The sequence below is a fragment of the Nuphar pumila genome, chromosome 11 (genome assembly GCF_984573655.1).
Source record: "Nuphar pumila chromosome 11, dmNupPumi1.hap1.1, whole genome shotgun sequence".
NCBI lineage: Eukaryota > Viridiplantae > Streptophyta > Magnoliopsida > Nymphaeales > Nymphaeaceae > Nuphar > Nuphar pumila.
Window position 1 is genome coordinate 12,747,289 of NC_143259.1, and position 72,089 is coordinate 12,819,377.

The window sequence follows — 72,089 nt, forward strand, 5'->3', positions numbered from 1 at the left end:
ATCACACTCTAAATTGCCAAGATCTTTCTGGGGTGAGGCAATGAGGACAGCAGTTGATCTTATCAACTTGTCTCCTTCTATTCCCTTGAAGGGAGATGTTTCAGAGAAAGATTGGACATGAAAATAACCTTTCTATGGACAGTTAAGGGTGTTCGGTTGCAGAGCTTTTGTTCATGTTTCGAAGAAAGAGAGGTCCGAGCTTGATTCAAAAGTCAAACAGTGCATATTCCTTGGCTATGGACATGAAGAATTTGGCTATAGACTCTATGACCTTGTTGATAAGAAGATGGTCAGAAGTCGAGATGTTGTCTTCTTGGAAGATCAGACCATTGAAGACATTGGTATGTCTGAGCCATCAGAGTCCAGTAAAGGTGATCTTGTTGACTTAGATCCTCTTGATGTGACGGCTGTTCAGGATTTCGTAGAGGAGATGCCACCTCCTCACAATGATGCAAAGGAAAGATATGATGAGACAGAAATTGAGGGAAAGCCAACACCCCAAGAGTCACTTCCTCAGACTCCGATAAGAAGGTCTACCAGAGAGAAACAACCATCTAGGAAATACTCATCGAATGAGTATGTGATGATTACAGATCAAGGTGAGCCAGAAACTTTTGAAGGATGAAAACCAAACTGAGTGGCTTAAGGCAATGAAAGAGGAAATGAATTCATTGCATGAGAATCACACCTTTGATCTGGTAAAGACACCTAAAGAAAAGAAGGTGTTGAAGAACAAGTGGGTCTTCAGGCAGAAGACTGATGGGATCAACTCTCAACCTAGATACAAGACACGACTTGTAGTGAAAAGTTTTGCTCAGAAGAAGGGAGTTGATTTTGATGAAATCTTCTCACCAGTTGTAAAGATGTCCTTCATCCGAACTGTGCTCGGTATAGCTGCAAGCATGAATTTGGAAGTTGAGCAGCTTGATGTGAAGACTGCATTTCTGTATGGTGACTTGGAAGAAGAAATTTATATGGAGCAACCTGAGGGCTTCATTGACAAGGGTAAAGAGCACCTAGTCTGCAAGCTGAAAAAGAGCTTGTATGGATTGAAGCAAGCACCAAGGCAGTGGTATAAGAAGTTTGATTCTTTTATGAGTGAGCATGGATATTCAAGAACCTCCACAGACCATTGTGTGTTTGTGAAGAAATTTTTAGATGGTAATTTTACCATTCTCTTGCTTTGTATGGATGATATGTTGATTGTGGGCTAAGACATCAGCAGGATAAACAAGTTAAAGTTGGAGCTGAGTGAGACCTTTGCCATAAAGGATTTAGGTCCAGCAAAGCAGATTCTTGGGATGAGAATCGTTCGTGATAGATCACATGGGCTGATTTAGTTATCGCAAGAGAAGTATATCAGAAAGGTTCTTGAGAGGTTCAACATGGACAAAGCAAAGCCTGTTAATTGTCCACTTGCAAGCCATTTCAAACTTAGCTCAAGTCAATGTCCTGCAAATGATGAAGAAGGAATTGAGATGCAGAAATTTCCCTATGCTTCGGCAGTAGGTTCATTGATGTATGTTATGGTCTATACTCGACCAGACATAGCTCATATTGTTGGAGTTGTTAGTCAATTTCTGTCAAATCCAAGGAAGGAACACTGGGCAGCAGTGAAATAGATTCTAAGTTATCTTCAGGGCACTTCGAAGTTGAGCATGTGTTTTGGAAAGGGTGAACCTATTCTTGATGGGTTCACAGATTTTGATATGGCTGGTGATATAGACAGTAGAAAATCTACTTTTGGGTATTTGATTACTTTTGCAGGGGGAGCAGTTGCATGGCAATCGAAATTACAGAAATGTGTATCTCTCTCCACTATAGAAGCTGAGTTCATCGCCATTACAAAAGCTAGTAAGAAATTATTGTGGGTGAAGAAATTCTTGCAAGAGTTGGGCTTGAAGCAAGAAGAGTATGTTCTTCACTGTGATAGCCAGAGTGTGATTCACTTGAGTAAGAATTCTTTATTTCATTCAAGATCAAAACATATCGATGTTCGATACCATTGGATTTGAGATGTCTTGAATAAAAAATTGTTGCAACTGGAGAAAGTGCATACTGATGACAATACATCAGATATGTTGACCAAGTCATTGCCCAAGGACAAGCATGAGAAGTGTCGATTCCTAGCAGGAATGAAAGAAGCTTCTATATAAGTTGGGAAGGAGGAGAATTGTTGGGTTTCCCTCCTTTGTGGGATTCATTGGTTCGATGCACATTCGGTATCGCTGCAGAATTCCAAGCACGACGCCTGATCTTCTTGAGGACGATTTTCGTATTCACTAGATAACGATTTGTAGAAGTCCTCTCAATTGAATGACGATTCAGTTGTTCAGAGTTTAAGGATCAGTGATTTGTCGATAACGATTTGGCGAAGAGTGCTTTAACCTGAATAGCGATTTACAGTATCGTTGGATAGCGATTTGTGGTATCGCTGCATAGCGATTTGTAGTAGTCGCTGGATAGCGATTTGTAGTAGTTGCTGAATAGCGATTTGTGGCTTCAGGTAGATAGCGATTTGTGCTAATACGCTTCAGGCACACTGTAAGTTGTGCAAGACGTTTAGTCTTTCACATTAAATGTGGATCTCGTTCTCTATTTAAGGGATGAATGAGAGAGCAAAAGAAGAAGTAGAAGAGAGCGAAAAGGTGTGAGAAACTTTTTTAGGGCATCGAAAGGGTGTGGAGTGAACAAAAGCAAGAAGTGTTGCTACACTTCTTTCAAGACAGCTTCGTCAAGCTGGTTCTTCGGATCATTCGTTCTTTGTTCCTCAGTGAGGTATATCCTCTTGTTCATTTTATTACACATTATGTCTTTGTAAGGCTTATGTTTTTTTACCACTCTGTAATCTTTGTTTGAAGAAAGTGGAAGTTGTTGACCTATTGGTCGTCGTGGATGTATCTCAGTTGAGAGAGAACCACGTAAATCATTGTGTGTTGTTTTGTTTCCGTTGTTGGTTTGTTTTGGTTTTATTTCTTCCACTGTTATTGCATTATTGTTTTCATCGATTCACACTTGTGGGGAGACCCGGTACGTCTGTTTTATCCACAACAGTTTTAACTTACCATATATGACTAAACATAAAAGGGGATTCAGTCATGTATCAGATAAAATCTAATCCGTCGACATCCCTAACACTCTTTTTGCAAGTCTAATTTGAACATATCAGTTCGGTTCCGAATTCAAGCACGCTACATCGAAACTACTTCAGGTTCGGACCCGGACTGATCTTCTGCATTAACGTTTGGATTTGAATTCGGATCTACGATGATCCGCCACGTATCCGACCCGTTTTCACCCCTCCTTCGGAAGGGTCCAAAAGATTAGGTCTTCACGGGGCCGAACGATAACCTGGAGTCCTGGACGGTATGCGGTATCATATTCATACGAGAGTTCGTTTAGATCTGGGAGGAACGATCACGATTCACAAATCATATGAAAACGAGTTCAAGGAAAGACACGGTGAATACCAAAAAAACCATCTATTCTGCTTCTGTGGGGATTTTCTCTGTTGAATATTTCATCTTATCATATCTCTTCCGTCTTGGGTAGCATAGTTTCTTGGGGTTTCTGCTTAATTTGTGAATATTATTTTGATTCACTAAATGCCAACAAATTTTGTAGTTGTCCTTTTGGATTTTGCTTCCCTAACTGATCGAGGGTTGCAAGTTTTGAGGCAGAAAACCATCAACTATTTGTTGGTTTTCGCTTTTACGTGTTACTGTTTCTCTTGGATCTGTGGAATGTTCGATCACCAAACGTTCAAAGTGTGGTTAGATAAGGAACGGGCATAGTGGGTACTTAAGTTAACAGAAATCAAGATCTTGTAATTCATTGATTAATGAATGATGCATGTGTGTTTGATTTTGGTATTTCTTGATGGGCAGAGGGAAGGCAATGGTTGTGTGTTGATTTGGGGCATGTAGTTGGTATCCAAAGGCGAACATGGCCGAATTTCCACGATACATGATCAGTTGCTTCCATTCGTTTGGACTTGCTGCTTTGGCCATCTTGGTTTCAGCCGGAATCGTGTTACAAGTGTTGGTTAGCGTTCTGTTCTTCGTTTGAATATATTATGAATGTCTTTTCTTCCCCAAGTTGGTTGATGCCATTACTTGTGAGTATTCATTAGTCTCTCATGCTCACATTTTGTTTCAGGCCTGTGCCTTGTATCATAATTGGTGGCCTATGCTAACAGGTAAATTATTAGCCATACCTTGTCATTTATTTGCTGTTTGCAAATGTTTTCTATTCTAAATTTTGAATCTTGGTGGTCAGCATAAGCGTGTCCTCATAGGTACTTGCTGTTGTGCATCAATTAGCATCAGTAATATCCTTCTATATAATGGAACATTACTGACATGATATGAATTGTTCTATCATCATGCTTTGAATCCATAGCCGGCTCCTTCCAGGAACATGTACCTTGTCATTCTAAACTGTTTGGCTTAGGATTCTCTGTGAATGGTTAGAGGTTAGAGTCCCTAACTGCTCATGCACCTGTTCCTTGAACAATCACATCGCTGTTTCACTGTCATTGTTGGCAATATTCTGAACTGCGACTAATCGACAAGTGAAAGCACTCAACACACTTAGTTACTTAAATTTTATATGGGGTTCTCAAATTTACTTGCAAAATAGATGCTTCCATGCAGTTTCACAGACAATTCTAGTTGGCACTTTGAATAAAAATACTTCTTACTGCAAACACAAGCACACGACCTAATCTATCCATCAACTCAGGTGTTGGAGTATCATATGTGGATTATTCTCATAGCCCCATTGTGTCCGTTTGCTCCTTCCTCGTGCACTGAAAAAGAATCACAGACATCACACACCAACATAAGCATGCTCACCCTAGTTATTGCTGGAGTTATCTGTATGGATCAGTTTTGTTCTTAATGCAATTAATACATGACATAGGTTTAGCTCTGAATTGCATCATCACTGCCATCTCTCTCTCTCTCTCTCTCTCAGAGACACACACACTTGTCACCAACTTAATTGATGGAAATTTTTGCCTGAGATAAATGCTGGTATTCCTGATTCAATTTATTGGCGACCTCACTTGGAATTCTGGGTTTTACCATGAACCACCTTGGCAGATGCATGCCTGCATGCAACACCAACCATCTTGATGGAATTTGAGATGGGGATACTATCACAGTACTTTTTCTCCAAGTGTTCACAGGCAATTCCGTCTGGATGTTAACTTTCACATTCCCTTCACTTCTACTTCCATGTGGACACACATGCACATCTTATTTGATGTAACTTTCTGTAGGGGTCAATACTCTTGCTCCAAGTATAGTTCGTTGGCAATTCTTCTTGGAACTTGACTTGCACTTTTAGGTTTCAACGCACTTTGCTTGTATTTTATATGCACACAGACACAGGCATTCAATGATAAGCATTCAGCCAACTTAGTTAATGGAATGTCTTTGCCACCAAAGCAGTTTCTATGTGATATTTGCTTGAAATTTTGAATATCATCATTTAACTCTTTGGTCATTTTTTTTCGTACATGTCCTGAGAATGTTCATCTTTGCAGTGCTGATGTACGTTATGCTGCCTATGCCGTGCTTGTTTTTCCTGGGGAGTGATAATTCTATCTTCTCCAGTGACGGTGGGGGGTAAGGACATGCAATATTTGCTTCAAAATTATTTCTCTTGAGGAAACTTCCACTGACAACATTTTCCTTCTTGAACGTTTTAAAATGCAGCTGGGTAGATGCAGCCAAGTTCTTGACTGGAGCATCTGCAGTCGGGAGTGTAGCCATTCCTGTCATTTTAAAGCATGCAAATGTTATATGTTGGGGGGCCCTGATCATGGAGCTCTCATCATATTTGATTTTCACATTTGCAATAGTGTGCTACATCCAAATGCACAATGAATCAGACTATGGCTCGTATGGAATGTTTTGAAGTATGGCAACAAAAGCTGATGTAGGAGCGGAGCAGAAGACCCGGGTTCATAAGGATTCATTGGATCCACTTTGATGTTTTTTGTTTTTTTATCATTTGAATCATTTTTAGTATTTGGATCATTTTATTAATGGATCTTACATCCAATATTCAGATTTTATTAGATTAAAATAATTATGAAGAGTTTTAATTTTTTAGGAGTATCAGATTAGGTAGTTTACTGGTATTGGGATTTGGGAGACCTCATCTATAAAAAAGAGCCCTATGTAGAGGAAAACTGAAGTTTGATTGATTAATTATTCTTAACTTGATTTCTCTTTCCCTTCTCTCTTCCTAAACCTTATTCCCTTGTTTTTACCTCTTCCTTCCCTCCCTAAACCCTATTCTTTGTTTTGTTTTTCGTAGTTGATAGAGTAAATCGTAAGGCGTAATGTAGATCTTCGTGAATCGGGAAACCGGTTTGCATCATAAGCTCACTCCATTTAGGTCTTTTGGCCTTTCTCATTGTCTCTTTTTTTACCCGGTATGCTCTGTTCTCTTTTATTTTAATAATTAGTTTTTCATCAGTTTCTCATTTGTGTGATCTCAATAACTTTCTTGTAACACTAATTCGTATGGAATCGATTACTGGATCAAGTGGAGATTCTTTCTTGCAGTTAATCATTGGTGTCTGTCTCCTTTCACTTTGAAGCAAAACTATGGAAGAGATAACCTGTAGATGTATCCCAAGCTCTTTTCTTTTTCGCTTTTATTTTGATAATTTGCTAATGCTTGTTGATGGATGTTAACAGGCAATTTCTCTGCGACTGCGGGTCTGGATACACATGCACATGCACTGGTACACACACACAGACATGCCCCCACGTGCATGCACACTGGAACACAATACCTGAGGAGTGCTTGTTTCTTTGGCTTCAGTAGATATTGGAAGAAATGGATCATGCTGTTGAGATGCAACCGATATAATCTAATCGTTCCCTCATTTTAGAATATTTTGGAAGCTTGATAGGCTGGCCCTCTTGATATGCATCTTAATCGTGTTTGGCTTTATTACTGGGTGGTCAACTGGGGGAACAGACTTTGGTGATTGATTCTTATCCAGTCAAGTCAACATCAACGAGATGGGATTCATTAAATGAGTTCAACATATAATTACTTCTCCGCTCTTGCTTCCACGGCAACATTTATCTCAAGCATAAAACATTTCAAGGATTTCCTTTTCATTCTTGGAGAGAGAGAGAGAGAGATGTTTAGATGAATGCTTAGGTGTATGCACTCCATCATAGACAATGATGTGTAAGATCCATTTTAAGGATGACTGAATCTACGGCGTGCAAGTTTATTATATTTCTGGATTTCAGCTGCCTTTAGCTATCATAAATTTTGTGATAGATGTGCAATGGGAAAAATCAAGTGGTCTATTATTCCAGGTTCTAACACAACCTGTGCTTCCTAGTTCCCGTATGTGTTAGATATCAAGCTAGAAGGTTCTTTCTTCTTTTTGGGAACAAAAATTAAAGAGGATCACTGAAGTCTCTAGCATGTGAGTTTGGGATCTCTCTCTCTCTCTCTCTCTCTCTCTCTCTCTCTCTCTCTCTCTCTCTCTCTTTGCGATCCTTTACCATTGACCAGCATTCTTGATGTTGTAAAGAGTTGGACCATATGATTGGTGTTGGCTGGTTTGAACAACCAGAGTCATAAAATTTTAAAACTTGTTTTCCGTGAAACCATAAAAAGATTTTCAAAGTTTCGTTTTTGCAGTTTTACGAGGAACTTGTCAAAAAAAAGGGCGCTGCAGCATCTGAATCTATACCATGTTATGTTCATGATCGAAACTTGTTGATGGGCCTAAAAAGGTGAAGACACAGTGCATGATGCTCAAAATTACAATTTTTTTTGCATCAGAAAGGAAAATTTCATTGGTGGTGGGAAGAATTAAGCACAGAATCAAACAATATCTGGGGTGATGAGCGATCGCTTTGTGAATGAAAAAGAAATCGAAAGTGAAAAAACAGGCCAAAACAGAGAAACACAAAAGCAAAAGCCAGCAGGCTGGGGGATAACCCCTGTGGAATTTGAACATAAGGTCCCTTTGGTTGTGATAGTACTACCCAACCATCCATTCATCTCATTCAACCCCTGACCTGAGTCCTGTAACTTGGTTGAAGAAACCAACTCCATCTAGGCCAAGTTATTTGGCTCTTTAAACCGCATGCTTGATTGGCTCTCTTTCATTGTTGGCAATTGGGAACCAAATTTGGAAAAGAAAATTTCATTAGAGGGGATGTTGGCATCCACATGAAACGAACAGGAAGAGAATTCTGTTGCAAAAAACCTTGTCATTGTCTTCATGTGCAAAACACCCTTTCACACGGGAAGCATAACATCTAAGAGAGCGGATCAGGTCAGGGTTATCCCTGAAGTCCATCAGTTCATCTGTGCGATGAATGGGAAGCCAACCACTATAGCTAGTTTGCTTATGTTCCAGATGGGGCCCACAACATTTTCAGATGAACGGCATCAAGAGCATCTTGAATGGATGGCAGAGAGCAAAGGCAAAATCCAAGGCAGTCAGATGTCGTCGGTTGCATGCATGTATAAGCACCCGACTTCACAGCTAGTCTAAGGCACGGTTTGAAGCGCTATAACGAACTTCTTAGCCAACCTATGGATATACTTGGGTGTGATTTAAGCCAATGACATTTGTTTTGAAGAAATAGCAGGATGATCACAAAAACCAATTGAGAACTATGAGTGAGGCCGAGTCAGATGTGGCTGCAGCGGCCTGCACCAATACGGTGAGAGAATTCAGTGGAGCGTCAACTATTGCATGCAAGAATGGAAGTGTTAAGCTGCATACATTCAGGAATCAGATGTGTTGTCAAAAGCATGTTGTAGTGAACTCACGTAACAGGGAAATTGTCTCATCTATGATCAGGCCACAAACATCAAACTATGTACAAAAGAAGCAGTGTATTCAAGCGAACAACTATGCAGGTTTCTGTTTCCAGCCACAGTAGGTGAACAATGAGAAGACTCCAGTCCAGGCTGAGTTGCCAGCATCTGTGCACTCTTGACTGCAAAGAGTCAGGTCAGGCTGCCTGAATAGCTGAACAGTTGCAGAAGTCCTAGATGCAGCTACTAACAATACCATCCAACTCAGCAGGGTTGCTAGATTCACAGTAACGAGGGAAACATGGCAAAAAATGAAATAGATGCCAACGGATGTTCTTCAACCAAACATGACAACATTGATTTCACTGATAGGGATATCAGATATAGGCTGAATAGGCTGCTCTTCACCTGGGCATGAGCTCACGAATTCTGAGGGTTCTGGTGTGTATTCATCTGGTTTAAAAACAGATGCAGCTAAATCTGAGATAACATGGATAAAAGCAACAACTGAACTTTCAGTGGTCGAGAAGTGTCTCACCAAAAATTGTGCTTAAAGAAGATGGTGGAGGTGTAATCATGAAATTCAAGCCAAGGTAGAATCCCATTGCCAAAACTATTGTGACCATAATATATGTTGGCACTGCCAATGCCCAATACCTGAAAGCATGCAAAACTGTCAAGACCGTGAACACATACAACAACAAACAAACAACAACAACTACGCCTTCATCCCAAAACAATTGGGGTCGGCGATATGAACCAACAAAGAAAATCATTCTGGGTCTTCCACATGAATCCTTCTCCTCCAATCATTTCTATCCAATGCCATGTCCTCGGTGAGGTTCAAAGCAAAGCCCGTGAACACATGAAAGCTTGAAATAATTGATTGAGAAAAGTGGGCTGGTTGATTACCCACTTGCCATGGAGATGCGGACAATGGATAAGCATGATAGATCAGAAGGGGAATCCAGTCACGATGCAAGTTCAGGCAACTAAGACTGCCAACAGAAGAATTTTGCATCTCGAACACCGATAGAGAACTACATAATTTTTGGATGCATGAACTCAAAAACAGAAAATATGAATTAAAAAGGATGATGTTTTTCTTTTTTCATAGATACTGCACATGATATTGAAATAAAAGAATCATTTAAGAGAGAGAGAGAGAGAGAGTTATTGTTAGGAGGAATGCACATAATAAGAAACAATGGTTCTGGTTTTATTTGGATAATCGTGGGAAAACAATGATTGGAACAAGAAACAACCATTCATAGTCTCTTACTAGAAAAAATGGGCATACTAATCCTAGTTCTAGCTTGAGAGGAAAACAAGATCTTAATTTCTACAATTATCTGATATATTATTTGCAATGCAAACTCATTTTTTTCCCTTGTATTTCCTTCTTTTCTTATTAATGTATTCATTTTCGCTTTGTTTCTTTTATACTCTGCAACATAATTCAACACTGACCTGCTAGGATAGTATGTAAAGCCAACATACTGAAGCCAAGGTTCAGGAATATATGCCCATGCCAGGAAGATAGCTGCTTAAAAGTTAAATACTAGTGTATCAGGCCCCCAACTGCAGAGCAATCAACATAAAAAAAATAGCAAAATGACATACCAGCAATAAATATTTCTATTCAGATTTATCAATTGCATTCCAATAGTTTGTATCTTCATGAAAACAATATACCTTTTATAATCAATAGTAGCATATGAAATCATTAGCATGGAAACAAGTTGACAGTAGAAGGTGGCCCAGCAACAAATATTTCTGGTTGAACTTACCAATTGCAATAGAATACTAGCCATCTTAATGGAATATTCTAAATAAAAATAGAAAAATGACTTTGGCATACCAAATAATGAATCAATGCGTAAACATGGAGAAGCACAGTTGCTCAAGAGATTACCCACTTCTATCCATTGATTTCTCCGTCACAGAATCATCATCATTAAGCTTTATTCAACAAAGAAAGGGAAGGAATGCAATGTCGTTCTTGTTTTCCTTGATAATACTCATGCTATATGCCATCCAGTGGTATATATATAGAGAGAGAGAGCATGACTCGTGAGGAGGAGATGGAACTTAGAGATGGCTCTTGTGGAAGCGGTATTTTGTGGCCATGGGACCCAGGAGAGACCTCAAAGAAGGGAGAAATTCACAGAGAGAACCTTAAGACGAAAGAGGCGATAGGAAGATCTTGGTCGGATGTGGTGGGTAGTGGGCAACCACCAGTCACCATGGGATTCACACCACTTAAGGTTCATTCCAAGGATGGCGCCCGCAGGGTGTTTGTTCCTGCAAACCGCCATTTAGCCATGAGGAAACCGTGGGAGTTTAGGGTGATGGCTGGGTTCTTTGGAGGAGAGAAGATGAAAAGAATAGAATATTCATTCATCTTTGAAAGCCTAAAGCAGTTGTGGCACAACCTTAAAGGGATCCGACATTTGGTGGGTAAGCATGGTTTATTCTTGATTTGCTTTAATAGACAACAAGATCTGGACTTCGTCAAAAGAGGTGGAGTTTGGAAGGTGGCAGGTAGAACGTTAATAATGAATTCTTGGAGGCTAGGGCAGCCATGGAAACTGGAAATCATGAGCACCATCCCAGTATGGATACGTCTTCCAGAATTGTCTCTGGAACTTTGGACTACAAACTTCTTCATGGGAGTTGCCAATTATTTAGGTGGTAAACTGATAAATATCAATGCCTATATGAGGAACTTCCATAGAGTTTGGTTTGCCAGAGTTTGCATCAAACTTCCGTGGGGATTTGATCGGGTGGATCAGGTTGATGTTGAAATTGAAAATAGCATGGTTTTTTTCGTTGTCTGATTCTACATATCACCGTGACAGTGCTTGCTTGCGACATCAAGAAAAGTCATATTCAATGGAGACGCAGGCTCAAATCAAAAGTGACCTTGAAAGATGGCAGCAGGTCAAGATCAAGAAAGTTTGGCACAGGAAAGAAATACATGTGGGTGGTATAATACCCTCTAATCGATTTGAGATTTTAGAGGAAGAGGACATGCAGGTGGATACTTGTAATGCTAATACTAAGGACGTTTCTCATGGGGAAGATGTGGTTATTGAAGATCAAATTCAGGTAGATGGTGCACCAATTCAAGATGGAGGCAGATCTCCAAATTGTCATGCTCAAGATGATAGTCGATTGCTACGTTGGCCATGGAGTCACCAAGTTCAGGCGAGCAGCTGCCGTAATCCAGGAAGGAGGGACATACCATCCATGCAATTATTTTTCGCAGTAAAAAAGATAAAAGTTGCCTCTTACGGTAGCTAATTTCCCTGTTGATGGCTTATCTGATAAGCCTCTAGAAGGCAAGTTCACCTTTCAGGCTGGCTCTTCCTCTAATGTAGGGGATAACCAGCATAAGGAAAAATGTCTTGCTGTAGTGACTAGGGGGAACTCAGAAGGTAAATCGCTTAATTGTGGGATGGAGGGGGTCCCTATATTTGACCTTAGTGGAGGATTTGATTGCAAGACTGGATCAAGATTGGGTAGGAAGAGGAAGACCCAAACCAATGTTAGTCGGCTAGTTTCAGCCTTGGAAAATAAAATCCAGGATTCTAGTGATACTGCGTCTGGTCATAAAGAGGTTATGGAGTTACTTGCTCTTGAGATGGGAAAGCCTATGGGACCAGGTCCTGGTCATCCCTCCAAGGAGAGGAAGATAGATGAGGTGCTGCAAAACGCAAGTTATAGTGTTAGCCATGATGTTACTATGCTTCCCAGAGTTGTTAACAACTTGATAGTTTACAAAAGACCATAGTCATGCAAATCATCACCTAGAATATTTGTGGGTTAGGTAGGACATGGGCACAAAAAGAAATTGCTCATGTAATGACTGATGCTGCTGATATGTAACTGGTAGGGGTCTGCCTCACCCCAACTTGCCAATAAAAAGAAAACATCATTAAGCTTTATTCTAACTACATGGGGTCAGCTTTATGAGTCATGCTTCTCCATTCTTTTCTATCTAAAGTTACCACTTTGGTCACCTTACAATCTTTTATATTGCCTCTTATTGTCACTCTCCAAGTCTTCGTTGGTTTCCTCTTTTTTGTAATTCCTTTTACTTGCACCTTGTCTACCTTTCTTACTCGTGTTGTGAGGAGTCTTTGTACAACATGTCCAAACTATCTTAAATGACATTTTTTTTCTCTTATTGGCAATACTCAACCTGTTCTGATATATTTCACTTTTAATATATCATTCTTTAAAGCTCTATATGTCCATAGTAACATATGCATCTCCATGACATGTACTTTCTCTTTCAGTCACTTCTTATTTGCCCAACACCTAATACTAAGAATGTTTTCTTGCAAAATGCTCTGATAAAAAAAATCCATGAATTTACTCTATCAACAATGAAACTTTTATTGGGCAAATATAGTTCACGAACCTGGCCTTTTCTGCAATTGCATACAACTGCTGGAAAAACATGCACAAAATAACTCCAGTTTGTTAAGATATATATATAAACTGAAATACCCATCAGGGGTATTTCAGTCTTTTCACTGTAATAGGCGTCAGCCCATTAGAGACTGACTACCTTTTATTTTTTTGTCCTATTTTTATTTTTCTTTATTGCTGTATTTTTTCCTCTTTTCAGATTTGATGGGACAGCTCCAACTAGCTGTTGCAGCTGCCCCAACAGTCACAAATGTGACCATTGGGAGCAGCCCAACAGCCACTTGGAGCTGCCCCCTTTAGTGTCTCCTTGTATTATAAATAGGCCTTCAAGGCCTTTGTATTCTTCACTCTTCTAAGAGTTCTCGTATGCAATAACAAAGATATTTTTGACCCTTGCGAGGGTGTTGCGGTTTATTCAATCAAGTGTTTACTTGATTGAAGCGTGTTCTTGCATGTCCATAAGCGACACATTTTGGATTTAGTCCATTTCATTACTTGGTATCAGTTGGTGCTCTTGTGAAGCATTATTCCAATAGTATCAAAAGGAGGATCGTGAACTTGGTGAAACAACGAATCGTTGATCATTGCATCGGGAAGCACACCATCTCTCAAACAAATCTTGTATTGCAGTTCTTTCTCTCTCTCTCTTTTTACTCTCTCATTTCTCCTTATTGTAAAGAAATAGAGAATGAAAGGGAAGTAATCGTCTTCATTCCCGTACGACTCAATGACACAAACTATGTGACGTGGGCATCCATAGTGAAGCACAAAATATGGGAAAAGGGTCTATGGAGTTTGATTGATGGTACCGAAAAAGAGCTTAAACGCATCTTTACCAAAATTGAAAATGGGAAGAAAATTGCTCTTCAAAGAGAAGAAATGTCTAAAGTCGTTTCCGATTATGAAAGAAAATGAAAAGAATGGAGGATGAGACATTCCAAGATAATTGGATGGCTCATCAATAGTATGGACATCCTAAAGTGCTCTAGTCTAGAGAAATTTGATTTCGCTAGTGATGCATGAAAATATCTTAAAGACATGTATAGTTTTAAAGATATTGCTCACATATGCAATGTTCAAAACAAAGTAAGGACTATGACTCAGGGAGAAATGAGCATTAGGGAATATTACAATGCACTCTCTTTCCTTTGGGATGAATTGCTCTTCTTGAGCCAAAATGACATTAACCCCAAGTTGTAGAACTCCGTGAAAGTCAAATTAAAACGGAGCATTTCTACTAATTCATTAACGGGCTTAGACCCGAATTTGAAGGAACTAAGTCGGCTCCCCTTCATAGAGGAGGTGTACCAACCATAATCCAAACTCTTGAGGAGTTAACTATGGAAGAAAATAGATTGAAGAAACTATATGTTTCAAAAGATGAAGAATCCGTGCTTGTTATGTCGAAGTTCGGTAATCATACTAAGAGTTATAAACCTCCTCACTTTGTGAAAAATGAGAATGGAAGAAACTCTAATAACTATGAAAGAAGCAAAAAAAGAGGTAATTATGAATACAAAAAAGGTGGCAAAATCATATGCTATCATTGTTATGAACCGAGACACATAAAACCTTTTTTGTCCCAAAAGAAAGAAAGAAGATCATAAAGATAATAAAAGAGTTGCTTCGGTTGAAAGGAATGATGTAGACAACTCCAAATGTATCGACTCACTATCTTTGGCTCAACTAATGGAGGCACTACAACTGATGTTCAAAATTTAAGTTTCTTCCTTCTCGGGAGCAGCCGTATCCACAAGTGGTGACCCTGATAAGACCTCTTGGATCCTTGATTCTGGCGCATCTTTTCATATAACTCCAAATGAGTCCATATTATCCGAATGTCATACTAACCCAAATAATTCTTATGTTTCAACCGCCGACGGAACATCTTTAAAAATCAAAACTTTTGGGGTTTTTAAAAAACAACCAATCTTTCACATACCAAATATTAGAGTAGTACCAAAATTGAATTTAAACCTTTTATCTGTTTATCAAATTACGGATCATAGATGCAAAATATTGTTTTCATCTAATGATTGTTTAATACAGGATCTCCAGTCCGAGAAGTCGATTCGGCGAGGCCATAGAAGAGGAGATCTCTATATAATGGACAATCTTGAGTTATCAAAACATATTTTTTATAATTTTATGAAAAAGAAAGACATAGAATATTGGCACAAAAGACTAGGACATCTTAATGTGTCCAAATTACACTTGTTTCTATTTCTTACAAGTTATAAAGAAAGATATTTTGTTTATGAAGATTGCATTCTTGGTAAAATAAAGTCTTTACCTTTTGGGCCAAGACATTTTATATCTAAAAATCCATTTGAGTTAGTGCATTCGGATGTGTGCGGACCGGCTCTATTTGTATCCAAAGGAAGTGTATCTTATTATGCTGTGTTTGTGGATGACTATAGTAGACACTCTTGGATATTTTTCTTAAAAAAAAATTAGAAGTATTTGATTGTTTTAAAAAATTTCATTGCTACATGAAGACTCAATTTAAAACCAATATTCAAATTTTTAGAACCGACTCCATAGGAGAATTTGTGTCAAAAGAGTTCAAAAATTATCTTGGTCTACATGGGATTATTTATAAAAAATCTTGTTCATACACTCCTCAACAAAATGGACTAGCCGAAAGGAAGTATAAACATATTATTGAGACCACTAAAACACTTGTGTCCAGAAATGTTTCAAAAGGTTTTTTGGCCGAAGTCGCCCTTACGGTAGTCTATTTAATAAATAGAATGCCTTCAAAAACATTGAAAATATCTCTCCTATTGAAAAATTATTTAAAACATCTCTCGATTATAAAAGGTTAAGAGTTTTTTTATGTAAATGTTTTGGCCTTACCAATAAGAATGGCAAACTTTCCCCAAAAGCAATCCCTTGTGTTTTTTTAGGCTACACTGAAAATCAAAAGGGATATAGATGTTATGACATTGAAAGAAACAAATTATATGTTTCACGAAATGTTACTTCTCTTGAAAATGAAATTGGTTTTAGCAAAAAAAAATCCAAGAGAGTTATGATTGTTCTTTTCTTTTTGACCTTGTCAATGAACATGAAAGGTGTGAAAACATTCATGATATGCATGAGAGTGAAAATGAAGACAATCATGATGCAAATAGGAATGTAAATGAGGGTCTTAATAATATAGACCTATTTCATAGTAACATACAGACCTATACTCGACATATCGAAGACCATCCACCATGTGCCTTAAAAATATATTCTCCAAATCAAGATGTAGATTCTTCTAGTATTAGAAAATCCGTAAGAATTTCAAAAGCTCATAGTAGATTTGTATCCTATGATTCCTTTAAACCAAGGTATAGATTATGCCTAATGGTCATACACTCATATACAGAACCGACATCTTACCATGAGGCTAAAAATCATCAAAAATGGATTAAGGCGATGAATGATGAATTAGAAGATTTGAAAAAGGCAAAAACTTGAAAAATCCAAACATTACCTAAAGGAAGGAAAACTATAGGATGTAGATGGGTCTACAAGATAAAAACTAAATGGAATGAAACATTAAAAAGATACAAAGCTAGGCTAGTAGTCAAGGGATATAGTCAAGAATATGGACTACGACGAGACGTTTGCTCCAGTCGCTCGAATGACCACTGTTAGAACTCTTATTTCTATAGCATCAATTAAAAGACCACTGTTAAAACTCTTATTTCTATGGCATCAATTAAAAAATGACCTATCTTTCAAATAGACGTAAAAAATATTTTTTTGAATGGTAATCTGGATGAGGAGATTTACATGGATCCTCCACCAGGTTTGAACTTAGTACATGACAAAACCCTTCGGTTACGAAAAGCTTTGTATGGTTTAAAACAAGCTCCCAAAGCTTGGTACGACAGGTTCAGTAGTTTGATGACACAACTTTATTTTAAATCTTATTTTACTGATACTGCGTTATTTGTTAAGTCTTCCAATGCAGAAATGATAATATTACTATTTTACATAAATGATATGATAATCACAGGAGGTGACAAGCAGGGAATTAATCACATCAACGATGTGCTTAAAGACAATTTTGACATGACAGATCTTGGTTTTCTACGATATTTTCTTGGAATAGAAGTGACTTACTCACCTCGTGGTTATTTTTTGTCACAGACAAAGTATGCAACAAAGATTATTGAAAGATCAAGACTCTCGGATGAAAAACGGGTTGATACTCCAGAGGTCATAAATACAAAAATGAAGAAAGATGATGGAGAACCTTTGCAAGATCCAACTTCATACAGACAAATGATTGGAGCTTTGTCTTATCTCTCTATTACTCGTCTTGATATTTCTCATGTTATTCACTCTGTTAGTCAATTTCAGCATGCTCCCACTAAAGTACATATGAGTATTGTAATGAGAATTGTTAGATATATTAAGAATTTCATCAATCATGGATTGTTTTTATTATCCTCTTTCTCGTTGGAAGTTATTGCATATTCTGATTCTAACTAGGGAGGGGATGTGAATGATAGAAGCTCAACCACTGGTTTATGTGTTTTTGTAGATGACTCTTTAAACTCGTGGCGATGCAAGAAGCAGCAGAAGGTGTCTCTCTCTTCCATTGAAGATAAGTATCATGCCATGACAACGTCTACACCTGAGTTAGTATGGTTGCGACAAAGAGGATTTGCGAAATCACATCGTTGAACCCTCCAGATTATGTTATAACAACAAGAGCGTTGTATACATTGCAAACAATCATACATTCTATGAAAGGACAAAACATATTGAAATGGATTGTCACTATGTTCGTGAAGAATTCCTGAAGAAGACCATCACATTGCCTTACGTTCCATCAGAGTATCAACGGGCGGACTTCTTCACTAAAGCGCTCCCGTCACCTCGATTTCACTTCCTACTTGGCAAACTCCCGATTGTTCCACAATGAGTTTGAGGGGGGTGTTAAAATATATATATAACCAAAATACCCATCAAGGGTATTTCGGTTTTTTCACTGTAACAGGCGTCAGCCCATTAGGGGCTGACTACCTTTTATTTTTTGTCCTTTAGTGTCTCCTTATATTATAAATAGGCCTTTGTATTCTTCATTCTTCTAAGAGTTCTCCTATGCAATAACAAAGATATTTTTGACCCTTGTGAGGGTGGTGCAGTTTATTCAATCAAGTGTTTACTTGATTGAAGTGTAGTCTTGCATGTCCATAAGCGATGTATTTTGGATTTAGTCCATTTCATTACAAAGTTAGTGTTCCATGGGAGCCAACTTCCCCTTCAGCATTAGTTAGATCTGAAGAGATACAACAACTAAGATAAGGGAGTAGGTGCACCCATAACACACACGTATGGAATATATTCTTGTACTTACACTTGAGTTTATTATACAAGTGATACATCACTAGCTTCTTTTAGCACTATGTGGTATTGGTTTCACCAAAACTAGGAGAGCGGCACTGGCCACGGAGCCACTACTTTCTTCCAGGCAATCCACTGCTTGAATGGTGCTGGTCAAGAGGATAGGTTGTCATTGGTCAAACTAGGTAAAAATTGACTTGTACTCATATCATGCATCTATGTAAAAATATCCCACTGCTGTTTTTTGGCCGTGACAGGGCTGGACACTCGTAGAGAACATATTGCTCTCTGAGATGATACCAAACCCACTGGTTTCCAGTTTTCAGCATCATGTTTGCCAGAAAATGCTAGAGCGGGTAGCCATTTCTATAAACTCGAGCGTGCAGTATCCTATCACAGCATCACATGCACACACATGCTCGTGATATGTCTGTGGTGTGGATGTGCATATTGTATAAATTGGTGGAATAACACATATTTGTGTATTTTCAACTGGTTTGGATTATGATTACATTGTTATGCAATCTGCACCATTCATTTTTATCCATCTTTAGGATTTATTGTCCCAATATACGTTAAAATTACTAAACCATTATAATTACATTGATGTGGTCAAAATTCATAATGCACGAGTAACGAGATTTTAGTCATTGACGCCAACACTGTTATAATATATACACAATGGAAAACTATAGAAAACAGATATTTATATTATATATTCAGCAGGATAGTCCCTCCGACAGTGCTGAATTTAGCAATTAGCATCGAACAAGTTCCTTCCCAAAATGAATAATTCTTAGTAAATAAGCTCTCAGCATCCAAAACGATAATGTTAGAAACAAAGGCATCCAACATTACCACCTAATTGAATATCCGGATTTCGAGATACTTACGAAATTTCATGGTTCCTGTAACTATGAGCCCTATGAAATTCATGATTGTGAACGCACCTCACTCTCATTTTCCAAAAAAACAAAACAGAACCTAAGATCAATTTGAACATACTCGGACAAGTTGGGATATCGCATCTTGCTCCATAATGCAATTCCAAACTTGTTCTTGCCTCTGGATAAGTCGGTGAGTCTAATGCAATCTCTTATCCAGAAAACTTGGATGTAGATGGGATTTGCACCGTGAAATCCCAACTTAACCCAGCTTTTCTGAATCGCACATCAAAAACAAATCCCAACCCATAAAAAAATCAAAATCAACAACGGACAAGAAAGGACTACTCCGATACGCATGAATCAAAACCACCGTGATTGCAAAAGATCAATCAAGGAGAATGACGTTTACCGGTGGCGACGACGGTGGAGATGGAACCGACGAAGCCGTAGACCTCGGAGGGCTTGGTGCCGTGTTCGAATCCGCCGGGCCTCCTCTCCTCGGGGTCGGAGATGGAGAAGCGAGCCTTCCCCTTCGATTTGGAGAGGCTGAGGAGTCGCCTGGGGCTGCTCACTACCCACGAATCGCCCATCTCTCTCTTGTTTTTCTTAGAAAAATCTCAACAAGTAGCGACGTATTTAACTTTATAGATATATAAAATATAAGAAATTAGCTTTTGAAAATATCACGAAGAAATCATGATATTTCAACGTATTAGCTGTATTTGTAACTGTGGTGAACATAAAAGATCAATTGGAATGTTATTCCACTTGACCCAAAACCCGATTTGAATAGTTTATTCAAATCAGCCTTTTTTTTTTTTTCTAATTCGGTGCGAAACCAAACCCGACCTTACGTGAGTATTTTATAGTCAAAATTGTATGTAAAGAACTATATGGTAAAAGCTTTTTAAATTAGGTCCCTTCTTTTTAATTTGGAGTCGACATGTGATGTAAGTGGACTAAACCCAAACGAACCCGTACCTGACCATTTTCAGGCCCACCCCTAATTTTTGGCCAGTTGATTATGAAGGTTATTATTGTCGTTTGGTTCAACTTCAACCTAACATGTTTGTATTCAACAATTTCCAAAAAATACCAGTATCATGTTAAAATTTTGGGAAACATGAAGTTCATTTTGAAATTTAGGGTAAAACATTGTACCTTAAATGAAAAAAAAAATCTCAAAGTGAAAAATCAACCTAAGGTGGCAGTGGACCGGGGAAGGTAAATCAGTTTTGGTGTAATAGGAAAGAAAATGGATCGGGGATCAAAACTCATGTGAAGATGAACTTACTTTTGCCTCAGTCCCTTCGAAATTACTAATATAAATCAATATTTAATACTAAGTTTTTACAACCTAACCTTAAAAATATGCCCCTTTCTCTCCTCTCATTTTCTATAACGGTTTAAAAAATACCATTTAAATCAAGTATTGAAGATGGAGGATATGAAATCAGAAATGAAAATGAAAATCAAAACCTGCCATAAGGATGAACCAAGAAGGTAAAAAGATCATATGAATGCACAAATATTTGTGCATTAAGCACCTGATCACCCTCTATCTTGGGGACAGGGCCTGTCAGGTGGCCTGACCCAAGACCTGATTGAGGCCGATCTGGTTCTTAATGCACATTTCTTGCACCCGATTCGGACTCGAAAGGCAAAATTCTGAGACGGGGCAGGAGTGGAGAGCTTGTCCTCGCACCCGCCCCGGTTCACCAAAGGAGAGCCAAAACCTTATGAAGACGTGGAGAGAGGAGGCTTTTGTGGCCACCACCCCTTCCCCGTTTGACCTCGTAGTGGCGATGTTGGTATTGCACAGCGCAACAAGGCAGGCTTCCTCATCTCTGAGCCAGGGAGTCCTCGTCCGCCTCCTCCTCCTCCTCCTCCCTCCCCCGCTCCTTCGCCACCATGTCCACACAGCCTCCGCGAGCGGCCCCAAGGCCGCTCCAAGCTTCGTGCAGCTGGGCCTCATCGAGCGCAAGCAGATGGTGGACTCCATCAGCAACTGGTTCAAATCGGGAGGTGCCACGTCGCCCGCACCGCGGCCGCTCTGGAAGGCGACCGTCGACGCCGACGTCGAGCGGATCTGCGGCGTCCTCGCCCGTGGCGGCGAGGTGGCCATGGACGCGTCCCTCTCCGCTCTCGGGGCGAGGCTCAACGAGGGGTGCGTGATCAGGGTGCTGAGGGCGCAGCACGAGGTCCTCCCCGCCCTCCAGTTCTTCGACTGGGCCGGCCGCCAGCCCGGCTATCGCCACACCCGCGCCTGTTACCACGCCATCTTCAAGATGCTCTCGCGCGCGAAGCTCATGGCCGTCATGCTTGACTGGCTCGAGCGCTTCTCCAGCCGCCGCCGCTGCGGCGGCGATGACAGCGTCTTCGTCAACCGGTTCCACGACACCCTCGTCATGGGCTACTCCATCGCTGGCCGCCTTGACGTCGCCCTCCAGATCTTCTCCCGGATGCGCTTCCAGGGGCTCGACCTCGACGCCTTCGCCTACAACGTCCTGCTCAACGCCCTAGCCGAAGAGGGCGCCTTCGACGTCTTCAACGTCGTCTCGAAGCAGATCGCCGCCCGCCGACTCGGCAATTCAATCACCTCCTGCATCCTGATCAAGTGCCTCTGCAAGCAGGGGAGGTTCGAGGACGCGAGGGCGCACCTCCGCGGGCTCGGGGAGGCGGCGGATGAGAGCGTGGCGGCGGTGCTCGTCGATTCGCTATGCAAGGCGGAGATGTTTGGCGAGGCGGAGCGGGTGGTGAGGGAGTTCAGGGAGGCCGGGAAGCTCTCCATGTCGATGGCTTGCACGGCGTGGGTCGCCGATCTCGTGAGGGCGGGAAAGGTCGGGACCGCCATGGATTTCTTCCGAGCGAAGGGGCGCGCCGGGAGCGGTGATTTTCCCGGGTTGCCCTGCTACAACGCACTGATATGCGGGCTTCTCAGGGAGAACAGGTTGGAGGAGGTGTACGACCTGTTGATCGAGATGAGAGTGAGGAGCATCGTGCCGGATTCGTACACGATGAACGCCACCATAGGGCTCTTCTGCAAGGCGGGAATGGTGGACGTCGCGATTGAATTGTTCGACGATCGATTCGTGATCGGGCTCTCCCCCAGTGATTACTCCTACAACCAGTTGATCACTGCTCTCTGCGAGAATTCGAGGATCGATGACGCGTTCCGGGTCCTGGAGGACGGGTTGAAACAGGGATACTTTCCTGGAAAATGGACGTTCCACGTACTAGCAGACGCTCTCTGTAGTAACGGGAAGTTGGAGAAGATGTTCAGGTTGCTCGATGCCGCCCTCGAGCGGCATATGGTGCCTAGCGACAGCATCTGCATGAGGTTTATCGCCGCCCTGTGCAGGGCCGGGCGTGCAGAGGAGGCCTACCTTCTGTTCACTAAGCTCAGGAAGCCCGACAGTGAGGTTGGTTTGCATACTTACTCTGATTTGATTTATGGTTTTAGCGCGATCAGTAGAGGAGATATGGCTTCAAGGTTGCTTCTGGAAATGCTGCTCGACGGTCAATCGCCGACTCGTGGATTGTATAAAGCCGTTATATATTGCTTATCAGAATCTGGTAACCAAGGTCAAGTTCTGAAACTGTTGGATGTTATTCAAAATTCATGTCATTCGGTCGATCTTCATCCTGTTTACAATTCTTTGATTGATGGAGCGGTATCTGTTGGGCAACCAAATTTGGCTGGGCAAATGTTTGAAAGGATGTTGTCCGATGATTGGAAGCCCAATTCGGACACGAAGATTTCCATGTTGCGGTGTTACTTGAAGAGTAGGAGGATATCCGACGCCATAAACTTCTTCATTGGTTTGTTGGAGAACCAAGAGCCGAGCACCAGACTGTATAATGCGATGATCGTGGGGCTTTGTGAAGCAAGCAAGATGGAGTTGGCATTGTCCTTTTGGAGGGAGGCGAGGGAGAAGGGAATCATTCCAAGGCGCAATACTTACGAGGTGCTCATACATGTGCTTTGCGAAGCTAAGAACTACGATATGGTTGTAGAGATTCTGAAAGACTTTGAGCAAACTGGTCGTCCACCATCTTCTTATATCTACAATATTCTTTTGTGCCATACTTTGAAGTCTCCAGGACTGAAGCGGGCGTGGTCCAACTTGAATAACGAGGATTTGCAAGAGGGTGCCACGATATTCAGCAAGTTCTTTGGTGCGGTTGCTACCAGAGATGGTACTGGAGGGCCGTCAAAGCATTCTGAGTACTTGGAAGAGTTGATTGAACAGCTCTTTCCTGTCAACACCATCACGTACAACATATTGCTGAGAGCTCTTTGCAAGGAGGGGAAGGTTGATAATCTCTGCGATTGGCTAAACAGAATGAGGAAAAAGGGACATGAACCAAATCTATGGACATACGACATACTTATTCACGGTCTTCGGAGGTTTGGTAGGGATAAGGATGCTGAGAGATTAATGGATGAAATGTTTCAAAAGGGATACAATCCACATGGTTATAGGATCGATTCATACAGGAAATACAGTGGGTTGGTTCTGGAATAATTTTTTTCTTGGTAATCATGCTCCAAGATTTATTCTCTGCACAGGGTTGCCGGCTATCTACCTAGCCAGGTAATTATGCTATCTCTATATTTTTCCACGTCTATTTCTCATGTGATTTTAGAATTGAATTTTTTATTCCATTATTTTCTTTTTTTTCCGGGAGGTATACTTTCATTAAAAGGTAAGTCAGGTGGCAAGGAGTCACTGTAAATTGGAAAACAATACTAAGTTGGTATATAACAAATAACATTGCAACATAGCAAAAATGAGAAAAGGTGAGTGAATTCCATCGTCATGCTTTTGATGTTCCCAAACTGCTTTGACCAATCCAAGTAATATCCGCTTCTTCTCATTTAGTTTTCGTGAAAAGAAATAGCTGAGATTGGGTTATTTGATTGATCATAATCAGATTCTTGTGTTTTTCTCTGAACAATCTGCCATCAGTCAAAAAAGAAAAACCGCTATTTCCATATATATTTCCAATCTTTTGCCCATGGAGCCAGGAGGATGTGTCATATTGTAGATATGTTCCATTTCTGCATCTCCCAATTTGGCCATTCCAACTTCAAAAGATTTTGGAACACTGGGAAGATCCATAGAAGATGCCATGCAGATCCTTCACTAATCCATCACATATAGCGGCAGGAAGCTATCTGGATTCTGCAATTTTTTAGATGTATCTGAGTTGGTATGCTGTGCAGTTAGACATCTCATGTGAACGAGATTGCTCTTGGTTAGGGATTAGGTCCCCAAATAGACTTCTCATTATGCCATTCTTTTTCTATGAAATGACCAAGTTTTTGAAATTGAGCTCTTTTATTCTTTCACGTGACTTCTTTTATATAGGGTCCACACCTTTGCTCTTTTGGGTTCAAGCTTCTTTCATGTTCTATGGGAAAGTGTATTACATCTTTTGCACATTCTTTTGAGGGATATCTATCTTCTATATCTTATGTTTATCATTATGTTTTGGTTCACAAATTGGTAGCCGTTGCTTCTTAGTTTTCTGCTTCTGTATCCAAATGCTGCAGATCATGTGCTCCTTTGTCTTTATGTTGTGATGAAGAGGCACTAAATTACATTTTCTCTAGATGGAGGGGCATATGTCTAGGTTCTCTTTCAAATATCAAAATCTTCTATCAATTAATGTGTCTGATTTGGCAACATCGCACATCACCTAAGCGACTGAAGACATTTGCAGCATAATTCAAGTACCTTGAACTTGTATTATACGTTTGAAGTAGGTTTAGTCCACATAGGAATCATCATGTCCTCAATTCCTACTATAGCTAGTTATTTTGGTTTTCCAGCATCAATTTCTAATCTTGAAATTAATTGAATGAAAATCAAGAAAACAAAATGTGCGGGCTTTGCTCATCTGGTAAGGGCAACTTGTGAACATCTCCAAATTGAAGGGATGTTCTGAGTTCGAAAACCATGCACTTTGCGGTGAGGCTGAAACTAGGTGGTGTGGCCCAACTAGTTAGGTCAAAATCACAATATGAAAATTTGGCTAAGTCCTTGGACAGCTTGTATGTAGCTTCACGACCCAAGTTTGTCACCTGGTTCTTTCGACAATTCCTCTGCTCCTTAGTGCTCTTGAGCACCCAAAAGGATGGATCAACACAAGTACCGGCCCTCTGAGAAAGTTGAGCCACAACGGACTCACAACACAAACAATAAAACAACACAAACAAAAATACAAACACTTGGCAAATTAAGCCAAGTACAGAAAACACAGAACTACACAATTTCTGGGCCCGACTTTACAGACACATAACTTCCGGAATACACCTCGTCTGAGCTGCAATTTGCTACGGAATTACACTGTAATACAATAAAGGCACACACCAAAAATGAAGCTCAGAGCATGCACGGATAGGGAGATATTAATGCGTGAAGATCGCCGGAAAACATAACTGTACATTAACTGCAGAAAATAAAGTATGCTACAGGTCACTGGAAAAATAGTGCTCACGCCTCCAATCCATCAAATCAAGTGCAACACCACCCCAAACTCCATTCTACACATATCAAACTACCATAAGGAATAGGGGCTCACCAGAATCCCACTTGGATTGTGTGAATTATGCTTGCAAAGTCTGGATAGTAGCACAATTTACAGAATCTGAACAATAATATGACAGATCACTAGAAATTGGCTTGGATCGGCTGTTAAACTACAAGATTAGGTTCGATGTCAAAAGCAAGGTTGTAAGTATCGTATGGTTACCCGTATCGGTCTGGCCCAAAGTAACACTGTATCGTATCCTATCGTATTGTATCGTAAATTTTTAATAAAATTTTTCTAAAAAATCCAAAAAAAATCAAGAAAATCAGAAAAAATCCTAAAAAACCATATCACATGAAACAATGATGAATTGCACAAAATACAACCATAAAATCACATATGAAGCATTTATGTCTCTATGAACCGCATAAGACATCATCAAACATCAACTAATATAGAATCATAGATAATATTGCATGCATATCTCACAAGAACAATGCAAAATATTAAATATCCTGCAATTAAGAACATGCTACAAGACTCATACTTTCATATTAAATAAACAAAAACAAAATAACAAAGTTTATGAATAATTAAGTGTTAAATAACCAAGTTTTTTTAAAACATATTACATGAAACCTCAATAATCATATTCATCTTTTTCATTATTATTTTCTTTTTCTCCTCCTTCGACATCTACATCGTTTCTAAGATATGTGGGGTCTTCATCATCTACCTCTTGTGGTCTTTTCACGTTAATCCACTGAATGCACTCTTCATTCAAAAAAGTCCCTGCCTCTTCTTCAACTCATGCATTCAATTCATCAAAATGTTTCAAACTAAATCAAATTGCTCTTTGTGGTTTTTTTATGATAACTTTTTTATTTGCTTAAAAAGATTACATGAAAAAATTAAAATTAGTTTGGTTTTAAATGATATAAACAAACTTTAAATAAACACATGAAAATGACAAATAAACTTTATAATTTTATATACGTTTGCCTCAGTCGTAAGTTGTACCGAACGTAGACGAGGTCATTGAGTCTTTTATGCTCCAATCTATTTCTTTTGATATGGATTTGCTTAAAGACACTGTAGTTTATTTCGCATTCACTTGCACTGCATGTTTGACTAAGAATGCGAATGACAAAAACTTTCAAATTTGAAACATCATTTCCAAACCTGCCCCACCACATGTCTGAAAAAAAACAAGAAAATGTGAAATCAATAAGACAATAACAGATATACAATCATGCAAAACATCATAACTAAATAACAATATGAAATTAAAATTGAAATAGACAAAATAAATTACCTGAACAGATCATGACACGGCTTCACACTGCTGCAGGTCTTCTCATAACCAGTCAGCAGTTTTCCGTTTTAGTGAGTTTATGGGAATTCCATGAGTATATTTTACTTAGCAAACAAAGATCCCTGTATGCCTAGAAAATAATTCATAAAGCTAATATTATTATTTCAGAATCATTGATCACAGACTTAAAATCATCAGCCATTCTAAGATTCTTTCTTCCAAAAATTGAAGTATCTATAGGTTTGTTAATTTAGATGTCAGTTCTATTGTTGACTTGTCAAACATCACACACAACCAAGGGGTGTTTGGAATCCATTTATGTATAGCTTTGTGTTAGGGGGCTTACATAACCCAGTGGTCGTTCAAGAACAAACTTTTTGCCGGATGACCATTTAACGTGCACTTAAAAGATTCTTCATGGATCATGTTCTTTGATGAAGTTGACTTGGGGAAGGGTTCTTGTGGTTATGTTGGATGGATCGACTGGGTGTGCCTTCCTTTACCTCCACCTGCATAAATCTACGCAGGTATTGTCTCTCTTAATTCAAAGGCTCTTAGAAAAGATGAGCTTCCCTAAATGTGTGAGGGAAATGGAGTTGGACTTTTGGGGTGGTCCCTCACACAAAGAACTTTGTGTTGTTGGCCAAATACAAATATCATGTTTGGAGAAGCTGCTTTCTGACAATATGGAGGACTTGGCTGTTAACTGGAATATTTGAAGTTTCTACGGGTTTTGGAGAAGGGAGGCGTTTGCTTACTGCCTTTTAACTGGAACTGTTTGTATGAAGTAGATCTCAAACAACAGTGTTTCTTTTGATCAAGTACCTAGAAATGCCTTTCCTTTTCACATCAGGTGTCCTAGAGTGCTCAGATTTTTCAATTGTGAAAACTTGCATTTCAAAACATGCATCAAATTGGACTGTTTCTAGCATTCCTGTTTGCTGCATTTTTTTTTCCTGGGCGGTGGCATATTCCTTGTTGAATTTCTCCATATTGGAAAAAGTAGCCATCTGTTTTGAGCAAACAGTCAGGACTTGCTTCTTGGAAGGGCCAAATGTAGAAGGCAGTTTGGCTTCTCAAGATGGTAGCTTACCAGTTAATTATATATATATATATATATATATATATATATATATATATATATATATATATGAGAACAAGGTTTATCCTGACTCCTTTTTCTTTACGTCACTGTTAAGACCCTCCAAATATCAAAGTTTTAGGTGTTTTATGCTCAATTTGAACCATTAGATGTGTTTATCAATACTTATTGATAAACAAGCTTTGTTTCAAATTGATTTGATGTAAAAATGTGAACATTTTATCATGAAATTTTAGTACGATATCAACCAATTATATTTTTACCTCTTTAAAATATACATCTGAGCATAAAGATGCTTAATCAATTACATGTCTATTCAACAACAATCATAAACACATCTAACGGTTCAGATCGAGCATAAAACATTTAAAAACTATGATTTTTGGATGATCCTAAGTTTCCTAACAGTGACCTAACGAAACAGGGTCTGGATAATCCCCATCTCCCTCTCTCTAATATAATATATTTATATATAGAAATAGTAACCGGATGGTGTGCCCCAAGTTTTGGTGTATGGTCAATATTATGCAATTTCACAAATTTTACGACGTTACATTGAATTACACACTTCATCCATAGTTACAATCATATATTTGTAACTAAATTTAACTATTTGCTGTAATATTTTTGCTTTCTTGATGTTTTATTTTTTTGGTCCCGCTTAGGCCGACTAGTCCTGCCTAGGCCCCGACTAGTCTTTTTAAGGGTCTTCCGCCTAGGCTCCCACTAGCGCTTTTGACAACTAAGGACATGGTGTAATTTGTCATTATTGAATGATGTGTTATCAGACATATTTACTGGTATTAAACCAAGCAGCTAAAACACAAACTATAATAAGTGGTTACTTGTTACAAGAATGCAACTGAGATTTGTCTAATGAGGTTAATAATTTGTCATTTATACAAGGAGTTTCTGTTGAGGTGCACAATTTGCTCCTTAAGTTTGATATTTGCTGGCTGATTAGGATTTATTAAGCATAAAAATTTGTGTTCTATATCTGTATAAAGTTCATTCTTATTCTTATGATTTTGCTTTATTTAATTCATGACATTTTGTTGTAAATGTATTTATCTTTTTTCTCTAAAAAGTTTGGACTTGATTAGGATAAAGCCTGTCCTCACCACATGTATATCGGAAATCGTGAAGCCTTTGTTACGGGTATCTTGAAGCAGTGGATGGCCATTTGAGGTTGTGCCCTGATTAGAGCCACATCTGTGGGGTTTAAATCCTGAAGAAGGTGATGGTTTCCTTCCCTTCAGCAGATAGAACGATTACAATGGCACAGGATTATGAGTTTGAGACCTGTCCCATCTTTTCCTTACAACTAATGGCCCTCTACATTAACAAATTTCTGTTGAGTGTACTTCAAATGCGCTATGGTTATAACTCTGATGTTGTGGGAGGAGTAGCCAGGTGAACTGGATTTCAGTGCTAACATAAATGTCTCTATACAGCAGCATCATTGTAACATTAGCCTTTTTTTTTTTTTTTTTGGGGGGGGGGGGGAGGGGGTGTTCAAGTGATTTAATATTTTTTAGAGGCCCACATGAAGCGGCCTTGTACATTCACATAATTTTGGCCGTGTATCACAAATTGTTTGTTTTGAATTGGGTTGATTTCTGCTCTTTGCTGCAAACAGAGACAGTTTGATACATTGACACGCTTTTTTCGTTCTCCTATATATGCTGCCGTCCACAATGAATATGGATTGCAGAACCATCCATTGTTTGTTGCTTATAGTTTAATTCTTGAACACAAGTTACAGAGAGTGCTACTAGATTTGTTACAGAGAATATGAAACTCTTTGAAACTGATCTCCATTGCTTGATATGAAAGGGAGAACTGTTACCAGGCAAGCCAGCACTCGAAAAATTGGACTCTCAGATGGAGTGCTTGTGCTAGAATGCAGCCACCTCTACCATCATTCTTCTAAGGTAATGTTGAAAGCATTGACCGTAGTCACCGTATGACAGATGTAGGCCAACCACCACAACTATCATGCCTGATGAACGCAGCCATGGCCTCTGTGGGCGATCACATTGGTTTTTGCAGGATTACACGAGTTGCTTGCTGGTAATCTAAAACTACAATATGGTTGTTGATTCTCTTGCATGGTGCTGTTTTACCAGCCATACCATGTTCATTGGTGATATTAACATAGATTTGGGGTGCTTCGAAAACCATTCTTTTTTCCTGAGATATCTGCATGATTGATACATGTAGCACCGAAAAATGGGAATATTTCCTTTGGTAAAGACCGCCATCTCAAGAACGTGGTTAATTGCATTACAGGCATAAGATTATACGTGGCCGGATGGAAGAAGTAATGAAGATTCTTGCCCCCAATAAAAATGCAAATGTAACACTAGAGATGCAATTTGCAGTTGGTCTTTTTCTATTGACGCCACCCAAGATGGTGATCACCCTAAACAGGGTAACCAACAATACTGGCAGTTTTAAACTTTTCTAAAACTAAGTGCACTATGAGGTATTTTAAAGAAAGTGAAGGCACAAACTATTCTCTTATTTTTAAAGGCAAGTTGGGGTTAGTCTGACCTTTACCAGTTATACAACTATACCATTGGGTTTTGAACCTGCAACGTCCCAACACAAGGTGACGTGCACCAGCTGCTCCCACCAGGCAAGCAGAGCCCCGTTGGTCAGACATCTATTCAGTCACATTATACATGAAGTCGCAAACCTTTCGGTCAGACATCTCAAGCGAAAAATATGGTCTTCATGCTCTGAGATATTTTTTTGCAATAATGAGTGTTGTAAATATGTTCACCTCAATGATAGGGGGGCCTCATCCCCCAGCGTTCTCATGGAAAAAAAATTGCAGAAACAAAAAATTGCAAGCAATGCATGATGGATTTCAAGCATTTTCACAGTTTTCATTCCAAACAAATAGTGATGGGTTTAGGATCAGTAATTATGAAAGACTTCTCTGGATCAGATACAAAGGTAAGGGTCGTAACATCTATGGACATATCAAGTTAGAACTGAGATGTTCAATAGCAAAATGGATGAATCGAGTCTTACCAACTTCTGGTAGCGTAACATATTGGAAACCAAGGGGAAACCCAAGTCACATTCACAAAGAATCTAGGTCTAAAAACCTGTTTGGATATGATTCACTTCAGACTGATTCCACATCCACCTTCACCTAAGATGAGCTAGATGTATGCAGTCGACAAGTAGCGGTCTTGTCTCCATCATATCTTTCAAAAGGGACGTGTAAAAACAGTGAGCTGGAGACGGTGGAGTCTGAACTTCGGATCAACTTGGCTGCTGCTTATATGGTCAACGTCCATATCCATATCCACTTGGACAATTTGTAAACCTGTGGTTCATCACCGGAACTAAGGTTTACCCTCTACCAGTCCTACTAAAGATGAATTATACGTGGATGACATCTGAACAAAGTCCAGTTAAATGGTCCATCTACTATGGACAAATAAAGCTCAGGACCCCATCTACATTGGATCTGAGATTCGAAGTAACATGAATCCAGTTAAAGGATGGTCTAAATGGACGTGGAATGACTATTACTTAAATAAAATAAAAGGTATATGAAGTAGATTTGCAAATGAATTGAGAGACATCCTCTTATATACTCTTCACCATAACTTAAAATGATCAGGACTCACTATACAAGAGCAGCTCACCCGTCACCTCGGAACAACATAATGTACATCACAACAGTGCTAGCCATGAACAGAAAGCCGTTTTTAGTAGCGCGCATTCATTTTTCCTCTATCTCAATATCGATGATGTCAGGGCCAGACGTGGAACTTGCTCTTCCACCTGAAAAGCCACCTCTAGGCCGCCATACAATAGCTCTGCAATTTGTACACTGGATAATTTGATTCTTGTAACCCATGAATCGTCTCTTACAAGCTGGGCATGATCCCTGGACATAAATCAAAGTTCAATTAGAAACTAGTTATGTCATTAAGACTTATGGGTTGTTTTTGGACAATTGTTTCATTAATCAATGAATGTTTAAATTGATTCATAAATTATATGGTATCTTTTATGTTTCCGATTCGGATTCTTGAGTTGGAACTAAATTACAAGTTAGACGTGGACCCAAGTCTAAGGGATTTGGATCTAGTCCCATGTGTTTAAATACTGGTAACCTGCTCGAATTTCTAACGAAAAACTAAAATAAATGTTGCTTTTGTATTTTGGTTTTCTTTGATAAAAGAATTCTTGTTCTGGGTTCTCTTTCTCGAACTTAGTTCTAATGAGCTATTAAGCGCCAGCACTTGCGCACAAGCTGACGCCCTAATGCTTAGTCCGGTTTGAGCAATGCTATAGATAAGGCCTTGCATATATATATATATATATATATATATTTTGGGTTAAAATTTTAGGACGTCATAGGAAAAAACCTTCTAAGGCATAGCTACTCTTAGGTATCACCTCACAAGTTCAAACCTAAGAATAGGTACCACCTTCTTTGACTTAGTTAGAATTAGAGAGACTAATCCCAACCACTTCTCTCTTGCATTACTCCCTTCACACGTCCACCAAAGGTCCCAAATAAAGGAGGTCGACCATTAGGTGGGTCCCACAAGGGAGAGCTGGTCCTCATTGGCCTCCTTGGATCCGGGTCCTTCCAAATGTGCCGAACTAGATATGGGTTCTTCTGGGTCCGTACCATCCAATGTCAATTCGGATCTGGTTTCAACTGGATCTGTATCAGTTTTTGGTAAGGATGTTGAAACCATCTGGAAGGATCACAACAAGGGATGGAGCTCATTGGAAATCACCATGCGAGCTCCACCTATCATCCAATCATGTTTAATAAAAGAAAATGAATCTCATGTTGTCAAACAACTAAACAAAAAAAGTAATTCTCATGCAAATGAGATTCCTTTTCTCACACTAAACAAATATGAAAAAAGGAATCATATGAGATTCCAAATCACGTGATTTTAAGTCTCATAAGATTCTAATTCTCATGTGATTTCTTTTCACTCTTGAAAAGAACAACCAAACATACCCTAGTATCTCTTGGTTACTTCAAATGCTTATTCTAGCATGGTTCAAGGACAATGTATTTCTACACCACCATTAAAGTTAAAAAGAAGTAACTGCTAGCTCATTGGATGCACTTGCAAGAAAAGAACTGCTTCAGGATTTGGAGAGAGTAGTGAAATGCAACTTGATGGAACCTATTGAAAGAAAATATAATTGGCAAAGATGAAAATGAGAACCTGATCCTGATCCACGTGCACATACAAAGTGAACACAAACTATGTGCAGATCAATGTGCACAAGACTGGATTGATCTTACATAGGATCCAGTAGAATTCATATAGGCTACTTACCACCTGGATATGGACCTCCAATGTTTTGAATGTTCTATTGGATGAACTATGAAGTCCTTGTGTTAGAACAGAATATAGTAAAATAAGATTACTGATAAGGCTTGATGACCATGAGGACCAGCAGCTGCAGTTAACCGAAAGTAAGAACCCATAAAATCAACACACATTTGGTATGAAGAAGCAACTCATAGCTACTTTTGGTAATCAATGTTTGAAACAACTGTTTATGCAAAGACCTTAGACCAGAGTTACTGGAAGCTTCTTAAATAGGTGGGAAGCCTGCTTCCCGAAAACTCGCTTTGAAAGCGAGACACTCCTCGCTTCCGAAACTTGACGAGAATCTCGATTCTCCCACGCTCTTCTTATACTTTCCACACGCTTCATTGATTCTTCTTATATGTTCTTTCACTCTACTTTTCATGTTTTTTATATGTTTTATGTGTTTTCTCTCATGCTTCTCACTCACTTCCATGTGCTTTCTTTAAATTGGCCGTCGTCATTTTTAGATTTTGTTAAAAATTTAATTCTTACGCAAAAAAATCATGAAATTTAAGAATAGTCATTTTTATTTGTGTTACATTTTGATTCCCATTCAATTCTTATATTATTATTATTTTTTAATTCCTCGCTTCCCGCTTCCTATACATTTTAAAATGCATTACTTCTCGCTTTCGCTTCCCGTATCGTTACCCACTTTTGCTTCCTAGTCTACCAACCTTGCCTTAGACCCAATTGCTAAGACATATATCACATGTATCCGACCCTGAATACAGGGATAAGGCCATTTTTATGAAATTTCCGACATGACTAACATATAAAGCTATGTCACATGGGTGTGGGTGCGGGTGCGGGGATTTGGCACTTCCAAAAAAACCGGGTGTGGGGGTGCGGCAGGGACAAAAATGTATATATATATATATATAGTGTATATGTATGAATGTATGGTAGCTGTTAAGGTCCATGACATTTATGCTTAACTTACTTTTTACCATTTTTTTATCTTATATGGTTGTCCCCAAAGATGAAAGTGATGAGTTATGGAGCTTGATTCATTGTTTTTGCCCTTGCAGGAAGGGGGATCGGGGGTTCCCCCCGGAGCGGGTCCCATTTCATAGGGCAAAAAATTTTTTTTTTTAAAAAAATCCAAAAAAATGGACAAAAATGACCCTGGGTGCGGTCAACGCACCCAAGGTCGGGTTGACCGCACCCGCGTCGAGTCGCGTCAACGCGGGTGCGGCACCCTGCTAGCCAAATCCCTGTGACAGAGATATAAAGGGATATGCAACAGGAGTCAAAATAGAGTATCCATGTGACAGGCTAAGATGAAGATAGCTTTGAGCAAATCTTTCAGTCTCTAGCAACCCAAGTTCACATGTCTATCAATTAGATGTAAAGAATTTTCTCTTAGATGACTGAATGAATGAGCATATATGAAAAGCCCTCTTGGTACAAAAATTCTTTTAATACCATGACAAGGGAATGCATGAAACAGTATATACTCAAACTATATGTATGTCAACATAGTTCCAAGTGCATGAACTTTCATGTTTGGGTTCATAACCAGTTCTCCCAGACTATTCTTAATTTCCAGTGTGATGGTGGAGGCGAGTCATCTTCAAATGACTTTATTGAATACCTTAAGGAAAATGGAGTCAATCAGAGAGTATATTGTCCTCGAACACCTCAGAAAAATGGGCTTACTGAGAGAAAACAGAGGCATATAGTTGAGAGTGCTCTTGCCATGATGCATGAAGGATGTGTCCCTCCTTTTGTTCTCTGGACCGAAGCATTCCATACAATAGTTCATATAATTAATATGCTGCCAATGAAGGTGCTTCAGCACAAGTCACCATACTATGAACTATTTGGTCAACACCCTAATTATAAACATCTAAAGGCTTACAACTGCACCTGTTATGTTCACATTGATGCGTCATTGAGAACCAAGTTTGACAAGAAAGCCTATATTTGCAAGTTCGTTGGATATGCTGATGACTACAAAGGATACAAAAGATATGATGTTGAGAACATGAGCATTCATATTACGCGAAATATTGTTTTTGATGAATTAAATTTAGACTTAAAGCACAAGACTCAAAGTGTACGGTCACAACCAATGTTAGTTTGTTCAGGGGATAATGAAGTTGAAAGTGATCAAGTAGATGAGCAAGATATTACAGGACAACAAATCAGCAACATAGACAACAGATTCAAAAGAATTGTTTGCAGTCCCTGGGATCAAAATGCTCCAAAGGATTGTTTAGAACAGGAAAGAATTGAATTGCCGGATTCCCAAAACATCCAACAGCTAGAAGGTCTGGACTGAATGTTTCTTCATAATCCAGTTCATGCTCTTGAGTAAATCCCTTTGCTACCAGACTATGTCACATGGGTGCGGGTGTGGCACTTTCAAAAACCTTGGGTGCGGGGGTGCGGCAATATATATATATATATATATATATATATATATATATATATATATATATATATATATATATATATATATATATATATATATATATATATATATATATATATTTTAAGTTTTATCAGTTATCAGTTAAAAAAATATGTTTTAATGAGCCATTCGCAGTTTCAGAGTCAGAATTAGTTCATACTTACACATGCATGGCTTAATCTTTGAGACAAGCATATGACAAACGGCAGGATTCCGACATTGAAAATATTAGTGCAGGAAGGAGAGCTGTTTCAACTCCCCACCTGAGCCAACACATACCGAACATCCGAAAGCCCACATAGCGGCAAGGGAACCAACAACGACCTGCACTGCCAAACCGCATGTCCAAGCCCTCTGGCAAGATGCACAAGGAACCTTGCAGTTGAGCCGTTAGCACCGAGTAGGGACACGATTCCGCTGCGGCAAAGGGAAAGCAAACACAGAGACCCAAAAAAGCACAAGTTGTGCGCACAGAGACCCCGACGTTCTAAGAGGGAGAGAGGGAAGACGGAGAGGAGAGGAGGAGAGCAAAGGGAGTCGGAGAGGAGAGGAGGAGAGCAGAGGGAGTCGGGGGCATACCTGGAGCGGTCGGCGGCGGAGCGGTTAGCGGCGGCGGCAGGGTCGGCGGAGAGCAGAGGGAGTCAGAGAGGAGACGAAGGGAGGATTAGGGCAAAAATTGCCCAAATCTCCTGCGCAGCCCATTTTATCGGGCAGAAAAAAAAAATTAAATTCAAAAACTGAACCAAAATGACCTTGGGTGCATTGATCGCACCAAGTGTCGGGTTGACCGCACTGGGTGCCGCATGATGCATCCGCACTTTATTCGGACCACCGCGGACTCCAAAAAACGTCGTCACACCCTCCTTCAGATCAGAGCAGCCCCTTATTGTTGCGTCGGATTCGCCACGTCGGAGCCAATGTCAACCCCAGCGTGCGCCCCTACCGGGATACTTAACCGCGCTTGACAGCCGGAGCGCATCTTTCAACGTACCCCGCACACATGGAGCAGCCGTGGAAGGCCAACTGGTCATGCACCTTCAGCGCACAGCAAAGGCCGCCCACGTAGGCCACGCGCGCGGCGTGCGCAGTGTAGCAACAGTTACACTGCCGCTCACGCACACGTGGTGCGCAGCAATAGTGCCACCTATGTCACATGGGTGCGGGCGCGGGTGCGGGTGCGGGGATTCGGCACTTCCAAAAAACCCGGGTGTGGGGGTGCGGCAGGGGCAAAAATGTAATATATATATAGGGGGTCGGGGTTCCCCCGACGCGGGTTTTTTCAAATTTCATTGCACGATAGCACAAGCAAGGCTACCACCATCATTATCATTTATTATGGAGAGAGAAAATCCCTTACGAAAAAAAGGATCAGCTGTCAGCTGTTGACAAAACAGCTGTCAGCAGAATTTTTTTTAAAAAACAAATCGCAACATAGGGCAATTTTTTTTAAAAAAAAATCCAAAAAAAAATGGACCTAAATGATCCTGGGTGCGGTCAACGCACCCAGGATTGGGTTGACTGCACCCGGTGCCGCACCCGCGTCGACGCGGGTGCGGCACCCTGCTAGCCGAATCCCTGTGACACAGAGTGCCACGCACGCTGGCCGCGCACGGCAACGGTTGCCGTGTTGCGCGAGCGAGACGCGCGCGGCAACGGTTACCGCGTTGCGCGCGCAAGTCTCGCGCGGCAACGGTGTTGCGCGTTTCGCGCACGGGCTTCGCGCGGCAGCAGTTACGCCGCAACGCGCGATGGCCGTGTGCGGCAGCGGTTACACCGCTGCGCGCGCAGGCCATGCGCGGCAGCGGCAGCCGCAGCATTTCAAATTTCAAATGCTACGCGCATTTTGCATGTTGTCGTGCGCTACGCATGGTGCGACAACGGCTCTACACGACCGCATGCGCCTCTATTGCTTGCAACATGCGCCCCTGCAGCGTGTGGCGGCAGTTGCCACATCAGCTGGGCGTGACTCTCCCAATTGGCGCCCATTTTTCTGTTTCTGCATTATGTATTCCCTAAAGCTTATTTAAGCCATTTACTGTAGTGTGTTTGATATCTTTTGGAAAATATATGAAATCAGCCCTTGGCTTTAGTCTTACAAGACTTCTTCTCTTTTCCCTCTGCTGAAGAGAGGTTTTTCAGCACAAGGCCGTGAGATCCTACTCATTGTGCCATTTCGGCTCACGCAAGTGTTGCGAAAAACTTGGGTCTGCTTGGGCCATTGACGATGCGTGATCGGCGACATTGATGGAGTAGGTGCACGCCCGGCGAGCCAAGGAATCGGTTGGTGGTCTAGGGGCATTCTTCCTCCCCCTTCACTAAAGGAGATTTACAACAACGGGCTGATTAACTACGCGGTTTGAATTTTTGAAGCTCATCATTCAACCGTGCCCGAGTGCTTGGCTCCGGTAAGCATTTCTCTTTGTTGGGTTTGCACACCTTGCACGGTGAGGCTATCGTCTCCACGAAGCCTTCGTCGCAAGTAACTCAACCTTTAGAGTTGCTTTGCACTCTCTTCGTTAGCGTACGGTCGCCCATCAGGTGCCTACGATTTTGGTGGACTGTGGCGTTGCCCAAGCAAGCCTACAGCCCGCAGCATGTCGCACAGTTGTGCTGCAACTGCTGCATGCGCCATTCCCCGTGCACGTTAGCCCCTTGCTGCAGTTGCACCCCGCACTGCTGCATTGTGTCTGGCACAGTCCCTGCACCTGCGCCAGAAAGCAACTGCGCCCTTAGCCCCTGCGCCCGCAGCGCCTACGCCTGCATCTCTTGTGCGCCCTTTTGCGCTACCTCCTGCACAGCACGCCTGCACCCTGTTGCGCTGCGTCTGCAGCAACACTGCCCCCTTGGCACCTGCAGCAAGGTAGTTTTGCCCTGCACTCTGCGGACTGCATTGGCTGCTACCAACTACAATCTCGCAGCTGCAACCTCCCTTCATCCCAGCCGCCATCTGTAAGTGTCTTTGTCGTCTTTGAGTGGGTACCTGCGTGTGCTTTGGGTGGCTCTTGAGAGCTTGTAAACCGGGTTTGAGCTCCTGTGTATATAACTTGTAACCCTAGCTCCGGCTAGACGAAGCTGTTTCAACAAGCCTTTTCCCTCTTCTTGCGTGAGTTTATTTTACGTGTTGTGGTTTGGCTGTTACACACACTCACGCTGGCACCGACTACTCGAGCCCAACGTCGCGAGTTGCGAAACTTGATCGGCATTGAACTTGAGTATCATTCTGCTGCCCAAGAAAACGAAAATTTCCCGAAACCCAACCATAGACCATCGGATCCTAGGAAAAGGGTCGCACCAGTTGGTATCAAAGCAATGGATGGTTTAGAGGTTCCTCATGAGAGTGAACGGGTCTCTGCGAACCTGTTTGGTGCTTCTCAAGTAGACATGATGGGTCATTTGGTTCGTTCGAAACAAGTGAATGACCGCATCGGTCGGCTTGAAGATTTAGTTGCCAACCTTACCACGAGCCTAAACGGACGATGAACTCGTGAGAGAAAGTCGCCACAACATCAGCAAGTTCCCTATATGTGATCCCCTATGCGTGAATATGATAATGAATTGGTGAGAAGTCAATCGCCATGGGAGCGCACATGGGAAGATAGGCACGGCACCTATAGGTGCAAAATCAAGGTAGATTTGCCTACCTTTGATGGACGGAATGCTAGAGATTGGCTCTACAAAGCCAATCATTATTTTTTGTGCGCCAACACTCCATGGAATGCCCGTGTTGACGAGGCCATCTCGAAAATGGAAGGGAGTGCTCTACGTTGGTTCCAAGGGAGTGCCCCACTTGGGATCAACTCCAAAATGCTATTACGGAGAGGTTTGGTCTGTCTTCCTTGGTTAATCATGATGTTGCTCTCAAGCAACTAAGACAGAAAGGAACCTTGGAAGAGTACCAAACTGAGTTCAAAGATGTTTGCTCCTTGGTGCCCCACGCGGATCCTCACACTTTGTTCGGATCTTACGTAGGGGGGCCTAAGGACGAACTCCGTTTGGAGGTTTTGGTCTCGAGTGCTCGTTCTACAATCGAGGCATATCAGGTAGCCAAGGTGTACGAGGAGAGACAAAAGTTGAAATGGTCGGCTCCGAGACCTAACAAAACAAAGGACATTTCCAAAGGTCCTAAGTTTATGTCCAAACCCGCTCAAAAAATCCAGACCATCACACAAAAAGAAATGGATGAGCGAAGGAAACGCAATGAGTGTTTCAAATGTGGAGACAAATGAAGTCTCGGACATAAGTGCCAAAAGCTCCAAATACTCCAAATCATCGATGATGAGGACGAGGAAAGTATGCCATAGGAGGAAGAACACTTTAGCGAAACTGAGGCTGAGTATCATGCCATATCCGGACTCACCTGTCCTCATTCTATGTGTTTGGAAGGTCGGCTAAATGGGTATAAGGTGAACATGCTCATTGATACGGGCACCACCCATAATTTTATTCAAGAGGGGGTGGCTGAGAAGTCTGGACGTTCAGTTAAGGAGCATCCCATGTTTGAAGTGGTGATTCGAGATGGTGGATGCCTTCGTAGCTTTCATTTCTGTCAAGATGCTCCTTTGGCTCTCCAAAACTCAAACTTCAAAGTAGACCTCTACCTTCTTCCCATTAAAGGGGTAGATGTTGTTTTGGGGATGAGTTGGTTGCGAAGTCTCGGGAAAGTTCAATGGGATTTCGACACGATGGAGATGGCTTTCCAAGAGAGAGTCAAAATGGTTACCCTTCGTGCTCATCGAGCAACATCCGACAAGGAGATCGATAGCCGTGAAGTCCTAAAGATTTTCCAAACCACGCACTGTGCAGCTCTCTGCCTAGTGCAACAAGTGGACGAAAACGGTGAAGGAAAAGGGGTTGAAATACATCCTGACATGGCCATTCTATTGGCCGAATTTGAGGTTGTATTCCAGGAGCCTACAGGGTTACCCCCCCCCCCCACGGTCCCAGGATCACATAATCACGTTGGCTGCAAATGCCAATCCCGTGAATGTGAGACCTTATCGATATGCAGTCTCACAGAAGGAGGTGATGAAAAAAATGGTTGTTGAAATATTGGAGGGCGGCATCATAAGGTCGAGCTCCAATCCTTTCTCTTCCCCGATACTTTTGGTCAAAAAGAAGGACGATACATGGAGGTTCTGCATAGATTACCGGGCACTCAATACCATCATCGTGAAAGACAAGCACCCAATTCCTGTGATAGAGGAGTTGTTGGACGAATTGCATGGGGCAAAGTATTTCACAAAATTGGACCTTCGGGCGGGTTATCATCAAATCTGTATGGCCGAAAGAGACATTTTCAAGACGACGTTTCGGACCCACGATGGCCAATACGAATTTTTGGTCATGTCGTTCAGGTTAACCAACGCCCCTGCCACATTTCAACGAGCTATAAACGATGTGTTCAGACCCATGCTGCAGAAATTTGTTTTGGTGTTCTTTGACGACATTCTTGTTTATAGCAAGAACTAGGAAGAGCACCTTGATCATGTTCGTAAAGTGCTTACCTTATTACAGGAGCATGTGCTATTTCCTAAGAAGACCAAATGCTCCTTTGGGACCCATAATGTTAAGTATTTGGGTCACATTGTATCTCACAAGGGAGTGGAACCGGATCCTAACAAAATCCTACACATGAAAGAGTGGCCACAACCTAAACGTCGAAAGCTTTGAGAGGATTTTTGGGTTCAACTGGCTACTACCGACGCTTCGTGCAAGGATACGATACCATTGCAGCCCCACTCACAGCCTTACTCAGAAAAGACTTGTTCCTATGGTCAATCAAGGCTCAGGAAGCCTTCGAAAACTTCAAAGAGGCCATGACACGTGCACCTGTCTTGACACTACATGATTTTTCTAAAGTTTTTGTGATTGAGACAGATGCAAGCAACTATGAGGTAGGAGCAGTTCTTATGCAAGAAGGGCATCTGATTGCCCATATGAGCAAGATCATTCCCAAAAGAGTACATGCGTTGAGCACATACGATCGGGAAATGTTAGCTATAGTTCTTGCAATCGAGAAATGGCGTCCCTATGTCCTGGGAAGACACTTCGTGGTACGGACCGATCATCAGTCCCTGAAGTATATGTTGGAGCAAAGAGTGATGACCTCAAGTCAACAAAGATGGGTGTTAAAGCTACAAGCCTATGACTTCGACTTTGGAGTACAAAAAGGGGACCAATAATCGTGTAGTGGGTGCACTTTCACGGCTAGGTGACGATGTTAAAGAGAAAGTTCCAAGTGACACCCTTGAGGGCAAGGGATAGCGGAAGCATGGTGGATTGATGCGTCCGTAATTTATTCGGACCACCGCGGACTCCATCAAACGTCGCCACACCCTCCTTCGGATAAGAGCAGCCCTTCTTGTTGCGTCGAATTCGGATTCGCCACGCCGGGGCCACTATCAACCCCAGTGCGCGCCCCTACCATGGTACTTAACCGCGCCTGACAGTCGAAGCGCATCTTCTGGAGTGCCCCGCACACGTGGAGCGATCGTGGAAGCCAACTAGCCATGCACCTTCAGTGCACGCCAAAGGCCTGCAAACGTTCCCCACGTAGGCCACGTCGCGCCGTGTACAGTGCGGCGGCAGTTACACTAGCACACACGCGGCGCGCAGCAGTAGTGCCACACGCGCTGGCTGCACGCGACAACGGTTACACCATTGCGTGCGCTAGCCGCGTGCGGCAACGATTGCCGCATTGCGCGCGCGGCAACGGTGCTCCGTGTTGCGCGCTCGAGCCACATGCGACAGCGATTACGCCGCAGCGCGCGATGGTCGCGCATGACAGCAGTTACACTGATGCACGCGCAGGCCATGCAGGGCAGCCACGGTATTTCAAATTTCAAATGCATGTTGCCGTGCGCCACGCGCCACGCATGGTGCGACAACGGCGTCGCACGACCGCATGCGCCTCTGCTGCTTGCAACATGCGCCCCTGCAGCGTGCGACGGTAGTTGCCACATCAGCTAGGCGTGCCTCTCCCAATTGGCTCCCATTTTCCTGTTTCTGCATTTTGTATTCCCTAAGGCTTATTTAAGCCATTTACTGTAGTGTGTTTGATATCTTTTGGAAAATATATGAAATCAGCCCTTGGCTTTAGTCTTGCGAGACTTCTTCTCCTTTCCCTCCGCTGAAGAGAGGTTTTTCAGCACAAGGCCGTGAGGTCCTTCTCACTGTGCCATTTTGGCTCACGCAAGTGTTGCGAAACACTTGGGTCTGCTTGGGCCATCGAATGATCAAGTCTGTCGCGACTACAACTGTTGCCTGCGCCTTGCCCCGTGCACGTTAGCCGCTTGCTGCAGTTGCACCCCGCACTGCCGCGCTGTGTCAATCCCTGCGCCCATAGTACCTGCGCACGCTAACGAGATCAAGTGCATAGGCGACTGCTCCCCGCGCCTGCAACTTGCTGCAACACCTGTGATAGAACCCTGGCTAAGGATCGCTACCACCTTGATTTCGTTCCTGTGCACACAAGCACAAAGTTGAACGCACGCAGGCACAAGGCAGGTTTAGCACTTAGATATGCTAATAGTTCAGCGCATATAGACTCAATACAAGCAACCAGTACACAGGCGTAGAATTCTAGTCAGCACACGTAGTCTCTGCCGACACACGATGTTGTTGTGTGAGATACTAGTACAGCTTTAGATCTTCATGCGTGGACTGAGTCTGTCACACAAAACACATTCGGTAGATACATTGATCTCAATCAATCAATTGGGAGCAGTTGCCTATGCACTTAGCTGAAAGAGTAGGATCAGTGAAGTGAGCGTTTGCTCAGAATCACTGGAGGTCGTTAGCCGTTCGGCTGATCTAACTTCTTCAGAAGAATCCGAACTAAAGTGGATCTGGTCTGACCAGTGACTGCATTATCTTATGAATGATCAAGTCTATTTCGGTAATCATTTCCAAAAGAATTCAAGAGAGGAATGTGAATGCACTTAGCTATAGTCAATTATTCGACGATCAAGAGTTCATATGAACTCATAGATGCGCCGGATACTGATCTTCCATAAGCCTTTGCTGCTTCACTCCTCATGAGCCTGCAACCACGGTGTTGCTAGATTTCTGGAGTAATTCTAGGATCTGGAATAGCATATGAGATGAGAAAAGATGAAATAGGAAAATCTCTATCCTAAGTCACGAATGCCAAAGGTAGAGCCGGTTTCTCACAAGGAGGCCATTCTCCAAATGGAGCCAAGAAGAAATGAAATTCTATTTCTCAAATTTCCAAAATCACAGAATGATGTTATTACATCAGACTTAACTATTTATAACAAGCAGCTCCAATGGATTCCAGCTCATTAGGCGGCCCATGTATCCATTCCTGCTGGTGACATCCTTTATGTTGTAGTTGCAAACCACTCCACCACCTGCTGCCTTAGCTGCATGTGCTGAATTGCTGATTGGTCCAAGAACTTCAACGTGCGCATCCTTAACGTAGCTGCCTTGCTGTCGTAGACTGCATTGCTGACTGGCTACACTTGCTAATCCAGATGCCATCCTTTATTCTGCTCACGATGCTCCTACTAACCTTATGCTTTAGCTAGCCAATTGAGTCGTCCAACCTTTCTTCACTCATTCGGCTAGGTTCTGCTGGCTCTTCATCTAGATTTCCTGTGAAGCTCGTATCACCTGTGCCCTTAGCCCCTGCGCCTGCAGCACCTGTGCCCTTAGCCCCTGCGCCCGCAGCACCTGCGCCCGCAGCACCTGCGCCCGCAGCCCCCATAGCCCCTGCACCCGCAGCCCCTACGCCTGCATCTGCTATGCGCCCTTTTGCGCTGCCTCCTGCAAAGCACGCCTGCACCCTGCTGCGCTGCATCTGCAGCAACACTGCCCCCTTGGCACCTGCAGCAAGGCAGTTGTGCCCTGCACTCTGCGGACTGCATTGGCTGCTGCCAACTGCAATCCCGCAGCTGCAACCTCCCTTCATCCCAACCGCCATTTTGTAAGTGTCCCTGTCGTCTTTGAGTGGGCACCTGCGTGTGCTTTGGGTGGCTCTTGAGAGTTTGTAAACCGAGCTTGCACGCCTGTGTATCTAACTTGTAACCCTAGCTCCGGCTAGACGAAGCCCGTTCAACAAGCCTCTTTCCTCTTCTTGCGTGAGTTTATTTTACGCGTTGTGGTTTGGCCGTTGCACACACTCACGCTGGCACCAACTACTCGAGCCCAACACCGCGAGTTGCGAGACTTGATCGGCATTGAACTTGAGTATCATTCTGCTGCCCAACAAAGCGAAATTTTCCCGAAACCCAGCCATAAACCATCGGATCCTAGGAAAAGGGCCGCACCCGCACGTGCACCCGCGTCGACGTGGGTGCGGCACCTGGTTGGCCGAATCCCTGTGACATAGCTACCAGCCTTGCTTTGTAGCTTTCTATGTTGTCATCCGGTTTGTATTTGATTTTAAAAATCCACTTTGACCCAACCACATTCTTCTCTATAGGTCTTTTGACAACATCTCAAGTTTTGCACTCATACAATGCTTGCATCGCTTTATTCATAGCTTCAATCTATTTGTTGGATTTTGAGGCTTGATTGTAGGATAAAAAAACTTCATGTTTATGCTTCATAAAGTATATCCAAGTATACCTAGAATAGTTATCGATAAAGGTAACATAATATAGACTCCTGGAAGAAAAAGCATTGAGAGTTGGTCCCCATACATCAGAATGAACAATCTCAAACAGTTTAGAAGCTCTTTTATTAATGAAAATAAATGGCAGTACATGACTTTTTGAAACTTGACAACTGGGACAGATTTTATTATTTGACTCTTGACTCAAATTGGATGAAGAAATTAAACCACTAGAAACAAGCCTCTCAACAAAATCCTTATTACAATGAGCTAGGCGACTATGCCAGACTCTTAGCTGATGTGACTCTGACGCATTCACAAAACAAGGAGAAGAAGAGCTTTTGGAATTGGCAGCTGACTTGACTGGGATACAAACCAAGGATTTTCTTTGAAGAGATACATAAAGCAACAATTTGTGAAAGCACATATTTGAAAGCAATTATATAGGGCAAATCAAGGTACCCAGAAGTGAACAGGCTTATTCCAAGGAGAAATATCTGGCTTACAATGGAAACACAAATTAAGCTTTCATAAAACTATAAATATTCAGATTTAAGGCTTTCATTACACTAGTAATAGGAAAATCATAAGACCACATATTGACAAGGAAATAGATGTTGGGTGCATCAAACACCAGCGAGTATTTACTTAACACCACACAATATAGAACTACATATGCTTTACCTACAGTAAACTCACATGAAGAGGTCCAAAGATGCCTTAGATGCGTAAATGTATCACCAGGTAAGCAAAATATTCTCATAAATACCAACATAAAGGCATCAAGATAATGAAATATCAGATAATATCTTGTCTTATGATCGAATCATTAAACCACATAGTCATCTCCAAACACTGCTAGAGTCTGTTTGTGAAGATTCTTGCCAGAATGGCAGTGATAACTAGATCAAGAGTAGAAGCCGAGTAACAGAGCTGTGAATCAACAGAATTGTTGGGATGAGGTAAGTAGTAGTCTCAGAGTGGTGCAGGGTTCATAGCACTAAGAATGAACAGAGGTTAGACATGACAATCAAACAAATTCAATTGAATCCTCCTATATTTTGTAAGTTGACGTACACTGTTCATTGTCATTTTATGAATCCAATCCATATACTCACAAACAACAAACTTGATAATATCCAAATCAAATCCATTGGGAACGGAAAAAGAGGAAGCATAATTAATAAACTTGGGATGACAGACATTCATCACCAGCTTGAGAGACCATGATTAAGTTATTTCTAACCTCCACTCTAAGTATGTATTGACTATTGGACTATAGTCGTTTCTTTTATAAAAATGTACTTCTTTATTTCATTGTAACTTGTGCGACAGACATCACTGATTTGTTCTAATGAGCAGTAGTAGCTCCCCCATGTCCCGACCCAATGTAAGTCACAATGTCTATCAGAAAACTACAGATTTTTTTCTTTTTCTGAATATTTAGAAACTACAAAACAACAAGATTTTTGAGCAACAGAAGAGAACATCAACATTTACCTCTATGACAAGGTTATTAGCAACTGCCCCCATGAGCAAAGGTGCAGCAAGTGGCAATATCCACGTGGCCAAGATCAGCAGCCTGAATAACCATCCCGAGAGTGCTAACCAGAGGAAGGCAAGAGTCTGCAACAAGTGAGACGAAATATTATATAACCATAGAAGTTATGCATTCACAGAGTCATATGACAAAAAAGTGGAAACAAAAAGTGAAGATTCTAAATACTACATAACTTGGACAGATGTTGCCACTGTTCTCCACCAAGTTCTCAGACATAAGAGTAGATTCTACCAATCTATCACAGTAAAATTATAAATTGTGTATTTAATAAAATCCATCTACGAGCTCAAACACTACACACCTCATTTTCAATAGGCTCCCTATAAAATGTGTCAAATGGATTACAGAAGTCAGCATCTTATAGTTTGACATCAGTGTACACCTTTTCAAATATGTATTTAACTGATTATGAACAGAAACCACACTGAGTAAACATGTTTGTGACCACAAGCACACACACACAAACAAAAGCAAGCATGATTAGGTTCCAAATGATCTTAGCCATGCTATTTATTCCAGTGACCTGTAAGGAATTCTGCCATCATGAATGAGTGTGTGTGTGATAGTGCATGTGCATCATGTATTTTTTTAATCTATATTTACCAACTGTTACATTTTTATTTTGGTTCTCCCATTGTGTGGGCTGAATTATGGAAGGATTCGACACTTGTGATATACAGGTTCTCATCTCTCTATCTTTGCCTTCGGTACTGAGGAAAGTAAACAATGATGGATGAAAAAGCTTGCCCTCCAAATTTGAGAAATCATTGGGACTTTGAATAACATATCAAAGACAATAACATCAACAATTTCATAATCAACCAAAAAGTACCACCAAAGGTAATTCTAAACTTTGAAAAAACAAAACATCCATGACAATACAAAAATTATACGAGAAAAGAGACCACAGAGATTGCTTAAGATAAAGAAGCAACTAGGAAAGCTCAAGATTGCTCTAGAGCACATATGCAGTGACATAGGAAAACAGACAAATATAAGCTATGTACAATTAAAGGAAAAGTTCAACTAAACTAAAAATTTCCAAATGTAGGAATAAAAACAATTAGACAGTCAAAGAAACAACAAAGATCACTTGATGCTGATATCACATACAGCACCTCCTCCCAAGGCACAACTCAACAAGATTCAGCAACACTAAGCTCTACATATACCAAAAGGGATAGGCCAAACCAACACACATCGTTGCTGACAGGCTAAACCACTTGTATGCCTACATGGGAAAACACAAACAATCCAGCTCCGAAAATACTAACTTAAAGAAGAGTCTACCTACTTTAGTTCTAAAATAACCACTACACATTACAAATCATGATTGAGATTAGAGCCCAAAAACCCTTGACAACTCTCAGTGGGAAGTGACAAACTTATTTTGTGAATGCACTCGAGAAGGTACAATGAGGAGGAGATTTCCACAACCAACAAAGAACAAGAGAGCTCATAATTTTCTGGAAATTGAACAATAAAGTACCGAATAAGCAAGGGGCTTGAAACAATACTCACTGCAGAGCTCTTGCCCAACGGAGTGCCGAGAAACCCCTTCAATTGCCTGTTGTACTGCAAAACCCAATTAGACAACGCAGCAGAGTGAATCACAAAAGTTCGAAAGGAAAGCAATGACCACAACAATAGATTCAAACAACTTCAATAAACAAAAATATGCCCGATTAATTCAAACAAACCCGAGAAACGAAAACTAATGATGCCCTAGTAGAAAAAAGAAAATATCAGTACATAAATCATTCAAATTATTAATGCCCAAAACCTCATGAAGACCGAAGAATAAAATTCAATAGGGAATTCAATCGAATTCATGGTCCACATCATTCAATCCAACTAATGAATCGTTTGGGGAAGGAGATATGTCCAACATACCCCGGGCCAATTCCGTCGGAAGTCCATGGTGAACGTTCTCCACCGTTGCCCGACGCCGAGATCTCGATCAATCCTCTTGAACCCGTCGGAAGCGGACCGAGCAGCGGCGCCGAACTGATCGGAGATAGAGAAGCGGCGGTCGAGGCCCTGGGCGGTCCTCCGAGCGCTGTAGACGAGCTGCTCGATGCCATCGTTGGCAGCCCGCGCGAAATCCCTCAGCTTCTCGCCGGAGACGACGCCCCTCGCGAAGTCCTCGAAATCTCCGCGGCTGGCGAAGGCGCGAGCGGAGAGCCGCCGCGACCGAACGTCGCAGCGCAAGGAGAGTCTGATGGTGGCCGAGGGGAGAGGCCGGAGAGTCTCCCAACGGAGGAAGGGTCTAGGATTAGGGCATGGAAGTCCGGTGATCGTAGCCATGGCCACCTGCGGACTCTGAAACACAAGAACGGTAGTAAAAAAAATATATTGGGGGAAAAGAAACGGCGGTTCACGCACACACTTACACGCATGAAAAAAATATTGAACAATTTACATAAACGCACCCAACTTTTTAGCATTTTTAATGAATGGGTACAAACTTTTTTTTATTACCGCACCCGAAACAAAGACCTGATAGCGCTAGCTCAGTCTGCCATACTTACTATCGTCATGTTGGTGGCGTAAAACTACCTCCAACCCTGAGGCTTAAATTGAGCTTCGGCTTTCGCAGAGGAGTGACCCTCATGAAAATAGAACCTTGACAACCAGTCTAGCTGCTAAGGCCCGACCCCACTAAGCCAACTTTCTTTGGGGCATATTGGTAAACAACAAACCTTTTTAAATGTTTTGATTTTTTTAGATCTTACTTTATAACAATGTTGTGATTTCCTAGATCGGACTTCGGCCAACGATTTAGGTGAATCGATCGATATCGATTATTGACACGTTAAAGTCATTAAAATAATATTAAAAAATTAATTTTAAGTTTTTACATTTTATTAAAAAATAGTCGATTCATATCGTGTAGATTTTCTAGTGATACAATAGGTATCGGCCGATAAGCACATGTACTGACAGCACTGCAATAAAAAAAAATCAGCTTTTGGACCATGTTTTATTAAACGACTAAGTTGTTTTTTCAAAAACTTAAAAAATCAATGAACTGTAATATGCCAAAATTCCATTACTCAACCAAGCATATTTTTATATCAAACAAAAATTATTTAAAATGCAATTCAAATTGAGTGGTTACAAGTGACTAAGTGACAAATATATATCCATTTACAAACACATGCCAATGGTCCGGCTCCAACTCAAAATTATTCTACTTCAATCCCTTGTGTGTATGTGTGTTCACATAGGAGAAAGTAAGCTTTAGAGGAGCAATTTTTTCTTCTATATGATTGTATGTTCTTTCTATCTATAATATAGAAGGGGCTCATGGTCACGGACCTACTTCTTTAATAGGTCAGTGCGGCGTGACAGTCCTTCCTTACCGCCGCAAGCCTTTCGATCACTCACTTGCCACCGCGGAAGCTTTGATAATTGAGAGTGTAAGAAAATGAGAGGATAAAGAGGGAGAGAAATCACAATCACAACGAGGGTGAACAAAAAAAGCTCTTCGCATTTACATTCATTCACATTTTTTACCTAAGGGTTCGTTACAGTTCAGATCTACGGGCTAACCCTTTAAGGTATTTATCAACCTTAACTAAAGTGCATAAGTGGCCCGAAGAAAGTTGCAAGTGACTCGACACTTTACATCAAGACTCAACCAAAGCAAAATAAACTCTAGACACAATTGTATAAAGTAGGTCGCAAGGAAACAAGCTCTCCCCTTCAAGTCATGCGCCGCCCTTGGCGCCATCTGCTCCGTGGTAGGCTCTAACTTCGGCTAGATAACGACTCTTTATCCGGAATACTGGATATCACATCAGTTTCATTGTCTCATTCCACTGCACCAGATACTTCTTCCAAGTAATTGACCTTGTGGCAAAGGATCTTGCTGAGACGCTTTTTGACCTGTTGTACTATCGAGGCCCTCTGAAGGATAAGAGCGTATTGTGGCACACTACGTTTTGGATCTCCCTCGTCCGCATAGAACGGTTTCAAGTTGCACACATAGAACACCGGGTATACCTTAAAGTTTGGGGGCAGGTCCGGCTTAAACGATAGGTTGCCCACTTTCTTGGTGATGGTGAATGGTCCCTCATACTTCCTGATCAATTTGCGGTGTCATCCACGGAAGATGCATGTGTGCTCCGAGTAGAGTTTCACAAACACCTAGTCTCTAACATAAAACCCAGCAGGACAATGGTGCTTGTTCGCCCACTTTTTCATTTTCTTGGTCGTTTTGTGCAGAAACGTCTTCGCCAGCTCGGTCTGCTCCTCGAACAAACTGATAGGCAAAGGATGGCCTTACCTTCTCCTGCATGGCTAGAATATGCAGGGTCAGTGGTTGTTGTCCTGTGGTTATCTCGAACGAGCTGTAACCTGAAGACTTGCTCTTCTAAAGATTGTAGCAAAATTGGGCCATGTCCAGGACTTTTACCCAATCATTATGATTGACACTAACAAAGTGTCTGAGGTATTGCTCTAATATTCTGTTGTTGCACGTCGTCTGCCCATAAGTTCGTGGGTGGAAACTTGTTGAAAATGATAGATCAGAGTCGAGTAGCTTAAACAATTCATGACAAAATTTGCCTGTGAAACGAGCATCACGATCACTCATAATACTTCTTGGTACACTCCAGTGCTTCATCACATGCTTGACGAATAGCTTTGTTGTCTTCTCTACAGAGCACTCTTTGGAAGCTGGAATAAAGGCGACGTATTTAGAGAAACGGTTCACCACCACCAGGATGGAGTTGAAGCCATCTACCTTCAGCAAGCTAACAATGAAGTCTATGGAAATGTGTTTCCAAGGACGTTCTGGGATAGGTAGAAACTCAAGATGGTCGACAGTCTTCTGGTTGGTCCCCTTGTCTTGCTAGCAGATGAGGCACATTCGCACATACCCTTTCACATCGTCTCTCATTTATGGCAATAGTAACCACTATCAAGAAGTGCTAAGGTCCGCTCCTGACTTTGAAGACCTGCCCATAAAGTATCATGGTACTCCTTAAGCAATTTGTGGCGAAGGCTTTCCCACCGTGACACGATGACGCATTTTCCTTTAGTCACGAAGAGATCATTCCATAGCCAGAATCGTCGAGTCTTTTTTGCTCGTGTCAGAGAGACAAGGTGTTGTACTATTTTGTCCTGTTATATTCCTTCGTAGATGTGGTCCAGCAATGCGCCCTTCAAGTGAATTTTGAAAGGCTCTGCCCGCACAGTCGATAGTTCTGCCTTGCAACTCAGGGTGTCAGCAATAATGTTGGTCTTTCCCACCTTATACTCCAAAGCGAAGTTGAACTCAGCTAGAAACATTTGCCATCGAGCTTGCTTGGGGGTCAGTTTCTTGTGTGTTTGAAAATAGCTCATGGCGATGTTGTCCGTCTTGACGATGAACTGGGCACCCAGAAGATAGTGTCACCAGGTCCTGAGGCAGTGCACAATGGCCATCATTTTATGCTCGTGCACTGTGTATCGCCTCTCCATATCTTTTAGCTTTCGACTCTCATAGGCAATTGGATGGCCCTTCCGACAGTCGCAACACTGGTTTCCTCACCAGGGCCTTCTTCAAGCCATCGAAGGCATCTTGGCAGGTTCTTGTCCAGATCCATATATACCTGATTCTTCTTTAACAAATCCATGAGGGGTGCTTCAATGAGAGAGTAGCTTTCGATAAATCATAGATAATGGTTGGCCAAGCCAAGGAATGATCGCAACTCTGGTACTTTGGTCGACAAATTCTATTCTTGGATGCCTCTTATCTTCTGCATGTCCATGTGTAGCAAACCATGCTCCACGATGTGGCCAAGGAAACTGGTCTTCTCTTGGCTGAAGGGACACTTTTCTCGCTTAACATAGAGGTCATCCTCTTTCAACACCTAAACACTGTTCGCAAGTGCTCGACATGTTCCTCCATGCTGCAGTTGTAAATCACGATGTCATCAAGATAGACTACCATGAACTTGTTTAAGTAAGGGTAAAAGATCTTGTTCATCAACGTCATGAATATGGTCAGAGCATTAGTCAACCTGAATGGCATCACTAGGAATTCATAGGCATCATAGTGAGTGACACAAGTCATCTTGGGCTCATCACCATCAGCAATCCTCATTTGCCAACAACCCGATCGCACTTCTTAGCTGGTTGAACAAGTCCGCTATCAGTGGCAACAAATACTTGTTTTTCACTATGATCTTGTTCAACACACGATAGTCTATACATAGCCGTTTGAAGCTATCATGCTTCACCTAAAAGAGTACTCGGGATGCAAAGGTTGCTTTTGAAGGACGAATAATTCCTACCTCCAACATCTCCTCCAGTTGCATCTGCAATTCCTTCAATTCAGTCGGCCTCATGCGATATAGGACCATGGTAGGGGGCTTTGCTTCAAGGGTCAACTCTAGCTTATGGTCGACCTCGCGTCTCGACGACAGATGCTTTGACAGTTCTGAGGGCATCACTCCCCAAAACTCAACCAATAGAGGGGCAAGGGTTGGCAGCACTGATCCTTACACCTTCCCTTCTTCGATGCGCATGGCTACTAGAAATGTTTGATATCCACACTTGACACCCTTCTTCAATTGCATAACAGATAACATTGAAGACTTACCTCCAAGCGTAAGGTATTATATCGTGTGTGAAAAGTTTGGCCCCATGATTGTCAATGAGTTGAACTTCGGCAACAACATCACATATTTGTTGTAAAGAAACTCCATGCCCAAAATCATTTTGAAGTCGTCTAGAGACACCACTGAGAAGTTGGCTTTGTCGGCCCAACTCCCAATTTGGATAGCCGCATCCCTTGCTTCACCAAGGATTGGCTTGGCCTGGCCTCAGAGTTCATTGTCCTGATGATCCTCTACTTTGGCCCAGGCTTCAAGTCCAACTGCTTTGCCTCTTTCCTTGAGACAAAGTTATGCGTGGCCCCGGAGTCTACCATTTCCGTAGTAGACTTTCTATTCGTAATGAATTTTAGATACATGAGCTCTTTTCTAACCAGCATGCTCTCGAGTGCACAACTTCTAACTGCATTGATCATCTGCATGGCTCTCATCCTTGGTTGCACAACCTCGACATCACTACTCTCCACCTGCACTGCATTGGCTTGCTCATCATCCTTCAAAAGACACTTTGGACATTGCCTAGTAATGTGTCTCTCGCCACAGAACCAACAAATCACAATCGACCCTTTGTTATCGTTATTGTTGTGCTTTCTATAATTCTGCTTCTCGTCAAAATGTTGCGGGGTCGGTGACTCACCTTTATTATCGTGTTGATCTTCCTTGCCTCTGTGGTCTGACTTCTTTCCAGCCTTAGTTGATGGAGTGAAGAGATTGTGTTATGTATTCACTAGTCACTCAACCATCACATACGCACCTTTCAAAGTTTGGAGATTGCTCCTTTCCACTTCGGACTGCTGCCAAGGTTGTAGTCTCACAGTAAACCAATTGAGTTTGTCTGTATCTGACATATTGGGTACATCTAGCAGGAGCTTCTAGAATGTCCTGATATAGTCTATCAAGGCTCCAGTGTGCTTGAGTTCTGCCACCACCTGATAAGCTTGGTGTCATACATTTCTTAGCATAAAGTAGTTTTGTAGCTCAGTTTTGAAGGTTTCAAAGGCATCAATCACGAATGGCCTCTTTCCATGTCGCTACGCTTCCGTCTCTTCCGGGCTATATCATCTCCGTTGAGTAGAGTTGTTTTCACCTTTACCCTGAGGTCTTCAGCCAATACATTTTGAATGTCCAAATTGTCTTTCACCTGGAACATTAAGTTTTCTATGGCCTTGCTATTCCTGTAACCTTTGAATTTAGATGGCCTCTTCACATCTATCTTTGATGGCCTATCGCCACTTCCGCCATTGAGGGTAACATCCGTTGTAGAGTGTGGTTCTTTAGTTGAAGCTCCTCAACTTTAGTCTATAGGGTGGTTTTTGTCATAGTCAGCGAAGTAACTTGTCCCATCAGCAAGTTTACCTGCTCTCACAGGCTCGTCACCTCATCGTTCAGTCCTCCAAATGACTCAATTGTGCATGAAATCATTTTCTCATGCGAAGTCACATCTGCCACCAGTCTGTTGATGATCGCAACCATCTCCTCATAGCTCCGAGGTGAACCCATCTCCTTGGCCTTGGCAACTGCCTTTGTGCTTCGCAAGTTGTAACAGTGCGCCACGATGTCTTGCTCACAAATCGCGGCTTATCGGCGTGTCATTTGACATTGACTCCTGAGTCTCTTTCTCAGCTCAAGAACGGACTCTAATATCACTTGTCATGAGCCTACTTTAATAGGCCAGTGCAACGCGATGATCCTTCCTTACCGCCGCAAGCTTTCCGATACTCACTTGACATTGTGAAATCTTTGATAACTGAGAGTGCAAGAAAGAGAGAGAATAGAGAGGGAGAGAAATCACAATCACTCGAAAGCCATCACAATGAGGGTGAACAAAAGAAATCTCTTCGCATTTACATTCATTTACATTTTTGCCTGAGGGCTCATTATAATTTTGATCTATGGGTTGACCTTTCAGGGCATTTATCAACTTGAACCAAAGTACATGGGTGGCCCAAATAAAGTTGCGAGTGACTCAACACTTTACATCAAGGCTCAACCAAAGCAAAACAGACTCTAGACACAATTGTACAAAGTAGGTCGCAGTGGAACACCCATAATACCTTAGCTTTTTCTTCTTTTAAAAAAAAAGTCCCAAACATAAAATATACCTCATTAGAACCAAGGTTTTTAGCAAAATAACCATTTCTTTTACCTAGTTGTTTGAGAAAGCCTTTTGGAAGGAAAACCCACTTTATGAAAAAGTGTTTAGTCCTATATTGATCATCTTTAAAAAACTTCATGAGTTTAAAATGAGGTGTGTTGCCTTAGAGGGGCAAGGCTCTCAAGGAGCATTAGATCTTGGGATTGTCGATTGAATATTAAATATTAGCTTTGGATTTGGTTTGGTCTGGTTTGACCTATCTTTTTACTACTCTTTTGGATAATTTTATACCACATAAAAAAAATTTGTTGTTTGACCAAGACAATCAAAGATTCCTTTGTAACCTTCCTCATTATATGCAAACTTCATTTGTGATTTGCCTTAATGTGTGTCAATTGAATATTAAATATTAGCTTTGGATTTGGTTTGGTCTGGTTTGACCTATCTTTTTACTACTCTTTTGGATAATTTTGTACCTCATAAAAAGGATCTGTTGTTTGACCAAGACAATCAAAGATTCTTTTGCGACCTTCCTCGTTATATGCAAACTTCATTTGTGATTTGCCTCAATGTGTATCAATGCATGTGGCACCTTTGCCTGGGTGGTGGCCGCCCTTGATGGGCCAATTATCTTGCACTTGGTATGGATACTTCAAATGTTTTTTATGGTCCAAAAATAAGGTTGAGTTTAAAGATAAGAAAAGGGCTCTGTATTTTTCTTAGCATTCCTTTTTTTGTGTGTGGGTTTTCTCCTTCAACATTAGTGTGAAGTTGTTCAAGGTAACTTTGTCGTAGTGACTAGTCTACTCAGTGCCAAGGGTGATTAGTATTGCATGCGAGGTGCAAGCTTGGTTGTATCACAAAAGCGAAGTTGTGTACAACTTTATTGTACTCTGGTTTATTCTCGACGGAGCAACTATTACTTCTAAGAAAGTGCCATTGTTGCACACCTCCAAGTATCGTTTCCACTGATCAAACTAGAAATCTTTCAGATCTCCTACAATGGTTGCCATACGAATTGTGTAGACAATTTCAACATATGTGCTTGGCATTTATTATTACATTTTGGATCGAGCAATTTTGTTATAAAAACATGATTTTCAATGGCAAAATTTGGTGCATCGTAAACTGTTTATTTTTCTTATGTCTTTAAAAATCTTTCATATACATGTGGTGATATGATTGAAAATGAGTTTTATATTACTCAAACTATATAGATCACACATAAGTTTTTTTTTTTATCAAATTGTTTAATTGGATAGGATAGGGAACACATGAGCATACAAAAACATGATTTTCAATGGCAAAATTTGGTGCATTGTAAATTGTTGAATTTTCTTATGTCTTCAAAAATCTTTCGTATAAATGTGGTGATATGATTGAAAATGAGTTTTCTATCACTCAAACTATGTAGATTACACAAGTGTTTTTTACGATCAAATTGTTTGATTGGATAGGATGGAGGAACACAAGAGCACACAAAAACTTAACGATTAACAACATTTAACCTCTTGTTTTTTCTCTTTCATTTATCCATAACTCCAATTGCTTACTCAAAACAAGAATTGATTGTAATTGAACCCTATTGTTTGATGCAAGTCATGTCATGGTTTAAGTTTCATCCCATATAGAGGCAAAGCCACATATAAGCCAGGGTGGACACATTCCCACCCTGACTAGAAAAATCCCTAAAAGGGGGGTTAAATCAGGGTGGTCACTGCCCACCCTAACCCAGTAAACGTCGGGTTAGTGCCCACCTTGACCTGACTATCCATCAATGAAAGTTTGAGTCAGGTTGGTCATTATCAGAACTGATCCCTTTTTTGTGTCAGAATAATGAATTCGAGAATATTTTTGAAAAAAAAATGGTGAAGAAAGAAGAAGAAGAAGACCATTGTGAGAGAGGTTGCAAGAGACTATACTCGCTTAGTTTTGACTAGTGTGGATTAGAAAGTCAGTAAAATTTTTGATGATATTATATAAATGTCGCTCTTTTCGAGAAGAGGGAATGAACAAGTGAATGACTGTGGTTCATACTTCCGTGACAAGGCTGTAGTTGGGTAGGCCAATTGATGAAGTTGCCCTTGTTCGAGAGCCTCAATGGGTCAGACCTAGACTGGATCTTGATAGATTTGTATCATGACATGATTGTCTTGAATAAAGATATTAGACATGCAAGTGGATTGGTTTAAATCAGATATGCAATCCAAATTTTAGACATTATTTTAGGATTTGGGGCTTATAGTAAGATCCAAATGTAGATTTGGATCACATTTGGGCTTGTATAATCAACATTCAATTTTGATTCATATTGGGATTGGCATTGCAGAATGGATTTACATTTGGAACTAAATCAAATCCTATCCATTTTCACTTTTTACATGCAAAAGCCTTGTTTTTAGCTTTTTTTTTGTAAAATCATGTATAACCATGTTAAGTCTAGATCCAAATTCCACTTTGTCATCTCATACCTAATTCAGATTCAGGTTTAAACTCGAATATGTTGCACAATGTTCAAATTGGACCAAGGTAGGGCATGGTCATCTTGTTAAAAAAAACTTCATGCCGGATACATGACATGATTAGTATGAACTTTGGATCTACGGTCAAGTCCAGGTCCAAAAAACTGAATCAAGATTGTCATTTGGTTGTGTAACGCCTCAAGATTTTTAGCCTAAAATTGCATAAAAATTCAAATCTTTTTTTTAAATCATCAGCAAAAATCTTTTTAACTTTTGTTTAAAACTTTAGGCGAGTTACAAATCATACAATGCGATAATACTGAATTTAAGGCATATAACATTACTCATTTAAAATACTTCAATTCAAACAAACATAGTGTTACATATCTAAAATAAGCAATAGTGTTTTTCCAAAACAAGTAATATTGTTTATCAAAAAATTTAGTTTCTGAGAAAGAAAAATGACTGGCTCTCGACGTCGCTGCAACATCCCGCATCCGCTTCACAACTATATATCATACTTCACCGGAAATCCTATAAAAAAGATCAGACTCGTGAAAGCTTGGTAGGTTTATACCAGAGCACATAGTGATTGAACAAAGCTAATACATATGTCACGTTAACGACAACATAACCTATTTAATCGGATATTCATGATATAAATCAATCAGATAATCATAATGCATTCATTTGTAAAGTAACCAAATAGACATGTACGTTAACATATTCATTCCAATCATAACATCATATTATAATCTATAATCGATAAGGGTATGATTTTCATGCCTGAGTTCAACATGTAATCATGCTACAACAATTGAAGTAAAGTCAAAACCAAAGTTTTCCAATTAGCTATCTTAATAAGATCATGTGATCATCACAATCCACCGTAACCATTACCTTTAACTTGTTCATCCTCATAAAGATTCACCGCATATTGAAAACAAGTTTTCTATTGGATTAACTGGTCTTGGACATGCATATCCTGACAAAAATTTTACCGCCCTAGCTGAATTACCAAGTCTTGGATATGTTCGTTCTCACAGAGATTTATCACGTTAGTCGGATGACCTGATCTTGGACATGTACATTAGCACAGAGATTGTCATCTAGGAAACATTTACTCAACAGGTCACCTATTCTTGAAACTTTATCAAGTGCATTATATCATCATAAATGCATAAACACAGACTCATAGAGTTAATGGCTACCAATTTAGGCAAAAACATGAATAAATTCAATTAATCAAACACAAGCTTACCACCCACCACTTTAGGGCAGCAACACATATCAATTCAGATGACCATACACAAGGTCAGAAGACGCCTATTTGAGCTCGATTAATTAGTTGATCTCATGTCAAAAATAATTGTTACATATTTCATTTCTATTATGATGTAATTCAATCATTTCATACATGCATCACATTAGATATCATATAATGACATCATATTTCATATTATTCATATGTTCATAAATTGAACATCGATGTATGCGTATTTAACTCCTATAATTTCATGCATACATATTTCATAATATGAAATATTTAAACCTCAAACATACTTATTTTCTACGTACGCCAATCAAGTCATGCACACATAATTCAAAATATGTATTTTTAGTATTATATATATACATATATATTTTCATCCTTTATATAGTTTTTACGTAATTTTAAATCCTGCATATACATATATGCATGTATTTTAATATTATAAAACTATCAGGTAATTGATGTAAAATCTTATACTCACATGCGTGCATTAGAATTGAACAAACAAGAAAGTTAGTATAGATTTTTTCTTACCTTGAACTATAAAACTTAAAATGAGCAAAAAAATTCAAAATTATCATTCAAGAATTTCTTTCAAAATATGCGATGTGGGTCACGCTTGCCAAAGTCTGAACACAGGTGAGGACTTATGTGTGTGCCTCAGGTTTTATGTCACAAGCACAAAAATGCATATCAGATGAGGAGGTTGCTCCTTCATCGAGCATGTAGTGATCGCTAGTGGAAGGAGGACAGACAACAAGGATGGTGGCACTGTGCTAGCGAGAGTCATAGATGGTAGCTTTCGAAAGAGAGGAGACGAGAGATGAGAGAGTGAGATATGAAAAAGAGAGGGCGAGAGCTATTTTATAGGCAAGAGATGGGGAGAAAACGAGGAGCAGAAATTCATGGGGTAAAAAACAAAGGGTGAAAATCATGGGTTAAAAAACAACAGGTGAAAACCATGTGAAAATCATAGGATGAAAAAAATGTGGTGAAAACCATATGAGGGCTTTGGGTTGGGTCCATCAATTGGATCTAACCCCAAGCCGCGTTAATTAATATTTGATAAATGAAATATTACCAATGATTAATTGATAATATAATCGATTAAAAATTACTAATTACTAAAAATCAATAATTAAATATCATTTAATCTTAAATAATTGCTAGAATAATTTCTTTTTATCTATTAAAAATTTCAAAAAAAATTGTGAGTATTACAAGTTGGAGCAAGGTGTAAAGGGGTTGGACCGGTTCATTTGTGAGTATTACTGCCTGACTTCTTCATAGAAGACTAAATCCAGAATGGTGCAGATCCAACTAGAAGTAGACATGCATGGGTTGGTACAAGGGTTTGGACCATGACACTCGTAGCATATGCTTGATCTGCATCCTACCTGTTGGATCTGGTTAAGATTTATTCACTAGGTCCCGAAGAAATATTAACCCCATCCAAATATGTGACCACTAATGGCAATTTTGTCCATTGCTAAGTGGGAGGTAGGCAGCATGAAATGTAGGCCCTCTACCGAGACTGACATTTTCCTTATATTTGGACAAACGAGGTGCTTTTAGTTTGGTTTTCTAGAATTCAAATTGAGGAAGCTTATTTCAATTAACATGTCTATGAATGATGTTTGTTACTGTTTACGGTTTTGATTTAGTTTTTTCATTATAGCATAAATGTTTAGTTATAGTTTTAGGGGTTTTCTTCTTTTTTTGTTTTAATTACCTTTAAGCATGAACCCAGGACCATGATATAGAATGTTTGATTTTAGTAAAATACTAGGGGTTTTTTATCAATTAGTATAAATGCATAATTTATGATTTTTATAGGAATTATGGTTTAGATTTAGTTTTTATAAATTGGCATCAACAAACCTGGTTTTAAGGTTTTTATGTATTTTTTTATCATCATTAAGTGGTGGGCACTGAAAGGAGCTAAACAAGGAATGTTTGTAGAGCGGGTAGTTAAGGAAGATGATTGGTGTCTCGAGGAGGATTCAGAATCTATGTGGAATAAGATAGCGAGTGGCATGAGAAAGGTGGCTAAGGAGGTATTGGGTGAGTCTAAAGGCGGTGCACCGCTAGGTAAGGATACATCGTGGTGGAACGAGGATGTCAAATTAGCTATTAAGGTTAAAAAAGAGTGTTATAGAAATCTAAGTAAAAGTCATGATAATGAGAATTTGGAGAAGTATATGATAGCAAAGAAGGAAGCTAAAAAAGTAGTTCGGAACGCGAGGGATAAGGTATATAAGGAGGTTTATGACAAGTTGGATACCAAAGAGGGCGAGAAGGATATTTATAGGCTTGCAAAGATGAGAGATAGGAAGTCGAGGGATCTGGGTATAGTTAGATGTATCAAAGATGAAACGCAAAGGGTTTTAGTCAAAGATGAGGATATTAAGGAGAGATGGAAAGATTATTTTGATAAGCTATTTAATGAAAGTCATGCTCAGGATCTTGGAGACTTTTTCATTTCTTTTCATGAGATGAATCATGACTTCAAGCGCAAGATTCAAAAGAAAGAAATTGCAGAGGCTTTGAAGAAAATGAAATCAAGAAGGGCAATTGGCCCAGATGGTATACCTATCGAGGCTTGAAAATGCTTGGGAGAGAAAAGTTTAGAATGGTTGACAAATCTTTTTAACAAGATTTGGCGGACAAATAAGATGCCTAATGAGTAGAGGAAAGGTACTTTGGTGCCTATATATAAGAATAAGGGTGATGTACAAGATTGCACAAACTATCGTGGTATAAAACTCATGAGTCATACTATGAAACTTTGGGAGAGGGTGATTGAGTCTAGGTTGAGGAAGGTTGTCATGATATCGGAGAATCAATTTGGTTTTATGCCTGAAAGATCAACTATGGAAGCTATACATCTTCTTAGACAACTTATTGAGAGAAATAGAGAGAGGAACAAAGATTTGCATATGGTTTTTATTGATTTGGAGAAGGCTTTCGATAGAGTACCTAGGGACGTTCTCTGGTGGACAATGATGAAGAGAGGTGTTTCTCTCAAGTACATTAGTATAATTAAACATATGTATGAAGGAGTAGTAACCAATGTCCGCACTTGTGGAGGGGTGACAACCAATTTTCCTATAACGGTTGGGTTACATCAAGGATCTGCTTTAAGCCCTTTCCTATTTGCTATAGTGATGGATGAGCTTACGAGATCAATTCAACAAAATGTGTCGTGGTGTATGTTGTTTGCTGATGATATTGTTTTGATTGATGAGTCTAGAGCTGGGGTTAATGCTCAGTTAAAATTATGGAGACAGACATTGGAAGCAAGAGGTTTTAAGTGAAAGTGCACTAGGATCGAGGCAACGAGCACTAGAGGGGGGGTGAATAGTGCTTTTAAAAATTTCTGCGGAATATTGAATGATTTTGCAAATCTCAAAGCAAACACACAAAGAACACAAGATTTTATCCTGGTTGGGTCAAGCCCGACCTACATCCAGTCCCCAAGCAAAATCCGCTTGAGCTTTTCCACTATCAACCTTGTAAACTACAAGATCACACAGACCATAACTGGTCTCACTTTCAGTAACAATCCTACTAAAAGCAAACAACTCCTTTACACCAAGGAGTCCTTCTTTTTACACAAAAAAATAACAACTTACAATACAACCTATGAGCCTTCCTTTTGAATGCAAATGAGATGCAATTGGCTTTTGAGGTTGTTGAAACACTCTACTCACGAATTCACTATCTCTCAAAGTGATTTGAGTGAAAAACTGAAGTGAAAATATCACGTGAGTGAGAAAACAAATACTTGAATGAATAGGAGTGAAAAGCAAGAAGTAATTCAATATAATTCTATTGAATTTGATTTTTTTTTTATGTTTTTGAGTGTAGAATGCACTCATATTTATAGTTAAAAGATTCCATACGTTGAGAGTATGAAAGGGTGTCAAAACTGTCCATTTCGAACGATCAAAACGTTTGAAAAATGAAAAGACACGCCTTTTTGAAGTTTCAGGAAAACAACAAAATTAGTCGACTGAAACATCAGTTAGTCGACTAATAGTTAGTTATTAGTAGACTGACCGTTATCGTCGGTCGACTGATCTGTTAATCGAGCCGTTTGAAAATCTGAACTTTTGAAACTTAGTCGACTTGAGAAAAGTTAGTCGACTGATAATATCATCAGTAGACTGAAAAATCTTTTAGTCGACTGCTGCTAAAATCTTCTGAAAAACAAACATTCTGTTCGGTCGACTGATAAAAAGCATTAGTCGACTGCTGCTAAATTTTCAGAAAGCACATGTTCTGTTCAGTCGACTGATAAAACCATTAGTCGACTGCTGCTAATTTTCCAGAAAACAGACATTCTGTTCAGTCGACTGATAAAATCTTCGGTCGACTAATTTGACAAGAATGACTTTTTAGAAAATATGGCGCGAAAGGATTATTCGACTGATAAGTCTATTGGTCGACTAATAAACATGAAAATTTAAGAAAAGAGATTTCTAAAAAGATTTTCAAAAGAGTTTCTTTTAGAAAAGTTTTTCTAAAGACTTTTAAGGTGAAATGCAACCTAAATATGCACTCTAAGTAAGGCTCTTACAAGAATCTAAGACTTTTAATGAATTAAACATTTGCACACAAGGATTCTTCACCGAATTCTTCAATTTCTTCATAGCCTTAGCTGAAATGCAGTTGATTCTACTTGCTCATCATCAAAACCTTGTACTTGAAGTATCATGTATGGCTTCATTGTTGTAACAATCTCCCCCTTTTTGATGATGACAAACTTAATCAAAGATGAAGCATTTAGATGCATAGATGGAGATTTTACTCCCCCTATCAATATGCTGCAAAACATTAAAAGTTAGCACATTTAAAGCACATATATCACATATTGATTGGTTTGCATTTTCATTCATCGTTTCTTCATGCATTTAGAAATACATTCATTCAAAGCTTTCTTTTTCTCTTAATTTTGCATTTCTCATGCAAGATCTCCTGTAATGTAATTGCTATCATCTTTTTCTCAAGATCTCCCTGCAATTTCAAAGTAATGTTATCTTTATCTTTTTCTCCCCCTTTGTCAGAATAAAAAAGAGTAAGGGCAAAAATAGCATAAGCAAAATAGACTTTTAACTCGTATCTCTATTTTAAAACACGGCAAGAGAGTTCCGGCGTATTTTGAAGATGCGCCAGTCACTGCAAGAGGATTCCGGCGTTTCAAGATCACGGCCAGAAGATTCCGGCGTCTCCCTGTTACGGTAAGAAAATCCCGGCGATGATGGAGTCGAACGGCACTCCGAGGGTTTTTCGGAAGAGAGAGAGGCAAGAGAGAAAGAGGGGTTTAAGGGTTTCGTTTTTAAGAAAAAAATGAAAAGGTACGAAGTGAAACGATGCCTCTTTTTAAAAAAAAAAAAAACGGGTTTTAAAACAAATCCAAGGGGTGTCGGGTCCCTTCACTTAAATTTTTTTTTTAAAAAATTTAGTCGACTAAAACTTTATCGGTCGACTAAAAAGTGCGACTTATTCTAAAAATATCATCAGTCGACTAGAAATATATCAGTCGACTAATATGGTGCGATACATTCCAAAATATAAAACACCAGTCGACTAAAATTTTATCGGTCGACTAATATAGTGCGATTTTGAGATTTTGTTCAAAAATCAGCATTTTTATAAATCCAAAAATGAGCAAATACCTAGTTCTCTCCTAATTCTCATAAAATCTTCATTTTTAAGAGGTTTAGTGAAGATATCGACATGTTGTTCTTTAGTGGAAATAAAATTTAACGAAATATCTCCTTTTAACACATGATCTCTTAAAAAATGATGTCTAACTTCAATACGCTTAGTTCTTGAGTGCTGAATAGGATTTTTCAAAAGATTTATAGCACTAGTGTTATCACAATAAATAGTTGTTGTGGAGTAATTCAAACCAAAATCTTTTAAGGTCTGTTTCATCCAAAGTACTTGTGAACATGCTAAACTAGCCGCTATATATTCAGCTTCAGTTGTTGAGAGTGATACTGAATTTTGCTTTTTACTAAACCAAGAGACTAAGGAATTTCCCAAGAAATGATAAGTTCCACTAGTACTCTTGCGATCAGATTTACTTCCTGCAAAATCTGCATCACTATATGAAACTAAATCAAAGGAAGATGATTTTGGGTAAAACAAACCGAAATCTGAAGTATCTTTCAAATAACGAAGAATTTGTTTTACTGCAGTTAAATGAGATTCCTTTGGATTAGCTTGAAATCTTGCACACATACAAACACTAAACATAATATCAGGTCGACTAGCAGTTAAGTATAATAGAGATCCGATCATACCTCTGTAGAGCTTAGTATCTACACTTTTACCATTTTCATCTTTATCAAGAGAAGTAGTTGTACTCATAGGATTCCTTCTTGATTTCGATGAGTCCATCCCAAATCTCTTGAGAAGTTCTTTTGTATACTTAGCCTGATTGATGAAGATTCCTTCTTCAGTTTGCTTTATTTGAAGTCCAAGGAAGTAGTTTAATTCGCCCATCAAGCTCATTTCAAACTCTTCCTGCATAGCCTTAGCAAATTCTTTACAAAGAGAATCATTAGTAGAACCAAATATTATGTCATCAACATAAATTTGCACAATAAGAATATCTGAATTAAAATGTTTAATAAATAAAGTGGAGTCTACCCGACCAATGGAAAAACCAGATTGTTCTAGAAAATTTTGTAGTCTTTCATACCACGCTCTTGGTGCTTGTTTGAGTCCATACATAGCTCTTTTCAATTTGTAGACCTTTTCTGAATATTTCTTATTTTCAAAGCCTGGAGGTTGCTCTACATAAACTTCTTCATTGATGTGTCCATTTAAGAATGCACTCTTAACATCAATTTGATATAACTTGAAGTTCATGTAACTAGCAAAAGCAAGCATCATACAAATTGACTCTAATCGAGCCACTGGTGCATAGGTTTCATCAAAATCTATGCCTTCTTCTTGATTATAGCCTTATGCCACTAGCCTTGCTTTGTTACGAATGACTTCACCATTTTCATCCAGCTTATTTCGGAAGACCCATCTTGTTCCAATTACTGGATGATCCTTTGGTCTATCAACTAGATCCCAAACATCATTCCTAGTAAATTGGTTAAGTTCTTCAGACATGGCTAAAAGCCAAAATTAATCATCATATGCCTCATTGATATTCTTTGGTTCTAATTTAGATATGAAAGCAACATTTGCAATATATTTTTCTAACTGCCTTCTAGTTTGGACACCACTCTTTATTTCACCAATAACTTGTTCATGTGGATGATTAGGAACTTCTTTCCAAACCGGTTGAAGAGGAATATTTTCTTGAGAAGTACTCTCTATCAAGGGTTCTTCTTGAAGTATTGCTTCTTCTTCTTCGCTTAGAGGAATAACCTGCTCACAATTCTCATCAAATGCAACATGTAGAGATTATTCAATACAAGATGTTCTTTTATTGAAAATACAATATGCTTTACTTCTAGAAGAATATCCAAGAAATATTGATTCATCTGATTTTGAATCAAGCTTATCAAGATTATCTTTGGTATTTAACAAGAAACATTTACTACCAAAAATTTTGAAATATGAGATCTTTGGTATACGATCATAATACAATTCACCACCATGATCACTACGAATTTTAATAATAGATGTAGATTTTTCATTTGTAATTCTTCTACAAAGTTTAGAAAATTCTGAAAAAGCATCATTTTTGCTTTTTAGAAAAATCACCCATGTAAACCGAGAATAATCATCTACTATAACAAAAGCATACTTGCTACCATTCAAACTTTGAATTCTAGATGGTCCAAATAGATTTAAATGTAAAAGTTCAAGAGGATGTTTTGTTGAAACTATATCTTTTGCTTTAAAAGAACTCTTGATTTGTTTACCCCTTTGACAAGTATCACATAAGTGATCCTTTTTATATGGTATTCTAGGTAGGCCTCTTACAAGACCATTCTTGGATAATTTTAAAATAATTTTAAAGTTAACATGTCCAAGTCTCTTATGCCATAACCATTGAATTTCATTTGAGACAATAAGACATTTTTCATTAAAAGAGGGTAATTCATCTAGATATAGTTCATACACATTGTTTCTTCTTTTACCTTTAAAAATGATCTTTTTAGATTGAAAATCAGAAATTAAGCATAAATCATTTTTAAAAGAAACATGAAAACCTTTATCACATAATTGACTAATAGATATTAAATTATGCTTTAAACCATCCACTAAAAGAACATTTTCTATCAAGGGAAATTTTGGATTACCAATATTACCAATACCTATCACTTTTCCCTTGTTATTGTAACCAAAGGTGACGGTTCCTCCATCCTTATTTTGGAGGGTGGAAAATAACTCTGGCCTTCCAGTCATATGTTTGGAACAGCCGTTGTCCAATATCCATTTGCTCCTTATGTTGTGTACCTACAACAAAATAAAAAAAACAGAGCATTTGACCCCTTTCTATTTTTGGGTCCATGAGAGTTAGTCTTAGGAACCCATATCCATTTGGATTTTGGTTTCCTTTGATAATAAATATTCTTTCTATAAAAGGATTTAGAATAAACATTTCTAGAATAATCATTTCTAGATGCACTTCTATTAGAACTAGAAAGTTTAGTTTTATGAACAAAAGGTTGAGAATAATGTCTTTGATTTTTCACCACATAGTTTGGTCTATTTTGAGTATCAAAGAAGCTATATCCCAATCCGGTTTTATTAACCGAGCATCTTTGAGAACCAAGAAGTTTTTCTAGATTCTCTTGACCATTTGTGAATTTGGTCACTATAGAAAGAAGATCATTTGACTTTTCTTTAAGACTAGATATTTCCTTTTGTAAGAGATTGGTTCTAACTCCAATTTCTTTTATCTCAATTGCTTGGCAAGAATTTTCCTTCTTGAGATCTTCTATTTCTTGAAGTAACACTTTATTTTGAGAGTCAAGAGTTAAATTTTCAGTTTTTAACTCTTTATTTTTAGAACTAAGACTCTTAAATTTAGCATATAAATCATTAAATGCTTCAAATAACTCATCATAGTCAAATTGACTTACCGAATCTTCTTGTGCTACAAAACACATGTTGGCGACTTCTTTATTTGATTCTTCATCAGAAGAGGAGTCACTATCATCCCAACAGGCTTGAAATGCCTTTTTCTTCTTGAATTGGTCCTTGGGCTTGAATTTGAGAAGAGGACAATCTTTCTTGATATGTCCTGCCTTTTTGCAGTTAAAGCACTTTACTTCATTGAGAATGGAAGAATCTGCTTTCTTTGCCTTTCTTTGAGATCTTCCCTTTTTGATGAATCTTCTGAATTGCCTTGTGATGAGGGCAATATCTTCATCTTCATCTTCTTCAGAATTTTCTGAGTCAGAAGTAGCCTTAAAAGCAAGAGATTTCTTTTTAGGCTCTTCTTCTTGTCTATCTTGAAGTTGGACCTCATATGCCATTAGGTTACCAACTAAGTCTTCAAGAGTGAGAGTATTGAGATCATTTGCTTCTTCAATAGCAGTGGTTTTTCTCTCCCATTCAAAAGTTAAACACCTTAGAATCTTTCTGACTAAATCCACTTGTGAATATTCTTTTTCAAGGGATTTCAAAGTGTTAGTTATATCGGTCATTCTAGTTACCATGTCCGATATAGATTCATTTTGCTTCATTTTGAACAATTCAAATTTATGAACTAAAGAAGCAATTTTAGATTCATTTACCTTTGACGTACCTTCGTGTGTTACGAGAAGAGTATGCCAGATTTCATTAGCTGTAGAGCATTGAGAGATGCGATTGAACTCTACCTTGTCAACGCCACAATATAAGGCATTCATTGTCTTGGCATTAAGTGAAGCAGTCTTCTTTTCATCATCGGTCCATCGGCTGAAATCAGTTGATGGAGTTTGGTACTTTTCTGAAACAACTCTCCAGATATCGAGATCCATGGATTAAAGGAATATTGCCATTCTTACTTTCCAGTATCCATAGTTTGTTCCGTCGAAGAGAGGAGGACGAACAAAGGAGCTTCCTTCTTTATGCTGAGATGTTGTAGTTGCCATGCTAGATGATGGTCAAATCAAAGTAACAGCAAACCTTGCTCTGATACCAAATAAAAGTGCACTAGGATCGAGGCAACGAGCACTAGAGGGGGGTGAATAGTGCTTTTAAAAATTTCTGCGGAATATTGAATGATTTTGCAAATCTCAAAGCAAACACACAAAGAACACAAGATTTTATCCTGGTTCGCTCAAACCCGACCTACATCCAGTCCCCAAGCAAAATCCGCTTGAGATTTTCCACTATCAACCTTGTAAACTACAAGATCACACAGACCATAATCGGTCCCACTTTTAGTAACAATCCTACTGAAAGCAAACAACTCCTTTACACCAAGGAGTCCTTCTTTTTACACAAAAGAAATAACAACTTACAATACAACCTATGAACCTTCCTTTTGAATGCAAATGAGATGCAATTGGCTTTTGAGGTTGTTGAAACACTCTATTCACGAATTCACTATCTCTCAAAGTGATTTGAGTGAAAAACTGAAGTGAAAATATCACGTGAATGAGAAAACAAATACTTGGATGAATAGGAGTGAAAAACAAGAAGTAATTCAATATAATTCTATTGAATTTGATTTTTTTTTTTATGTTTTTGAGTGTAGAATGCACTCATATTTATAGTTAAAAGATTCCATACGTTGAGAGTATGAAAGGGTGTCAAAACTGTCCATTTCAAACGATCAAAACGTTTGAAAAATGAAAAGACACGCCTTTTTGAAGTTTTAGGAAAACGGCAAAATTAGTCGACTGAAACATCAGTTAGTCGACTAATAGTTAGTTATTAGTAGACTGACCGTTATCGTCGGCCGACTGATCTGTTAATCGAGCCGTTTGAAAATCTGAACTTTTGAAACTTAGTCGACTTGAGAAAAGTTAGTCGACTGATAATATCATCAGTAGACTGGAAAATCTTTTAGTCGACTGCTGCTAAAATCTTATGAAAAACAAACATTCTGTTCGGTCGACTGATAAAAAGCATTATTCGACTGCTGCTAAATTTTCAGAAAACACATGTTCTGTTCAGTCGACTGATAAAACCATTAGTCGACTGCTGCTAATTTTCCAGAAAACAGACATTCTGTCCAGTCGACTGATAAAATCTTCAGTCGACTAATTTGACAAGAATGACTTTTTAGAAAATATGGCGCGAATGGATTAGTCGACTGATAAGTCTATTGGTCGACTAATAAACATGAAAATTTAAGAAAAGAGTTTTCTAAAAAGATTTTCAAAAGAGTTTCTTTTAGAAAAGTTTTTCTAAAGACTTTTAAGGTGAAATGCAACCTAAATATGCACTCTAAGTAAGGCTCTTACAAGAATCTAAGACTTTTAATGAATTAAACATTTGCACACTAGTCTTCAAGGATTCTTCACCGAATTCTTCAATTTCTTCATAGCCTTAGCTGAAATGCAGTTGATTCTACTTGTTCATCATCAAAACCTTGTACTTGAAGTATCATGTATGGCTTCATTGTTGTAACATTAAGTTGAGTAAAAGTAAGACAGAATACATGGAATGTCAGTTTAGTAAGCAACGAAGTAGTGATTGGAGTGTAGTGAAGCTTGGTGAGCAAGAAATACCGGTGGATGATTCTTTCAAATATTTGGGATCTATCATTCAAAAGTATGGAGAAATTGATGGAGATGTAAATCATAGGATAAAGGTTGGGTGAATGAAATGGAAGAGTGCAACTGGAGTGTTGCGCGATCGTAGAATGCCATTGCGGTTGAAGGAAAAGTTTTATAGGACGACTATTAGGCCCGCTTTACTATATGGTACGGAATGTTGGGCTGCCAAAAGACATCATATTCAAAAAATGAGTGTAGCTGAGATGCGTATGCTGAGATGGATGTGTGGAAATACAATAAAAGATAAGATTTGGAACAAGGAGATACGTAAGAAGGTAGGCGTTGCACCCATTGAAAATAAGATGAGAGAGAATCGTTTACGGTGGTTTGGACATATTCGATGAAGGCCTAATGATGCTCCAGTTAGAAGGATGGAGAAATGGGAAAATATATTAGTTAAAAGAGGTCGGGGTAGGCCTAGGAAGACATGGATGGAGGTGATAGGAAAGGATATGAATGCTTTGAACCTCACCGAGAACATGACATTGGATAGAAATGAATGGAGGAGAAGGATTCATGTGGAAGACGCAGAATGATTTTCTTTGTTGGTTCATATCGCCGACCCCAATT

At 40.0% G+C, this 72,089-nt stretch overlaps 4 protein-coding genes and 1 long non-coding RNA gene across 5 annotated transcripts; 3 read left to right on the plus strand and 2 right to left on the minus strand.

Moving 5' to 3' along the window:
* The first annotated feature begins 3,358 nt into the window (after nt 1-3,358).
* Nucleotides 3,359-6,192, plus strand: LOC149822003 (vacuolar protein sorting-associated protein 55 homolog). Its single transcript, XM_089980629.1, has 5 exons — nt 3,359-3,462; nt 3,888-4,044; nt 4,159-4,198; nt 5,552-5,633; nt 5,724-6,192. The coding sequence occupies exons 2-5, from the start codon at nt 3,946-3,948 to the stop codon at nt 5,923-5,925; spliced, it is 423 nt and encodes a 140-aa protein (XP_089836755.1). The 5' UTR covers nt 3,359-3,462; nt 3,888-3,945; the 3' UTR covers nt 5,926-6,192.
* Nucleotides 6,193-8,764: 2,572 nt separating this feature from the next.
* Nucleotides 8,765-20,100, minus strand: LOC149822004 (phosphatidylinositol N-acetylglucosaminyltransferase subunit P-like). Its single transcript, XM_089980089.1, has 4 exons — nt 19,906-20,100; nt 10,291-10,363; nt 9,359-9,477; nt 8,765-9,273 (listed from the first exon to the last, which is right to left on the minus strand). Exons 1-4 carry the CDS (start codon nt 20,084-20,086, stop codon nt 9,158-9,160), a joined length of 489 nt encoding a protein of 162 aa, XP_089836215.1. The 5' UTR covers nt 20,087-20,100; the 3' UTR covers nt 8,765-9,157.
* Nucleotides 20,101-21,179: 1,079 nt separating this feature from the next.
* Nucleotides 21,180-30,172, plus strand: LOC149822005 (pentatricopeptide repeat-containing protein At1g71210, mitochondrial-like). The gene is made up of 2 exons (XM_089980822.1): nt 21,180-24,094; nt 29,557-30,172. Exon 1 carries the CDS (start codon nt 21,236-21,238, stop codon nt 24,023-24,025), a length of 2,790 nt encoding a protein of 929 aa, XP_089836948.1. The 5' UTR covers nt 21,180-21,235; the 3' UTR covers nt 24,026-24,094; nt 29,557-30,172.
* A 112-nt stretch (nt 30,173-30,284) lies between these two features.
* On the plus strand, nt 30,285-30,968 carry LOC149822006 (uncharacterized). Its single transcript, XR_016425746.1, has 2 exons — nt 30,285-30,387; nt 30,506-30,968. It is a non-coding gene; the product is annotated as an uncharacterized LOC149822006 (long non-coding RNA).
* Nucleotides 30,969-32,035: 1,067 nt separating this feature from the next.
* Nucleotides 32,036-49,743, minus strand: LOC149822007 (uncharacterized). Its single transcript, XM_089980090.1, has 4 exons — nt 49,282-49,743; nt 48,910-48,963; nt 47,328-47,453; nt 32,036-32,366 (listed from the first exon to the last, which is right to left on the minus strand). Exons 1-4 carry the CDS (start codon nt 49,693-49,695, stop codon nt 32,199-32,201), a joined length of 762 nt encoding a protein of 253 aa, XP_089836216.1. The 5' UTR covers nt 49,696-49,743; the 3' UTR covers nt 32,036-32,198.
* Nucleotides 49,744-72,089: the final 22,346 nt, after the last annotated feature.

Coding starts and splice junctions, on each gene's coding strand:
- LOC149822003 (XM_089980629.1), top strand. CDS start 3,946: ATGGCCGAATTTCCACGATACATGATCAGTTGCTTCCATTCGTTTGGA. Junction 4,045..4,158: donor GAATCGTGTTACAAGTGTTG/GTTAGCGTTCTG, acceptor ATTTTGTTTCAG/GCCTGTGCCTTGTATCATAA. Junction 4,199..5,551: donor TTGGTGGCCTATGCTAACAG/GTAAATTATTAG, acceptor TCATCTTTGCAG/TGCTGATGTACGTTATGCTG.
- LOC149822007 (XM_089980090.1), bottom strand. CDS start 49,695: ATGGCTACGATCACCGGACTTCCATGCCCTAATCCTAGACCCTTCCTC. Junction 47,454..48,909: donor CGTTGGGCAAGAGCTCTGCA/GTGAGTATTGTT, acceptor CACTTGTTGCAG/ACTCTTGCCTTCCTCTGGTT. Junction 32,367..47,327: donor CTAATAACCTTGTCATAGAG/GTAAATGTTGAT, acceptor ATTTATGTCCAG/GGATCATGCCCAGCTTGTAA.
- LOC149822005 (XM_089980822.1), top strand. CDS start 21,236: ATGAAGACGTGGAGAGAGGAGGCTTTTGTGGCCACCACCCCTTCCCCG.
- LOC149822004 (XM_089980089.1), bottom strand. CDS start 20,086: ATGGGCGATTCGTGGGTAGTGAGCAGCCCCAGGCGACTCCTCAGCCTC. Junction 10,364..19,905: donor CTCCACCGTCGTCGCCACCG/GTAAACGTCATT, acceptor ACTTTTAAGCAG/CTATCTTCCTGGCATGGGCA. Junction 9,478..10,290: donor TTTACATACTATCCTAGCAG/GTCAGTGTTGAA, acceptor GCATGCTTTCAG/GTATTGGGCATTGGCAGTGC.